General features: G+C 33.8%; 5 protein-coding genes, 1 non-coding gene and 4 pseudogenes across 8 annotated transcripts; 4 read left to right on the plus strand and 6 right to left on the minus strand.

Moving 5' to 3' along the window:
- The first annotated feature begins 10,839 nt into the window (after window positions 1-10,839).
- Window positions 10,840-18,423, plus strand: LOC120203828. The gene is made up of 15 exons (XM_039203995.1): window positions 10,840-11,135; window positions 11,479-11,586; window positions 11,680-11,811; window positions 12,648-13,217; window positions 13,513-13,657; window positions 13,781-14,119; window positions 14,231-14,656; window positions 15,007-15,575; window positions 15,668-15,784; window positions 15,909-15,994; window positions 16,075-16,293; window positions 16,587-16,712; window positions 16,942-17,292; window positions 17,603-17,718; window positions 18,314-18,423. The coding sequence occupies exons 1-15, from the start codon at window positions 11,022-11,024 to the stop codon at window positions 18,421-18,423; spliced, it is 3,528 nt and encodes a 1,175-aa protein (XP_039059926.1). The 5' UTR covers window positions 10,840-11,021.
- Window positions 18,424-20,255: 1,832 nt separating this feature from the next.
- On the minus strand, window positions 20,256-25,472 carry LOC120203759 (pre-mRNA-splicing factor ATP-dependent RNA helicase DEAH10-like). The gene is given in 13 exon segments (XM_039203940.1): window positions 20,256-20,379; window positions 20,381-20,446; window positions 20,617-20,751; window positions 20,945-21,144; window positions 21,269-21,500; window positions 21,727-21,912; window positions 22,186-22,346; window positions 23,627-23,830; window positions 24,158-24,575; window positions 24,772-24,988; window positions 25,070-25,150; window positions 25,239-25,285; window positions 25,375-25,472. Coding segments are annotated over 13 exon segments (2,145 nt in total). The 5' UTR covers window positions 25,464-25,472; the 3' UTR covers window positions 20,256-20,270.
- Window positions 25,473-29,821: 4,349 nt separating this feature from the next.
- Window positions 29,822-31,948, plus strand: LOC120203760 (ninja-family protein AFP3-like). Its single transcript, XM_039203942.1, has 2 exons — window positions 29,822-30,545; window positions 31,528-31,948. The coding sequence occupies exons 1-2, from the start codon at window positions 29,900-29,902 to the stop codon at window positions 31,911-31,913; spliced, it is 1,032 nt and encodes a 343-aa protein (XP_039059873.1). The 5' UTR covers window positions 29,822-29,899; the 3' UTR covers window positions 31,914-31,948.
- A 377-nt stretch (window positions 31,949-32,325) lies between these two features.
- On the minus strand, window positions 32,326-34,771 carry LOC120203829 (annotated as a pseudogene).
- Window positions 34,772-35,722: 951 nt separating this feature from the next.
- LOC120203763 lies at window positions 35,723-38,255 on the minus strand. Of its 2 annotated transcripts, none has more exons than XM_039203944.1 (5): window positions 37,987-38,255; window positions 37,623-37,684; window positions 36,525-37,414; window positions 36,230-36,355; window positions 35,723-35,948 (listed from the first exon to the last, which is right to left on the minus strand). In XM_039203944.1, the coding sequence occupies exons 3-5, from the start codon at window positions 37,343-37,345 to the stop codon at window positions 35,783-35,785; spliced, it is 1,113 nt and encodes a 370-aa protein (XP_039059875.1). In that variant the 5' UTR covers window positions 37,346-37,414; window positions 37,623-37,684; window positions 37,987-38,255; the 3' UTR covers window positions 35,723-35,782. The 2 variants fall into 2 exon arrangements, with proteins under 2 accessions (XP_039059875.1, XP_039059874.1); XM_039203943.1 differs by having other exon boundaries at window positions 35,724-35,948; window positions 37,594-37,684.
- Window positions 38,256-40,266: 2,011 nt separating this feature from the next.
- On the minus strand, window positions 40,267-45,012 carry LOC120203761 (annotated as a pseudogene).
- Window positions 45,013-45,409: 397 nt separating this feature from the next.
- Window positions 45,410-45,483, plus strand: TRNAN-GUU. The gene has a single exon. It is a non-coding gene; the product is annotated as a tRNA-Asn (tRNA).
- A 1,163-nt stretch (window positions 45,484-46,646) lies between these two features.
- On the plus strand, window positions 46,647-51,469 carry LOC120203762 (annotated as a pseudogene).
- A 91-nt stretch (window positions 51,470-51,560) lies between these two features.
- LOC120203764 lies at window positions 51,561-52,824 on the minus strand (annotated as a pseudogene).
- A 10,048-nt stretch (window positions 52,825-62,872) lies between these two features.
- LOC120203677 (PLASMODESMATA CALLOSE-BINDING PROTEIN 3-like) lies at window positions 62,873-64,215 on the minus strand. Of its 2 annotated transcripts, XM_039203867.1 has the most exons (5): window positions 64,037-64,215; window positions 63,706-63,948; window positions 63,579-63,609; window positions 63,457-63,501; window positions 62,873-63,360 (listed from the first exon to the last, which is right to left on the minus strand). In XM_039203867.1, the coding sequence occupies exons 1-5, from the start codon at window positions 64,086-64,088 to the stop codon at window positions 63,090-63,092; spliced, it is 642 nt and encodes a 213-aa protein (XP_039059798.1). In that variant the 5' UTR covers window positions 64,089-64,215; the 3' UTR covers window positions 62,873-63,089. The 2 variants fall into 2 exon arrangements, with proteins under 2 accessions (XP_039059798.1, XP_039059797.1); XM_039203866.1 differs by having other exon boundaries at window positions 62,873-63,501; window positions 64,037-64,214.
- Window positions 64,216-72,089: the final 7,874 nt, after the last annotated feature.

Below are 72,089 nucleotides of genomic sequence, written 5' to 3' on the forward strand. Positions count from 1 at the left end.
GACAAAACATAGTGATGTGGGATGAAGGGCATGTAGTACCATTATATTTATCAAATTCGGGAGTTTTGAACTTGATAGGGAGGATTAGGTCTGGAACCAAACTCAATTCACTAGCATCAAACCCATAGAATGATTCAGTTATTTCCACGGATTTCATTCGTTCTTCTAAGCTCTTGATCTGTCTGGTCAGCTCTTCATTTACTTTTTGTTTCTCATTCAGCTCATTTAAATCTGGGATCAACTGATCAGTATTAAGATCCCCTAATTTCACATCTGATATAAGTGGATTTTTGCTTGAAGATGCAGGATCCACTTGTTGATCTTCATGTGATTTGACTTCTTGTAATGCAGATGTACGAGCATTGATTTGTATAGGGGTAGCACCAGAATGATAAATTGGTTCTGGTGGAAAACCTAAAGGATACATAGGATCTTGATCAAAAGATACAGGATTTTCTTGCATTTTTCCACTGATAGCCTGCCTTTTAAACATGTCCTCTATCTTCTTCATCATACTGTCTTGTGAATTTGCAATGCTGGCTTCAATTTTTTCCAACTTCATTCTCATTTCTTCTTGTTCTTTATGATGCTGTTCCTCAATACGCTGTATTTTATCCTCCATAATTCTCTTAGTGGCTTGTCTAGTACCGTAGTGATGTAGTATTCTCTTTTGGCCAGAGTAACTGCGATTGAAAAATCTTTTAATATTATTTTTTCAAATTTTAATTAATGAATTTTAACTTAAAAAATAATAATTCATAGCGAAAATTGTGAAATGAATGATGAATGTATGCAAAATGCATGTATGTAAAAACATTGATCCCAAAAAGTTAACTATCATAGAACAACTTTCATCGGCATACAAAAGTTTCTTTATAATAGTTCATAACTACAGATAAGGCGTAGCTTTCCTATTAAGCTCTATAATTTCTTTCATTAACCATGACACCTTCTTTCCGCACTTAGAAACTGGATCAACTTGATGCTCAATTATTTCGGCTTCAACAGCTAGTTCCCCAACATATCTGGCAACCTCGCTCATTTGTACCATGGCCTCGAACACCATATTGCTTCTTTCTTCACTTCTTTCGACATAGAACTCAGTTGACTTTTGCCATTGTTCAGTTGTTCCTTCAAGAGTTTGCTCTAACTCAGTGATTCTGACTTGGCAATTGTGTAGAATTTTTTCAAGATCTCTAATGCGTCTTCGCAGTGAAGCATTTTCCTCATTACTTTCCTTGAGATCATTAGGTCCTAGACGAACCTTTTCTTGAAACAATGATTCTTCAAGTTGTAAAATGTAAGTATTAAACTCTGAGTTTTTGTTTCTAGACTGATCCAGATCCTCTTCCAGTTTTGTTCGTGCTTCTTGCGTTCTTTGATTAAGCTTCTGGATTTGAATATCTTTATTTCTGCATCTCTGCATCCAATTGCTAGCCACCTCCTGCTCTACCTCAAGTCTGGTGTTGAAATTTTTTCTTTCTATCTCCCATTTTTCTTTTTCAACATTGGATTCTTCCATCTTTTGGCCTCTGACTTCAAGCTCAGCAATCAACTGGTTCATTTCAGATTCAAATCCCTTGAACATGATACTTTTCTCGCTTTCAATTTTAACAAAGATGTCATTCTTCATCTCTTCTAAATCTTTGGCTCGATCTCTTTCTTTGCATTTCATTCATGATTTCACGGTGTTCAGCCTTGTGTTTTATAATTCGCTCTCTTCTGTCAACCTCGAAATCTTCCATTTTTTGCTTTCCTTTTTCCAGGCTTTTGAGTAGACGGCTATTCTTTCCTTTTAGATCTTCAACTCGTCTTTTCTCAATGTTCAATTCTCTGGTCATCTGTACCGTTGATTGGCTGGGTCCTGATACTTTTCGGGATTTATATAACTCCTGATAATCTTTCTGTAAGGCTCTGTACTCATCCTCACCTTTTTCTTTATTTTTTCTCAACATTGCACATTGTGACGAATGAAAGTCAATGTCAACCCCCAACATAACTTTATCTTGTCTCATTTGCTCTAACTCTTTCGACCAACCATCTCTTTCTGCTTCAAACTCAGCTCTCAAGATTTCAATCTCTGATGGAACCACCTTAATGCGATCTTCCATAGGAATATCCTCATTTTGATCTGGTAGAGGAATATTTTTCGTTTTTTCTGACAGATCTCCATTTTTCATAATCAGGAGTTAGCATTTCCTTTGCTGCTTTAGCTCGAATACAAAAAGTTGTTTTCCAAGCTGTAACGGCTTCCATGATATTTCTTTTATAATTTTTGCTGTGAAATGCGAACTCAGATGACTGTAATCCAGCAGTGACAGGTACAAATTGACGACCTTCATACTGTCTTATAACCAGAAGTGGTGCATATCCAATTCCTCCCCATAATCCGAGCAGCATTATCCAGTTGTAATCACCACATTTGTAAATGAATTCCCTTTGTATTTGCCATGGGGCTCGCCAAATAACGTCATTGCTTTGCAGATTTCGAAAGGCATTAATCCACATATCTTTCGTAATTTCTTTCGGCCATTCCTGCTCTAGAAATTCTTTTAATGGTGAATAATCCGTATTAAAGCGTCAGTATGAAACCTTTTCTGTTCTCCTGAAATGACTACGGATCCAAACATATAACAACTGGGTACACCCTGAGAATCGTCCACCTCCTAACCTTCTGCAAGCATTTAATGATCTGAAGGTCTCTGCTAGGATGGCAGAAACAGGATTAATCTTCTTCGGTAGTTGTTCAAACAAGTCTACCACTGCAGCTTCAATATATCCCAATACTTTTGGGAAGATGACCATACCATATATACCCAGAGCAAATAAATCGAATCGTACTTTATTATCTGGATGGCTCTGAATAAGTTCTCTGATGTTGGTCCAAGCAATGCCTTCGCTTTCGCCTTTTTGTTTTGTACGGGATGCTACCCATTCTTCTCGTACCCCGGCAATCTTTGCTAATTTAACTCGAAAGGGTTGAGTTTTAATTGACTTTGAATATATTCGATTCTCCAAAGCACCTTCAAGATGTAACAAAGTTGTATATTCTTCAATAGTAGGGACCAAGTCCTCCTTATTGAAAGTGAAGCAATTGTACCCTGGATTCCAGAATTGAACTAGGGCTCTGAGTAATTCATCATCAACTTCAACATAGAGCAAATATGAGATGTCTCCGTAAGTCTGATAAAACTGCAATTTTTTGTTTGAATCCCAACTTTCCCAAATGCTTCGCAAATCTTGCATATCATTTCTTTTTAGTGAAACTGAAGCATAACTGACCAAGTCAGATACATAATCATCCTGCAGACTGTCTCCTTCTTGTCTTTGTAAATCTTCAGCCCACTGTCTTACTTCTGAGTTTAGAATTACTTGACTTGAACACTTTTTATCCATAGATGAAGGCTTTCCAATGAGACAATTAACACAAGGATCAATGTCTTTTATCCTGTATGATGCAATGCAAACAGAAAAATAAAGAACACACAAAAAAGAAAATAAATTAGTTTACATAAAAAATTCAATAATAACATTTATTTAATTTAAACATGCTTTTCTAAATTTAAATAATTTAAATAAACATGTAAAATAAATTAACAGGAAAGACATAATTCATTTCTCCTGTGTGTACACCTATTTTGGACAAAATTTCGGCATAACTTTTGATCGGAAGAGTTTCTAAGGTTTTTTTATATGCAAGGTTTCAGATCTAGGAATAAAGGTACCCGAATTGTCTTTGTTAGTGCCCCCTTAGGTTGCTAACCCTCAATCCTAGTCCATTACAGACTAAAGTGGATCGAGTTCAATTCGAGGGGATACATTTCTCTATGCCTGACACGGAGAATAAATTCTCACGAAGACATAGAGCATATGAACCCCGGAAGTTACTTGCTAGGTCTGACACGGAGAATAAATTCTCACGAAGACGTCGCTTTCACTCCCACTTAAAAGGGACAACTCAATTATAGAGCTTTATGTTATGCAATGCAAGTGTTGTGTGTGAGGAGAAATGTTCAAACATTTGAAAAATTAATGAAATAAAGTACTTGTAAATAAAATAAAACGTATAGATATTATAATAATAAATACATAAAAAATTTGAAAAGAAAGAATTAAAAATTAAATATATGAATTTTTAATTTTTAATTAATAGAGACAATTTATAATTGATTTTTTAAAAGTTTGACCAGGTCCCCAGCGGAGTCGCCAAGCTGTCGTAACCGGTTTTCGTCCGGGCACGAAATATTAAATTTTGGTGGGGAAATTAATGTTTAATAAATAATTTTGAAAATAATTTGTGAGTCGCCATCGGCCTTTTGGATCAGGTAGGTCGAATACCTAAAATTATCTTTTAAAATAGTTTTTAAGAAAACCATATTCAAAAGATGAACTGATCTGCGTTTTATAACCAAAAATTCGTTCTTTTTAATAATAAAAAAGGGATTCGTGGTCGGTTACGTTTAGGGAAGGATTAGCACCCCTACAACGCCCAAAATTGGTACTTTTTAATTATAAATTGTCTCTTTTATTAAAATTTAAAAAATTCAAAAAATATATTTAATTTATAATCCTATTATTTCAAAATTATATAAAAAATATTTATTTATTTAAAAATATCCGAAAAGAACTTCTAGGTGCCTTAAGACAGCTCTTTTCTTTGATATTGATAAATATTGATTTAAATAATATTGTTTACTTTTTAATTTTAAAATATCAGAATAAGACATCCAGTTGTATTAAGACTGTCCTTTCCTTCGATATTAAAAATAAATATTTTAAAAAAAAACTATTCATTATATGTATATTTATGAATATATAAAAATATTTAACAATATAATAAAATAAAAATATCACTAAAACAATATATTTTAAGCATTAAAATGAAAACATATAAAATAAATAAAAATAAAACTAAATCTAATTCCTAATTAATAATTAATTGAAATTATAGGGTTTAAATATTTTATTTTCTAATTTAATAATTTAGTGACCAAAAATGAAATTATTTAAAATTAGAATTTTATAATAGAATAAATTAAAAATATGAACTAAGGATAAAAAAAATATTTATTAAAATTAAGGGATTAAATCTGTCATTTATCCTAAATATATTATTTTAATAAAAAGGACTAAAATGAATAAAATTAAAATTCAAAGACTGAATTAAAATTATTATAAATTCAGTTTAGTGACCAAAATGTAAAATTTACAAATACGAAGGACTGCGGAAGGGATTTAACTATTTTGTAATTACGCGCATAGTCCTTCCCGAAACGACGTCGTTCGGGAAGGACTATATATGTCCAAAAACCGGCTGGCCCGAAGGGCCAGCTTCATTTTATCATTTCTGTTCTCTCTATCTGAGAGAGAACAAATTTCTCTCTGCCCTCTCTCTAGCTTCCCTCATCGGAGGGAAGCCGGTCACCGGACGGCAACCGTCTGCCGCCGTGACCATCACCGCCGGCCACCGCATCCGGTGGCCGGAAAAAAAGATTTTTACACTAATATATAGATCGGACCGTCCTAAGGACGGTTCCGGTGTTATTTCTTCCTAAAAGGCTCCCAATCGGAGCGAATCTACAAAAGTACCTTCGTTGTTTCGAAGATTCCGGTGAGATCTGGTAGTCGGGGCTTCCTCGGTAAGTTCTCTTCTTCCTTTCCTTCTTTTTTTTGTTTCTGTTTATGGGATTTTTGGCTGAGATCGTTGGTTAGTATTTTTCTATTTCTCTGTTTTTTTCGTTTTCTGTTTCTGTCTCTTCTTTTTGTCTCTCTGTGTGTTTTTCTCCCCCTTTTTTTTCAGGTGGGTGGTGGCTTTTATAGCCACCACCGGTGTTCGTCTCGGACCGGTCCGAAGAGGGGGCTTCGGTGAGTCACCGGACTACCAGTGGTGACTCACCCCGTAGCCTTGGCGTGGACGGCTGGTGTTCTAGCTTCTGGAGTCTTCGGCTGGGACGTGGCAGCGGCGGAGCGGCAAGAAGACTGTCGGCAGCCGCGTGGAAGCTGGGGCGGCGCCGCGTGGCCCTAGGGTATCAAACCCTAGGGTTTCTTTCTGGAACCATGTGGACCGTTGGATCGTGCCAGATCCAACGGTTGTGATGAGGCGGCTGAGGATGATTAGGGTTAAGAAACCCTAACTGGAAACCCAAATATTTAGGGTTTCTGGTTGGATTCGGACCGGTTTCAGTTGGTTTGTAACTGGGCCGGTTTAATTGTAATTGGTTTGTAATTTATATATATTTAATATATTTAATAATAAAATAATAATAATAATATATAATAATAATAAAAATAATAATAATATTAATAATAATATTAATAATGATAATAATATAATAATAATAATAATAATAATAATAATAATAATAATAATAATAATAATAATAATATGGATAAAAAATAGTATCTTCAGCCTGTGTTTGAAACTACGAACATGGATAGCTTCAAGAGGGGAGCACCGGTTTCCAATGGTGCCCTTTGAGTTCATTTTGTTTTCCGTCGCCATTGAAGACTGTGATGACTGATATATATCTTTTCTTTTCGCTGTATATGTACAGTTTGGAATGTTTGTCTGTCTTTCCTCTTTCCAGTTTTTGAAAGAGATTAAATCTGAATTTGTTAAGTTTTTGAATGCTTGATGATTAATCCACCTCAGAAAATATATGTATGCAAATCCATAAGCTCATCCTTCAAACCTGATTCATCATCATTCTGCAGCAAGTTCTATGATTCATCATCATTCTTTCATGTAGATAAAATGTCTGAATCTGATATTTCGATGCAATGATGAACAATGGTGGGTTAGCGAGGAAGTCGTGAAGCATGAAAGGGTAAAACATCGTACGGACTTATACTGTGCATCTTTCACTTAGCCCCAAATGATAAGTGCCAACAACTGCGAAGACAGGTGTTGTTTATATAGACTACATTGATGCAAGTGTTGTTCTTACTATGATTTAACAATTACTGAGTTTGATTTAAGAATCCTTTCAAGTCTAGCTCAGGCCTGTAAAGCTAGAAGCGGGGGGCTTTAAATCTCGTTTCCTTTTGTATCAGTTGGAATCAAAATAAAGATGTAGAGCTAAGTTGAAGATCAAACCAATTGATAGGCTTTTAGAAAGAATGATGCAATGTTATGGATTGTAGAGCACAAAGAAAAAAGGCTATAAAAGAAGGCATGATGGACATAAATGATGCATGGGGCACCGTAAGGCCAGCTACTCATGGATGGAGATGGCCTATACTGTCCATTTTTAAAATAAAATAGACTTAATGAAAAAATAATTGTTTAAACTATATCTAAAATTAATTTTAGGCGTCTAAAGAATTTTTCGTTAAAAATAGGTATCTAACGTTTTCAACGTTATACTTTTAGGTGCTTCGACCGTAAAGACCGTTAAATTTGATTGTTAAGTGACACATGTCGCTCTTATATTTTTTAAAAGTTTTTATTTTATTAAAAAATAAGAATATTATTAATTTTAAAAAACCCATTTTTTTGAAATTATAAAATAAATCCCAAAATCCTAAAATCCATCATTCCAAATATAAATCTTCGCTGGCCATCAACGCCGGCCTTCGCCATCGTCGAATGGCCACATACTCATCGCCAGACCTTCACTGTCGATCATCCATCTTGTCACCGTCCCAATTCCTCTAAACTCATAAATCCCTAAACTTAAATCCCAAATTACTAATCCTAATCCCAAAATTATTAAATTAATTTTCTATTTTTGGAAAGGGGAATGATGCGACAACGAAGAGGGGAAGCAACGGTAGGTAGGTGGTTGTTCGATGACGAAGACAATAGTAGTGGCAACCAACAGAGGCTGGTAATAGGGATTTGAATGGGGGATTTTGGGATTTCGAGGGTCTTTTTATAATTTCAAAAATATTTGGATTTTTTTAGAGTTATTTTTTGTAAGTGTATTTTTTTGAAGAAAAAAACTTCATAAAATTATGAGAGCAAATCATGTAACTTAACGATTTTTTAACGGATGTTACAATGTAGACACCTAAAAGTGTAACGTTAGACACCTATTTTGAATGAAAAATTCTTTAAGCACCTAAAGTTAATTTTAAGTATAGTTTGGACACTTATTTTTATATTAAGCCAATATAATTTGCATAATTATGTATATAAATTTGATTTCACGATTTAAATAAAGTATTTACATTATAATATATATGAATTTGGACAAAAATATTTTTATGTATCAAATTTAATTTTAAAGTCAAATATATTATCAAAATATACTTTAATATGAGTATAAATGAATAGAGTGCTCAGTAAATTATTCGTATAATTTTTGTTTATGTTCGTTATTAAATTAAATAAATGAGTATGTACATATATATTAAATAAATGAACACGAAAAGATGAGTTTAGGTCGTTTATATTCAGAAATAAATTTGTTTATTGACTTGTCTACTATTTTCTCAATCTCTTTTCTTTTACATTTAAAATGTTGATAAAAGTATGGACTAAATTGAATACATAGTAAACTTTGGTGTTCAATTGCAATACATAAGAAGCTTAAGGATTAGTGACATAATTTCTTCATTTCTCTTTGGCTTGCAAATAAAAGCATAAAAAGAGAGTACGATTGTCACACCCAAATTAGGGTCTAAAATTTTTAACCAAAATTTGGGGGCCAAAATGAAATTTTGATAAATTTGGGTCCAAATTTGAAAAGTACTAAAATTGGATGATCAATAGTGTAATTACACCATTTTTAATAAAGTGTGAGTTTAAAACCCAAAAAATAAGAAACTTTCAATTTCTGGATAGTTTAACCATATTTTTCTCTATAATTTTGACATTTTCTCTTATAGAATGAAACCTTTGATCGACGTTTTATCATTTACCGTTGTTCAATGTTTGACACCTCCTACACCATTGTGTTCCTTGTGTCATCCCGAGTCCACCGGTGTTCATCTTGTATCTGTTTCGCCGACATGTGAGGGGTGAGGAAAATTAAGTTTATGATGTTTCGAAATTGAGTTCTCCGCCATTCACCACTGTGAACCGAGCTTAGTAAGTGTCTCAAAACCTCTTAAAACATACATAGAAAATTTTTCAGAATCTTTTCAACCCCTGAAGGCCCTGGAAGTGCCCCACGTGCAATTATTGAGCGTGGGGAAGTTCCATCGCCTGGTGGGATGCTTGAAATTGGGATGACCCGATCCGACCCGCTTGCCTGATCTGACCCGATTTGACTCGACCAAAACGAATCGGTCAACCGTTGACCACTGACCGACGTTGAATTTTTTTCGAAAACCTACATCTTGATGTTTTTTGACGTCCTGAGTCTGATTCTGTGAAATGTTTTGCCAAATTCTGACATGAACGCCCATAATCAAACCCGTTAATATGAAAATGCTTAGTATTTTTTATAGCATTTTACTTATTTATTTGGGATTTGATTATGAAATTGATTCGAGAATATTTTTTTGAAGGTACTCGTGTTATACCCGACCAAGGGTTGGTTAGATCCGGTGCTTCCCGTCTGTCAGATCCTCACAATTTGCGTTCCTCGAGAATTACTCGTAGGTATCTATAAATTGTTTAAATAGGGGTTATTATTATTCATATTGGGATTCTAATATGAATTTTTCGATTCCTAGGATCTAGTGCTGCTGATCGTGATCGACATACTTAGTTGTAGGCTTTCTTATCAGAGTACTTAGACTAGTACAGGCGTGTTTCCTGATGGTGTTACATTACTGTTTTAAACTATTCATCTGAATTGTTTTAAATTCCTCATAATGTTGAATATTTTTACGACACGATACTTGATTTTCTGAATATTGTTTGTCAGATATCGGATTTATTGTACATTTATAATATGCTATCTGATTTATGTATATGATTTTCTGAGTCTGGAATATTTTCATGTTTTAATGGATTAAATTATCGTTTTCACTCAAATACATACACGTTTATTACTGTCATTGGGGGTATTATTGGAGGAAGTATACCAAGCTTAATCTATGATTTGTAAGACCTTACCGCATGCTCCTCTGCTTTGTGCTCAGGGTAAGTCCTTATGCTATATGTATAAGGCCTTATCGGGTGTAAATGTGGGTGTATGGTTTTGGGGAACCTACACATTCTGGTGATCGGATGAGGGTAGTGGTCATATTTTTAAAACATGTTTGATAAACTATTTTTTTACTGAAGTATTTTATCTGTATATTTTTATTCACCGTAAGGAGCACACTGGGCTTTTTAGTTCATTATGTAAATTTTAACATTTTCAGATAGTAGCAGACCATAGACTAGCAAACTTTGCATCAGGAGGACTAACTACTCGTATTTTTGTATCATTGTATATTTCCATATGCATTTTTTGTTATACTTTGGTGACACTTATTTTTGTTATCGTCTCGATATATATGTATTACCAATTTTATTATGTATATGTTTTATATAGTTTTCTGATATATGCATGTATACATGTGTGTGTATATATATATGCTTATCGTATGAACATTTCTTATGACTAATTTCATATTATACTGTTATATGGATTTTAACGTTGTTTTAAATATGAAAAAAAAAATTCTTAATAAGATATGTAACCACCTAGATTTGGGTATAACCTCCAGGCCGAGTCTAAGGGGTTACAATAATTATCTAGTAGATTCGGACCATACAAATGAATATGTTTCTAAATGCTAAAAAAAAAGTTAAATACGTTAAAAATAAACAAATGAGCACAAACAAAAATCTTATTCTTGTCCAATAGATTTATATTCTTGTACTTTAACTACTAAAACGTAATCTTATTTATAAATGAGTGGCGAGTATTCCCGTCAGACACACGGGCGACCCAGGTTTGATCCCCGGCAACGGCGATTTTTCAGTTTCATTTTTTTTTAATTTAGGAAGTCGAGGGAAACAATGGATTTTGATAATTCAAATACCGCCATTTTATGCCATCTCTTTCTCTATCTTGAAAATCCTCGTTACTACCTTATTCTTTCTTTCGGGAAATCTCTCTTTTCACTAATTTTTTTTAATGCCGAAAACCAAAGAAGGAGAAGCAGTACCGAAATCTGACAATCTGGAGATCGTCGCCATCGGATCTCTGTACAAAGGCCCTTGGGAGAAGAAGTATTGGAGCTCCTCTAGGGTTCGTTTGCTTTTTTATTTGCAATTTACTTGATATTTTCATTCTTACTTGATTTGTTTATTCTTTTATAATTTATTTTACCTGGAATTGATTTATATGCCGAATAACTAAACGAAAACTAATGAACTCTGATCCATTGCCGATGTCAGCAGTAGTAGTAGTAATATTAATTTTATGTAATTACGGTGTGAATTTGTAAATGAGATATAGGAACTCCGAATCTTAGATGGAGTAACAAGTTTCAGCAATTTTAAAAATCAATTTGAACTAACAGCTAAATATTGGAGTAAATCGGTATGATTTAAGGTTGCATTTAAGTGGATTTAACCTTGCTAATCTGTAGGGTAAAGATAGATATCCTTATCCTGTTGGATATCAAGCTGTTAGGGCTCACAATGGAAGCACTTATAAGGCAGAAATTCATGAAGGTACTAAAGGGCCTTTGTTTGTGGTAAGTAAGCAGATATGAAGGTTTGACCTAGCACTTGTATCTAGTTTTCCATTGTCACTTTTTTTAGTTAAGTGTGCCTCAATTTGCATGTAGATCACTTGTGAAGGACAATCGTGTTCTGGACAAACTCCAGACATTGCATGGGAGAAATTTCAGAAGATGGGTTGCTCACATTTGAAGATATGGCATGGAAAGAGATTCTCATGCAAGATAGACGGTGTGGAGGTACATCTTGGTGCTCAGCATTCTGAACTGCAATTTTTTTCTTTTTTGGTTAATGACATTGTTATTAATAAGTTTAGTATATGTATGATGTATGTACCATTGTGATTTTTCTGCTATTGTCATTATGTTCTTATTTTGTTACCATATCTTGTATCCAGGGAGCATTTTCTACCATTATGACAATTCATCTCTCTCTCTTCTTGTTTTCTAATTGATTACCACAATTTTAAAACTCTCCTGTTAAACCATTTTATTTGTTAATGGTCACTTTAGTCTCTAGAGGGATGAATTATTATAGAATAGGTTATCCAAAATAGAACATGATGATCTAGGCGCTGTGCTGGTGACAACTAAATTTAGCCATAGTGATAAGAATGTGCAAGCACGTGGAAATCCATGAAGTTATTTTCTTTTTCTTTCATATTTATGGATTTACCTTAAATATTAAGATGTGAGACACTTAGATGGATAGTAATTAACATGATAAAGTTCAAGTTTTGACATCAATTTGAAGCAGTATAATGTGGATCAGTTGAGTTGATCTTTTCTCTTTGATAGTTTTTTTTCCTGGGTGGCTCAGGTTGTTGTATTCTTTACAACCTATGCAGTAAATGTGCTCTATATGATTATTTTTACAGATGTTCTTGCCTATCATATGCATAAATGCCTTATATATATTTAAAAACTTTTACTCGTCTGTTTTTTGTGGTGCTTCTTTGGACCACTTGGTGCTGCTTTTTTTGACTTGCTTAATGTCAAAAAACTTATTTCCTAATTTTGGATAGGTAAAAACATAGATAATTCCACTGAGTTTTTCTTTGCATTGTAACATGCAGTTTTTTGGATTAAAAAATCCATTTGTTCAAAGGTTGCTGCGGGAATTGGTGGCAAATGTCAATGGAACAGCAGAAAGGAGTTTGTTATCTTCCAGCTCCAGCAATGGAGCTTCTAGAACGGAAAATGAAAATGGGAGCTCAACCATCTTTACTGCTCCTGATTTACTACCATACATGACTAGGCCACAGATCAGAAAAAAGAGAAGTACAAGGTGTGAAATAATGCAAAGCAAGTTGGCTGACAGGCCTGGCCTTAAACGACCCCGATCTAAGGACCTGAGTTATGGCACCAAGGGTTCAAATTTAGTAAAAGGGAATCAAGTGAAAGATGAACTTGGGTTTTCAGCTGCTCATTTTGCTTCAAATGATGAAAATGACAAAATTATAGAAGCATCAGCAGTGCACTCAAAATCAGTGGGGAAAGATACGAAAATCTCTCCAGCTAAAGATGGTTTTCCATTGAAATCTCTTGATTTCTCGGGTCATCATGGTGAGAATGAAGCCAAGAGCAAGCTTATTAGTTCCCAAAATGCAAATTTGACTGGAGTAGCTAACATTGCACATGAAGAGGTAAGACTGGATATTATGTTTCGTTGTCATTTGGTTCTTCCTTCGTAGAAGAACATCTTCTTGAAAACATGTTCCTCTATCTTCTTGCAAAATTTAGGTACTGATTGCATAAATTAGTCTTACCATCTGTACCTAGCTTTTAATAGCTATCTCCTCAGAATTATCATCCTCTTTGAATTTGGGGACAAATTAATTATGTGAACTCGTGTCTTTAATCAGTTAATGCAGTATTTGTTCTGCTGTTACAAGTAACATTACTTGTTACAATATTAGAAACATTCTTAACTTCTTACAGTTGTGTAGGCCACAAGATACTGTACTGGAAGGATTCAGTTTTCCAGTAAAAACAGATGACATGCATGGAGATACATCAGTTCCAAATGATTCCACGGGCATAAATGATGTCAATCTTTGTGCACCTGATACTTTGGATTTTGAAGGTAGTTCTTATCTGCAGTATTTACAGTTTTACACTACATTGTTACTCATTTTCTTTTCCATTGTTCATATTTTATCATTTAGAGCATTCACCTTATTAGTAATTAGCCACAAAATTTATGCAGATGACATGACAAGTGTTGCTTCGGGTGCAAGGGACACAACTAACGGTATGGAAGAAGAGTTAACTGCTGCTGATGTAGTAATTTCTGATGGCTTCATGACTGAGTCTCATCAAGAAGAAGAAATAGGCACATCTAATTCAAATACAGGTTCTGAAAAAAGTGATTTTGATTCAGTCGGTCAGGAAATGACTAAGTTGATGATGACAGTTTTACTTCCTCAAGCTGTTCCATTGCTTAAGAGGTTTTCAAAGAAGAAAAAGGAAACATTTAACTCATGCAAAGTAAATTCTCGAAAGGACAACATTGAAACTAACCATTTGTTGGCCCTTCCATCATTTGGTAAATCTTTGAAATTTTGAAGTTTTTTCTGAACAAGTTCATCTAGGACCCTAGTTTCATGTTAATCTTTTTCTTGCTGCTAGCTCATAAGTTTTTCTACTAAAACTGCAGTCATCAGTCCAACTGAGGATGCAAGTACAGAACAGGGTACGCGTACGCATATCCAAGGTTTAGTTGTGCCAAATCTTGAACACTTGAACTCGGTTATTCTTGACAGTTTTGAGGATGGTCAGGAGGATCATGTAGCTAGTCAAGCTGTATTGTTTTCAAAACATATGGAGGTTGATCGAACTAGTTTCAATAAAGATGCATTTTGTTCCAACATTCAGGAACAGCTTAGCATCAATCCGAAGCAGGAAACATCAGTTTATTGTGATGTGACCAAATCTGAGTCTGTTTTAGGGTGTGTGTCTCCAGTCATGAAAGCTCTCTCTGAAGATATCCAGGTTGTTTCTGTGAATTTGGATGAAAACTCTGCAGATACTGGAAAACATTCTGTGGAAAAGAAGCCCAAGAAAGCACATAATTGTGCTGAAGGTAATGAAATGCACCCAACCTTGAAATTTTAGTTGTCAAAATTGTTTTCAAGTCTTCACAGGCTCCAAAACTGATTGACAAGATATCAGTCTTGCGCAGAATAAAAACTTTCTATTTTCCTACTAGCCTGTAACCTATACTTAAATTCTAAATTATCTTCATCATTAGAAACTGCCACTCGAACAGAATGTACATTGTCGAAATACAGCAGTTGGAGTTGTTTCTCATGCAATTTACTGAATTCCTGGTAGTCCATTTACATGGAACTGCATGATAATTGTATTCTTTTTGTCAGTTAATCATGTTTTTTTATGACTTTCTATTTGAAACAAATAATCATGTTTCTGCAGTTGAGGATACAGATGATATTAAATCAAGAGGAATCACAACTCCATTGAAATTATTAGGGAAGGACAGTAAGGTTGAAACCAGGGCTCCTGGTACTAACTTTTCTCATCAAACACAGAATAAAGTATATACCAGAAAGAAAGTCTCAAAACAAGCTCATTCAACTAGAAACTACACTGCTCCTCTCTCTGAAAGTATCATATGCAGAAATTCTGGAGATGATTATGCCCCTAATAAGTCTGCTATGACAGGAGCTTCACTTGTTCCAAAGAGTTGTCACTCTTCTGATGACAAACCATGCAACAGAAATATCTTTGGTAATACACCCATGATTGATGAGGAGAAAACTACTACAAATTGCAAACCTGAAATCAGTAATATAAGACCTACTCTATCTGATGAAGTCCAAAAGTTGACTTGTGTATCTAAAGCAAAGGATGCATCTTGCTTACTTGATCCATCTGTTTCACTTGAAAGGATATTTCAAGAAAATTGTCACGAGGAGAAGCTTGAACATAGAACTATTGTAACTATTGTAGAAAACAGCTGTTCTGCATCATGTCAAAACCAGGTGACTGGTTTTTGTGACAAGAACTTGTCTTTATCAATGGGAGTTCAAGGTAGTTTAGATGTCAATCATTACAGGGATGTAGAGCATACTAGTTTGTCCTTGGGCATTCTTTGTCAACCTTGTTTGTCTACAAGGTGGCTACTGAAGAAGAAAGGAAAGGATTCCCTTCTTTTGTTGGTTACACATCTATAGCATTACCATCTTCTGAAGTAAGCTTTGGTGGACATTTATGTTTTTATATACACACTCTTCACAGCTATTTCTGTTGTACTTATTGATTCCTTGACTTAGTGCTTACATGGTCAGTGATAAATATTTTTTTATCTTTCCTAGATTGATGTAGAAAGACGTGGCTTACAATTTACCCCAGACGGGCAGTGTCTTGTTTTACTGGACAGCATTAAAACACCTTATTGCAGGTTAACTGTTTCTTTAGGTTTCTATCATGTCAAACTGTTTTGAAACAGATATTTTACTAATATCATATTTATTTTCTTAGGGAAGGTAGAAGAGATTGTATCTGCTCTGTTTGTCTTTCAGGCTGCTCGAAGGAGAACGCAGTAAAAATTGTGCGAGTAAATCCTGGTTATGTTTCTTTGTTTGCAAAGGTGGAGACAGTTCAAAGTGTGCAATGTATATTGGTTTGTGAAAATGACTATCTGCTGGCTTCTGGAAACAGTGGGAGACTGCATCTTTGGGTCATGAATTCAACATGGAGGTGAATGTCTTCTATTGCTTTCCATACAAACTTTGCCTCTTTATTCTTATAGGGGATGGTAAAATCTTCCTTGTATTAATTTGAGAAGTGCCTAGTTTGTGGTTTAAGCATAGGTTCCATATTGTGGCAGCGAACCTATCATAATGCAGATTGTCAGCGTGTGCTTTATATAATTTGAAAATAGATAGTGAAAACTTTATCCCTTTTCTTTCTGATCCTCTTCAAATATGTTCTCTTGCATAATTTTTCTTAACAAATCATGCAATTTTACCCATATTGTGCACTTTTTGCAGTGCATGGACAGAAGAATTTATTATGCCTGCTGGCAACTGCATATCTTGTGTAGTGGAGCTGAAGAAAATTCCAAAGTGTCCTCATTTGGTGATCGGACACAATGGTTTTGGGGATTTTGTATTATGGTATGTTGCTTTCTGTCTAAAAACTTTATCTTTTATACTGTTTGGTGATTCTAAGTGATAGTTTCACTAATTGCTGGTTAGCATTGTGGAAATATTAATAGGTTTTGATCTTTTATATCTTTTATGCATGATTTGTGCATAAGATATAAGGCTTCAAAGGGGTTTTCTTGTATTTGCCTCCACAATAAACCTGATTAGTTACTGATAGAAAATAGGTTTTACTTCTCAGGGATATTATGAAACGGGTCAATATCTCAAGATTTTCTGGTTCTGGCGATCCAATTAAGCAATTCATACCAATCAGTTTACTTAGTTGGCAGCCCGAATCCTGCTATGCTGATATGAGAGGGTGCATTGATGAAATCATTGCAGCAACAAAATTTTGGTTTTCTGAACATAAGGATCGCTCTTTTCTTCCATTGGAGGGGGAAGATGTTGCTATCTGGCTTCTTGTCTCGACTAATTCTGATGCTAAGCATGAACATTTATCAAGTAATTGCCAAGCAAATACATCCGGATTGTGCAGGCTAGCTTTGTTGGTGAAGGACAGGGTGATGTTGGGGAGTACACTAGATCCAAGGTGCTTTAAAGTTTCTATTCTACATCTTAAATATAAATCAGGCTTTCACTTTCCTAAGGTCAAATAGAAACGGAGTCGTGCTGTTGTGTTTTCGTAAGGCAGCAGGTAACCTGTTTTAATGTTTCCCTTCTGCGTTTGTAGTAACCAAAAGAATTTAGTAACTGCAAATACAAATACTGAACGTGAGAATGCATTTTCTTTTGGCATATGCAGCTGTTAGATTACTATTGTATCAATTCATGGCTACTGTATACACTTTGACAATTACCAACCAAATGTTGAAAAAAAATTGTTGAAATTGATTGTACAGGGCTGCTGCAGTTGGTGCATCATTTGATCACGGGATTATGGGAAGAAATGATGGTTTAGTGTATATGTGGGAACTCTCCACCGGAAGTAGACTTGGCGTTTTGCATCATTTCAAAGGTATGTAATCCTTTTTAAGTTAAGCCTATTCATGGAATTACTCAGCATGTGCTTATAATTAGATGAGTTTAGTTATGCCAAAGGTTCTTGTAGTATTTCAATTTAGTCCATATACTTTATTTTTGTGAAATTGGGTCCCTGTATTATTCTTTTATTTGAAAATCTTGGCCCCTCAACTTGGTATCTATAAAAGGCCAAATAACTGTTTTAGTCCTCTACATTTACAATTTTTTATGAATTTGACACTTAAAAAAGCTATAAACTTAGATGATTGAAAATAGTATTGTTCAATTAATAATAATATTTTAATTTATTTTCAAATATTAATCGTCAAATTGAAAAAAAGAACTGTAAATGTAAGAATCTAAAAAATTATATTATTTTTTTATAATTGTCGGATTAGCAATTATCAGTAAGATTAAACAGAAGTACAAAGACTGTTGACATTCAAACCTTGGATATGTTGCGGATGAATGTAAGTTGTAATCATGAAGAATTCATTTGATAGGTTGTGATGATTTTGGATGGATAAGTTTTGATAGTCAACATTGTACATACATTTGTAAGTTTGGACTGAGTGAATGCGGTTTATCAGGTGGCAGTGTTTCGTGTATTGCAACCAATGAGGAGCGGATGCCAAAAGTTGTGGCTGTAGCTTCCGGTGACGGTCAGTTGCTGCTTTATTTTCACAACCAACAAAAATAGGAAATAAGCTTTTGGGTCTTTTTTGGATTAGTAAGCCTTTTGCTATTTTTGTTCACACTCTTCCATGATTCCTTATTGTGTTTAAACCTGCAATTCTATAGTTGATATAAACCAAGTCATAATTGGTCACGTATATTCGATCAAAATTGTTTTTGATCAGTTACACATTCATAGAATTAATGGCGAGTAAAATTAGACTTGATTAGAAAAATTGATCTTTTCAATTCAGTTTGATTTAAAAAATTGATCTATTTTCGACTCGACTTGACTCAGAAAAACTAGATTGGATTATTGAGTTGTAGTTTTATAAACTCGACTCTATATAATATATGTATATGACATAAAAAATATGAAGAAATATATGTTATATATGATTATAAAAAATATTTAAATTAAGATCAAATATTATCATAATATTATAAATATTTATAATTAAATCTAAAAAGAACTCAAACAATTTAACTCGATTCGAATTTTATAAATTCAATTTAACTTAGAAAAAAATTCAAATGAAGTTTTAATTATAAAATAACATTTATCAACCCAAATAATACAAAATTTTTACATGTCTAATTCAAATTTTAATATATTTCATAATAAACTTTATTAATAATATATATACGTCACTCTCTTTAAAATAAGACGCACACACACATATATAACCTTTTAAAAATATGTATATATAAATTTTTATACATGTTCTTCTAACCTCTTAAAAATTCAAGAGCGTTAGATTCGACTCACCCACTCAGGCCATGTAACTTGTTGCAAGTTATTATATTATTTCTAAGGTTTCAACAATATTCTAAGCCTTCACAAGCTATTCTTGAAGAAACAAAAATGGCGGAAACTAGCTAAACCAGAGATACACATCACTTACAAACTAACAAAACTTGCCATAAAAACAAGCCTTGCTGAGGCCTGAATTAAGCCTTACCAGCTTCATGTTCATGGATCTGCATCTCGAAAATCTAACACCTTCGGTTCCTTCAACTAAGCCGTTGGAACGCGTAACTCCGATTAACGGAACATAAAAAGATTAATAACCCGCCCCGACTGTATAGATTGGAGAAAGCTCGTCCGTTTAAAATTCAAAAGGTCTCCCATCAACTTCCATAGTTGAAGTCTTGGAACTGAGAAGACATCCAGATATACTAAGCTATGCTTTCCGAATTCCATCATTGAAACGATTTCATCACTTCCATTTCTCTCGAAACCGATACATGCTTACCGATATGCATATCCACAAGCAATATATTTTGCTGTTGCATTACAGAAACAAAGGACTAGGTACATGGCATGTTTCAAACATGCAAGGAATCCCATGATCGGATATTAAACACAAAATGGAGGATAGTTCCACCATTTAAGCTAAATAGAAAACGGATCCATTCTAAATCTTTAAAACATTATGCAGGCACACATAGAAATTGCATATATTTAAGTTACTCGGACTCAAGTATGAGTGACGAATAGTCATTCGTATTCAACACAGGGTATATCCAACTTTTTCACAAGATTTTCACGAATTTGGAAGATCCTTGGATGATCGTATTACCATATATGCACCGAACATATAGGAATTGAACAGAGTATTTCAAGAAAAATGAAGAATTTGCACAACCTAGGCATGATATTAAGACGGTACAAATAGGATTAAACCATTCTGTTAGACATTGGTAAACACGTTCCTTGTTTTTTCTCTGCTCCTCATCTGGAAAAATATTCAGCACAAGTTTACCGGTTCCAATGCAAAAGTGTCGTGAAATTGATTTAGAGCTTCAACAATGATTAAACAATGAAGCAATGAAGTAAATTACGTAGTACTCGTATGAGAACTACTACTCCTACTTGGCATAATAGTGGGGAGCTAACTCCGTCAACCAAAATCCATCAATTATTGTTATATTGCGAATGTACTTGTTGGTAGTTTTGATAAACTCGTTGAAAATAATAGTCAGCTTTTGTTCGGAATAACACAGAAGTCGGGTGGATCTGCACCACCTCACCACTAGCCAAAGCCCTGCCATTTGGTTACGTAAATGTGAGGGAATTATCATACAGACCTGTTGAATAACCAGACAAAACAATAAACGATGATCTAATACGATTGAAAGAGAATTAAAGCAAGGAGAGAACAAGTAGAAGAAACAACTATGAATGCTCTAAAAAATTATATTAGTGTACTTTTACCTGTATGTTCCATCAGGCTGCTTCAAAGCCGCATTGAGGAAAAAAGCAGCAGCAAGGCATCTGCGAAACTGAAGTGTGTCATCTCCACAAGACGAAATGCAAAGGCCCATTTGTTCAACATGTCGGCGGATTTGACTGCAATGAAGCACCTAACATACTTAGTGATGCATACTTACACGATTTCAGAGACATATTGCCAAGAAAAACAGCATAATAACTAATTTCTAATTATCAATTCATTACTACGGACCGTTGCATAACAGAAGAGTTTTACTGTGTGTGAAAAAAGAGAAAGTTCAACAATTAAATAGGGGTGTGTGCATCCAACCTGTGGATGTCACGGGCATGTCGCAAAGAGCGGCTATTGATGAAGTTTTCCTTGCACCACTTTCTAAGAATTTTTTCAGGCTTTTCCTTTCCAGCCTCGGACTTTCTCTTCTCCAGTAACTCAATAGATGTTCGATGGACATTAATCAAAGTAAGATGGTCTCCCTCGGAACTTGCAAAGCATTTCTTCGCCGATCTTGCTTGTCCAATGAAAAAAGCATTTCATATTTTCATCATTAATTGGAAGAAAAGAACAGAGAACTAAAGCAAAACATCTAAGCCTACATGCATGACAATGATGGAAGTTTGTAGTACATTATCATACCTCATCCATCTTTTCACGTGGCTCGTAAAAGATAGATTCTACAGAAAGCATTGCAACAGCAATTAACATTTCGTCTAGGCACTTGAACTGGCTAGCTAGAATGAGAGCTTTAGAATAAACAGGATCTAATGGTAGCCGAGCCATTTGACGACCAACAGGATCTGACAATTTGAGTTCATCAGTTAAAGCACCTAGCAAGATCAGCTCCTCCAATGATTTTTTAATAGCAGCCCTGTTCAAATGTGAAAAAGAGACATTCACCATCATACACCATATAATAAAAGGGAAAATTGAGAAGCGAGAGAGAGAGAGAGAGAGGTCCACCTTATCCAAATTTGTAGAATGTTTAGCAGTGATTAAAATTGGTTAGATGTAATGTTCTATGATCAGTTAAAGATGATAATAAAGAGAAAAAGTGATTTACACATTAGCTGAAATTAACTTCTAAAGTGATTCACCTTGAGGGTTTCTCCAGGAAATCAAACCCAAATATATCATCAACACCCAGGGCCTTGAGCTGCAAAATGACATTTGATAGGTTGCACCGCTTAATTTCAGGCTTGGTTGAATCCTCAAGCTTTTCATACTCACTCTCTGGGTAGAGACGGAAACACTTCCCAGGACCTTCACGCCCTGCACGTCCACTACAGAAAGAATTTGTCATTGTTTTTAAAAAACATCATGTTAACCGCCTCATCTGCCAAGTACCTTCACTTATAATCATAAGAGAAAAGGGACATACAAAATAAGTGAAACGTGAAAAAAAATTGTAATAAGGACACAAAATGAAGAATAAATTAGAATAACACAGTTGAAGACAGTATTAGCACAACAAGCACTCCCTCAACCCTTCTTGAAAACCACTCAATATGAGATCAATGTAAATATAAAAAAAATTGTTTATCCTTCACCCCTACCTTCTCTGGATTGCTTGTGCTTTTGAGGTTGGAACAATAATCAACGATTCCATCCCTTTGACAGGATCATAGGAACGTGCTTTTACAACTCCAGGATCTATGACATACTTAATTCCAGGTATTGTCACCGATGTCTCAGCAATATTAGTTGCTAGTATGACCTAAACAGAATAATGCATCGACACAATTAAGGTAAAATTACATCATATTGTATGTTGTCAACATAAAAGCAGTAAAATCTATATGTATATTCAACATAGATTGCATTTGGATAAATTGATGCACTTGCTACCCTATTCCCATTTCAGTAATAAGAATAATCTGATAATAATGAATTTAGTGATGTAAGCACCAGGGATTTAAATAGCGTTCGCGGTCACGTTTTCGGTCGCGTCGCGTTTATCGCGGTTGCGGACATAACGGATGCAATCGCGGTCACTGCGGGTGTTGCGGTCGTGAATTTTTTTAAAATTCGCACAATTTATCCTAAAATATAATAATTATACTTGATGACCCATTTTTCCATCATACATTTTAAGGTAACAACATATGCTTCTAACTTATAAATGGTAACAAGTTTACCACATTTTTTAATTGGATTCTTAATCTAATTTAAAATCCAAGATCCATACACCAAAAAACAGCATCAAATCCAAATTATAAACATAAATGGTTTTAAATACCCAAATATTCACCCAAATTGAACCCCAAATCCTTTCCTTGACCTAGACTAAGCCTTTGTCTTCTTCTCCACGACAACACTCCAACAATCCTCATCAGCAAACACATGCAAAGAGCACCAAAACAAAAGAAAAATTAGAAAGTCCCAAAAGCAGCATGTAATTCTCAAACAAAAGCAAGAAACCCAGAAAGCATAATCCATAAACAATGCAAATTAGAGCTTCAAAAAATGGTGGAAAGTGACAGTACATACCATCTTCATCAAGTGAAGAAGAAGATGAATGAGCATAAAAACGAAGACCCATTTGCTTATCGACCAGCTCTCAGCCATTAGTAAGAGGCTTACTCACTTCCTCTGGCGTTGCTTGCTTTTCTCTCTTTAATACTTGCTCTATTTTGATGATGAGAGCAAACTATGGCAGTGGGTTTCTTTTACGCGAAAACTTGTGGATAACGGGAATAGCGTCTCGTTATCGACGTTATTTGTCGTTAGACGCTAAATTGCGACCGCGAAAGACTGTTATTGTTGTGATTCCGCCACCCACCATAATTTTTCCGATTATCGGTTTCGGACGGCGGCACTACCGCGAAATAGCGGCCTCTATTGCCATTGCGCTCCGCTTTTTGATTCCCTGGTAAGCACATTAAATTGCAGAGATTCTCACTCTGACAATATTAAACACTGTATTTCCAACAGTAATTATTATACACGAAGATCACCAGTTTATACACACATTATTAAATAAATCCATGAAGCTACCTTACGGAACCCTGCGGGAGCAGGTGCAAAAACTCGCATTTGCTGTTCTGAAGGAAGAGATGAGAATATAGTGACCGTTTTCATATTCTGCTTATCTTCAGGTAATCGTTGTAAATTCTCATGGATTTGTTTTTCAACAAACTCAATCTCTTCTTGCCCGGTCAAAAATACAAGAATGTCACCAGGAGCCTCCTCTGAATGAATCTAATCATATGACCATATCAGGATCCATACGATCTGTATTTTATAAAAATAATTCAATGCTTCAGGAAGTGCATTTTTCAGTTAAAGGTGAGGATATAGATTCCCCACAAATTATTAAAAGAACCTGACAAACAAAATAATAGTATATCAATTCAAAAACACAATCGACAGACCAAGAACTGGATAAGTTCATAAACATTGATAGCTGATTAAAATCGAAAACCATAAAAGAAAAACAAAAACCAACCATCATTCATGTTGAACCCCAGAACCAATGCAAAGATTCAATAACAATGAAGACATATCTAAAGAGCAATGCCGTCAAACCTGGAATATGGCGACAATAGCTGAATCCAAATAATCAGTCTGGGGATCAACAGTATAGAATACATCCACCGGAAACTGTCGTCCTAGAACACGAACAGCTTTTGCGCCGCCAAAGTATTCAGAGAAAACATGTGCATCCAAGCTGGCAGACATGATAATTAATTTCAAAGGTGACAATTTTCTCCCCTGGCAATGCTTTAAAACACTGATGCTGGGATCGGCATTTTCTTTCTCCAAGATCGTACCATTACTTGCCCTCTTATGACCAGCGCTAGTGTGGTCTTTTATATATTTTGACCTCACATTTTGTACCTTTTTAAGCAAACCCAACAATACATCAGTGTGGACAGTTCTCTCATGAGCTTCATCAACAACTATCACAGAATACCTGGAGAGATACGGATCCAATAATGCCTCCCTGAAAAGACCATAAAAACAAATAAAAAGAACTACTAAACATCAGCTCCCTCATAACTAAACAATACAAAATTACACTTTGAAGAACCATTAATCCACCATATGATTAACAATTTCATCAACTGATTCTAAAACCATATTAAACCAAGATGCCATTAACAACTTAAATCTCTTTTAAACGAAATAACGGTGATTACCTAAGAAGTAATCCATCAGTCATGTACTTGATCCTTGTTGAGCTCGAAGTGACATCCTCAAACCTAATTGAATACCCAACTGTCTGTCCCAACTGAACACCGCATTCTTCAGCAACCCTTTTCGCGACCGTAATGGCAGCAACCCGCCTCGGCTGAGTTACCCCAATAGTTTTCCCATCTCGGCAGAACCCATAATCGAATAAAAACTGAGGAATCTCTACATAGAATTATAACAGCCTATATAAATATCAAAACATTATCAATTGAAAATAAAAATACCAAAAATAATATTACTCACGGGTTGTTTTCCCACTTCCAGTTTCACCAACAATGATCAAAACATCATGTTTTTGAACCTCTTCGACAAGTCTTTTCTCAACTACAATAAGAAGGAACAACATTTGTTTAAATAAAAAAAAGCATAAACATGATACTAATTTATCGAAAGGTTTAGCAATCCAACAAACCCGAAGCAATAGGAAGCGACTTCCGGTGCTCCAATATCTTTTGTCTCCTGAAAATTTAAAAGTGATTATGATATTTAGAATGCAATTTTGGAAGGATAAAAAAGTGAATAAAGAAAAATAAAGTTGAAGAATGGACCTGGCAAAGAAACTGGTTTTGTTGTTATTTCTGTTGTTATTAAAAGAGAGGTTGCTGTTGGGTACTTGGGATTCCGCCATTGATGGCATCTTTCGCTAATAAAAAAATCATAAAAGGGATTCTAATCATTCATAAAATTGAGAGAAAGATTAAGACAAATTTAAAAACATGAGAATTTCCTAAATCAAGTCTAAAATAGTTCTAAGGCTTATAGCCTCACAAAACTTGCTATACATCATCTTCCATGGAAGAATGTAAAGGTTATCTCATTTACTCTTGATTCACCTGCAATCTAAATAAAGTTAGCTCTTTTAGTCTTTATAGCCTTAAAGCTTGAAGAACAAGAGGAAGGAAAAGAAATGGTGAAATGAGAGAGAAGTGGGTCGAATCTAGAGAGTCTACGTTGAAACTTGTCCTTCACGAAATCTTCGTTTAATTTAAAACTTAAAAATTACCATCTAAAACTTAGAAATATTTTCAATTTCAAACTTCAATATTTTAGAAATAATCATCCCAAGAATATCCGACATAAATGATAAATATTTGAAAAGTTATGCATGAATAGTCCAAAAATAGTTATAATATTTAAAGTCTAAAATTACATAAATAATAATATTAACCCAAAATAAAGTTACAAATATAAATCTAAAATAAGAAATCTGAATAAAATGTCATACTCGAAATAATAATTTTTTTGAAAAATAAATGACGTAATCCTCTAAGTACCAATTCGCCTAAGTCTAAAAATCTAAAAGACAAACTATGGGGATATACTATAAAATTTAGTGTGACTCTAAAGTACAAACAAGCATTCAAAATTCATATTACAAAACAATATCACGTTCCTAATCAAATATTTCATGGCACAATTGACATGCAAGTGGAGTCTACCACAAAGACAGATGCCACTGAATTTGAAGTGAAATTTATCTCATTGGGTGAAAAAAATACTGATATTTCTTATCAATCAAAATCAAATATGTCATGGTAATATGGGATACATACATAAATTTCAATATGATGCGAACGTAAAAATATTTACATAATTCCGAATTTACAACATATAATCCATGTGGGTCAAACCGAATTAGCTCCTACAGAAAAATTAATAATGTTTTATTAACCTAATTTAACAACAAACTAATCTAAACCAAATTACCAACTAAAACTCTCGATCGATACTTGTAATTCTATATTATTCAAATCTAGCGGGTAACGGTCGAGGGGGCGATAATCCAGTTTCTGGTCCGATATCTCCTGCAAAAATTTAACGACTGATTTATTATCCAGTTCCACGATTTTTCTGATTAATGTAACAACTAAACGTTATTTAAAAATAATTCATGGTTCGAATATGGAATCGGCAGTGGGTTTTGTTTCGAATAAAGGGACTGCCGGTGAAACCCATGGCCACCCATAGCTAGCAATGGCGACCACTCGGCCAACACAGTGAGGGAAACGACGAAAAAGGGGCGGCAGCAACCCCCACGACCAACCGAGGTGCTGCCTAGACTCAAAACCGGTCGACTAGGCCTTCCCATGTGAAGCCCCGACCCCATGAACGGCCACAGACAGCTGTACACGGCGGCCATGCGACGGGGTTTTAATTTCCTTACCAAGACTGAGCAAGTGACGAGGAGGAATGAAGATGGTGAGCGGCGCGATGGACGAAAGCAAAAATAAAGAAAATAGAGAATGGAGCGGCCGCACGGGTTTCCAAGACAAATATTAGGATTGTGATGATAAAAAAAATGGGGAAACTTCAGGATTAGTCCCAAAATTATTTATATTTTTTGAAACTGAATTTAATTTCACATTAATTATGAATTAGTCACTGAATAAAACTAGGGATTTAAGGATTTCTCCCCAAATTTTAGGGTTTTTTAATTTGGGGTGTTACATATGTTAGACAAGAAGAAAATTAGCTATGATTTTTTCTTAATGATATATTTACTCTTTTAGTCCATTCTCTTTTTTTAAAAAAATTTAAAGATCTACTTTTTAAAGTCAAATTAAACTAAATTCTCTTCTATACACTCAATTTAAGACTTTAATAAATTATTATGGCTTATAGGGGTAGCACACAGCCATATAAGCACATTTGTATACATGTTTAAATAAATATTCATCATTTTAATTTCAAAATATACTCAAGTCTAAAGTAGTTCCAAGGCTTATAGCCTCACAAAACTTGTACTTGCTATACATCATCTTCTGTGGAAGATGTAAAGGTTATCTCAGTTACTCTTGATTCACCCGCAATCTAAATAAAGTTAGCTCTTTTAGCCTTTATAGTCTTAAAGCTTGAAGAACAAGAGGAAGGAAGGAAAAGAAATGGTGAAATGAGAGAGAAGCGGTGAACCTTCACCCTTTTTACTTTCTTCATGTTAGACAAGAAGAAAATTAGCTATGATTTTTTCTTAATGATATATTTACCCTTTTAGTAAAATGTCTCGTTAGACAGAGATAATGAATTTTACGAAGATTGGTGAGTTCTTTTGATGTTAGATGTCATTGTCAAGAAATTTTTTTGTTTTTCTTCGTATATTTGAGTTTAATATTTTTTATTTTATGTATGAGTTTTTTGGTGATATTATGTTAATTTTTATCTCTGTATTTAGGTGCGTTGTAATTTTGATTCATTCTATTGTTTTTATTAATGAAATCAAGTTATCATTGTTCAATTTTATATAAAGAAATAAACTTATAAAATATTAGTGAATAAAAATAAATTATTAATTAAAAATATAAAAGATGCCTAAGATATATTTTAATTTATTTTATTTTTAAAAAGACAATTATTCTTGTATGCCCTCCTTCAATATATCCTAAAACTTAGGTTAATTTATGAAAGCAAAATTACATGTATTTTCTTCGTATGTAAAATTCTTATAGTATTTTTTATTAATTTGGGATATATATAAAATAATATTTATTCAAAGATAATTCTTAATCTCTCTACATTAAACGCTCATACTTCTGACATCTATGATACTCGAACCTAAATCTTCAACGAATGGCAACAATTCTTTCTCCGCAAAAACCATTTAATTTGTACATTATAGTAAAATGTATATATAAGTTTCATTTTAGATAACTCAATTACAGTGGAAGCCGGAATATATAGACATCATTACTAATTTCTGACTTTAAAGTTTTACTTTAAATTTAATTATTTGTATTGAAAACTGAGTGTACTAAATGTCATTTTAATAAAATTAATTAAATAAAAAATAATTAATATTTAATTATAAATATCATTTCAGTATTTTAATATATTTTAAAATTTGAAAATAAAATAATTATATTTGTTTATAAGTATTATTTTAATTCATACGAGAAGATATTTATGAATATTTTAATTAATGTATATAAATATTTACCAAATGAATATTTAGAATGATCAGTTGAAAGAATTGAATTAAATTAAAATTGTATATGTTACAGTATACTCAAATAATATCTGAGAGAAGTTTTTCAAAAGCTTGATCTGCTCGATAAAGTTTTTTTTAGTGTCACGTAAGATAGTTTAATATACGATTAAGAAAAGACGTTATATATTTTATTATTATTTTTTAATAAAATTGGTAAAAGATGAATGGAAATATTATTATTTCTACAGAAAATATTATTAGACTTTTTGCCGGATTTAGTAATATAATTGATAGAAATAATATTTTAGATAATACTTTATCGGATATATTATCAAACTCGATAAAACGTCTAATAATAACCTTTCTCGTAAAAATAATAGTATTTTAAATAATTTTTATTAAATATATTAAAAAATAATAATAAAATCAATACCGTATTTTCTTAACAAGATTTTGCCGTACGATAGAATTTCCCAAATGAATGAGAAAGTAAATTGAATAAAATAATATAGAGGAGGGGTTGCATTATTGGTGAGAGATTTTTTCCTCAAAAAAGGAAACCACGTGGCAAGCTCCTAGGCATCTAAAATCGGGACAGAGCGTGGCAAATGCTCAGTGCATTATTAACACGTGTAATTACATCCGTCCCGAACTTTATTTTTAAAACACGTTAAAAGGGCAATCTTTCAGAAATATTACGATGTCAGTCGCATCCCACGTGTCGATTCGGCGCTTCTCATGATCGCCACTTGTCCCTGTCCCATTTATCAAGGGCATTTTAGTCCTTCAAAAACTATTTCCGTTCTGATCCATTCCCATTTTCATGTTTTTTCAAGTTATCTTCTTCTACTTCTACATCTCTTCAACCATTTTCTCCCTTAACCATTACCAGATCAAATGTTTCTTTCAAACCCTAATTATTTTTAAATCACTAATTTTTCTTTGTTCTTTTCATTATTTTTGTGAAATAATAAGAACAAGAAACGTTTTTGTTTGAGTTAGTATTGGTTTCAAGTTTGATCATTCAATCTTAACTCTTTATTTATATTTTCTTTTTGGTGTAAATAATCAAAGTTTAATGCATATAAATCTGGTTTTCGTTATGTTACATAGACAAAGACAATAACTTTAAGAGTTCTTTTTTCTGTTTTATGTTTACATCAACAATGGGAGAAGCAAATGAGAAGATGAGAAGAATCAATAGCAGCAAAGAAATGAGCAGTCTTTCTTTTCAGATAGAGAAGTACCCAAGAGATCTTTTACAAAGATTCGTCATATCAAGTGAATCCCAAGCTTTGAGAAGGAGTGCAAGAGAAGAAGATGATGGCGGTGATGATGAAGAAGAAGAAGACGTGGAGCTGAGTCTCGGGTTATCATTGGGAGGAAGGTTTGGGGTCGACAAGAATCCAAAGAAGTTGATAAGGGCATCGTCCATTGCCGTTCCAATGCCAACAAAATTTAGAGACGATGGTCCAAACAATAACACTCCACCAACGGTTCCTTACCCAACACTTATAAGGACTTCATCTTTGCCAACCGAGACCGAAGAAGAGTGGAGGAAGAGGAAAAAATTGCAGAGCCTAAGAAGAATGGAAGCCAAGAGGAGAAGTAGTGAAAAGCAAAGGAATTCAAGAGTGAAAATGGAGGTCAATTTTTTAGAGGAAGAGAAGAAAAATACTGGGGTTGGACCGGCTTTTGGATTGCAGAGATGGGTACGGCCTTGTCATCAAGGGTCTATAGAATCACGAGGAAGAAGCTCCTCTAGTATGTCAGAACCTGAAAATAAAGCTCCTCAAGGTAACTTTCTGCAACATTATATCTATAGGAGATTGTATGTGTATTTGGTTTCAAATCTTAGATAAGTTTTGCAGTTTGTTTGATGGGAATTCTGGGGTCGATAAGTTGAGAGATGATGACATTAAATGTGATGTATAGCTTTGTTGGTATGGTGATTCCTTTCATCTACCAGGTTGCATCAGTTTTATAGCTTGGAACCCTTATGAGGAAAATTCATTATTCGATTTCTTTGTAACGCCTTCCTTTACATGTGTTGTCATCTCATTTACCAAATTTAGTGGACATTGAGATAACCGGAAATCGTTGTTCGAACTTTGTTTTGATCTATGCTCAGCAAAATTATTTTCATTTACTAGAATCTCAGCAAAATTTAGTGATTATTAATTAGCACTATGTGGATCATCATTAGAAGAGAGCTTGGTGCACTAGATTGAGCTAAGGCTTTATTAAAAAATGTTATGGAAAATTTTGATATTAGTTTTGCTCTTTAGTATCTCGGTCGACGTCAAATTTGCTTTTTATTTCATATGTGAATCCTGCTGTATGTTTTCAGGTTTAGATGCAGTACATTCCTCGTTCGTTATAAACATATGCTTATGAGTAGTTTTAAACTTCATAATCATGGCTGGTTTCTCGTGGCAACATTTATTCAAAATTAACTTGGACTTGTTGGGTAAATTCTTTGAGTCATTGCATTGTTTTGCATACCCTGAATGAGCACTCAAGTAATCAGCAGATATTTGGCATCTTACTTGGATGAAAAATATATCGGTTTCTCCTTCGTTGTCCTTGTAGTTTGTCTATCATGTCGGCGACATGTAGAACTTAAAATTAACCCGTGGATGACAAATTTGTTTCCAGAGCTCCTGTGTTAATAGTAGCTAGAAGCCTAACGCCTGTTATGTCGGTCATCGGTGAGGATTTATGACTAAGCTATTGATTGCAGCTGGTTCTACTGTTCTTATGATCTCATGCATTGCAGGAGCAAGTAGTTGTGGTGAAGCAGGAACCTCCGGTAGCACCCAATCCTTGCAAGATCAAGGCAATCAAGAGGTTACATGCTCATCAAGGTCTAAAATAAGTGGATCCTTCAAAACTCTGGGACTCGAGGTAGAAAATGAAAGGAGAGAACGAGGGAGCGTGATGGAAGACATGCCTTGTGTTTTCACGAAGGGAGTCGGTCCTAACGGGAAACGAATAGATGGCATTCTGTACAAGTATGGTAAGGGAGAAGAAGTGAGGATAATGTGTGTCTGCCATGGAGATTTTCTATCTCCAGCAGAGTTTGTGAAGCATGCAGGTGGCGGTGATGTTGATTATCCTCTTAAACATATAGTTGTAAATCCTTCCCCAGCTTCACCTTTTTAATGCTCGAGTTTGATGAAATCCCTTGACAAATTGCCAATGGAAAGTTTATTTTTGAAAATATTTTTGTTTTTATTCTCATTTTAAAGTTCAATTGCATTTTCATTTTTCTTGAAATATTCATGTTTAAAACCGTCGATTAATCTTTGCAGAGAAAGTAAAAGATCTTGATACCATATAAAAATGAAATAAATGATAGGATCCATGAGAGTAAACATGAAAGTTCCATTATTTCATAATGTGTCAAGCATTTGTTCATAGAGAGCTAAGCATTGCAAATAAGGGACATAATAAGTTGCAACAAAACCTGTATTTGGTCAGACAATTTTTCTCCCAAAATTCATGTCTGCTATTTTCCTGCAGATCACTTAGGTCTGTTCTAGGTTAGATGGACTATTTGGTTCGAATTGACAACTTACAAGTTTGTTATGATTCTGAACTTAAGTTCCATCGGGATCATAGCATGCTTGTATAAAACATATCTTTCCGAAGAAGGTTGAATTCATTTCAGGTGATGGACAACTTGCCTCATGGTTGGCCTAGTTGAGAGGCTGTCAACTATGCATGTAATGGCCAAGTGCAGCAGTTATCGAGATGCTTGTGTGGACCGCCTTCCCATAGCCTTGTAGTGAACACATCCTTTGCTTGACCCTGTCGCAGCAGCATGCAGGTCCAAAAGACGATATTGAAACCGTTTGCATGAGCGGAGAAAGAAGGATCCAAAGCTTTCTTGTCTGATATCAACTCAAGCAGCACAACTCCATAACTGTAGACATCGGCCTTCTCATATACACGATAGACGATATTGAAACCATTTGCATGAGCGGAGAAAGAAGGATCCAAAGCTTTCTCGTCTGATATCAACTCAAGCAGCACAATTCCATAGCTGTAGACATCGGCCTTCTCAGATACACGACAGGTCATAGCATACTCTAGTGCAACATATCCAAATGTCCCAGCTACACCGGTCGTTGCAACGGCTTCGGAGGTGCCCAAAAGCCTCGATAATCCGAAATCAGACAGATTATTGTTACAATCTTTGTCTAGCAATATGTTACTTGGCTCGACATCCTGGTGCAGAACCTTCGGAGTGCACTGGTCATGCAGGTATGCGAGTGCATGGGCTATATCCAGAGTGATCTTGTGAATAATCTTCCAATCTACAGCTCTTTCGGACTTTTCCTTAATAAAATTTTCTAAGTTACCGCTTGACTAGTAATTGTATATGAGAATCATCTTTGTCTCACTTGCATGATACCCTATTGGAGTCACGAGATTAGGGTGCCCCATCGTTTCGAGGGTCTTTACCTCAGTATGCAATTGCTGAACACCTTGGAACCTTCCAACAGCAAGCCTCTTCACCGCAACTAGGTTTTCCGGAGCTATTTCAGCCTTGTAAGTGGCACCAAAACCTCCGTTCCTAATGCATTTACCGGCACTAAAGTTCTCCATTGCCTGAACAATTGTTTCACATGTCAATGGAACCCCAATGTCAACTAAAGTCGTTATTTCCTGTGATACGGAAACTTGTTACATGGAAGGTGGAACGCATTTCCTGGTGTAAAAAAAGGGCAACTAGAACCACAAGAAATGAAAAAATGACTGACGCAAATGCTATGGACGCGACCTCAATGGAATCTAGACTTTCATTGCCAATTGTGTTTCCAGGAGGAGGAGCAGCTGTAGCGATTTCTGAACCTTCAGTGTTGGTTGTCGTATTGCCAGTTCCCAAATAAACTTCAAAATGATCTAGCGAGCATGTTTCCAGCAGCAAGAAATGCATAATCAATCTGGTCCTCCAATCTTGTTGGTGCAATTGGCAGTCTTGGGAGTGAACCGGAGAAGTTATTTCTGCCAAAATTGTGAACTAACACGCCAGAAAATGGCAAAAGCATTGCAAGTTGTGTTTTATACGTAAGGAATGACGATGCCAGATCTCGGGTTTGGAGAAGTTCAGAACTCATGGATGAAAAGCAGGGCATACACTCTGATTAAATCCAGGGATTGATTCAGACATTAGGTTTCCACTGATATCAAAGTGTCATACAAGGAACTGGAAGTTTAGCATCAAGTTCCCTGGTTAGCCTGTTCGAGCTCAAATCTAGATTGCATCCACTAAACACTCCAAATTTTTTCCACTTAAGTTATTTCTGAGCTAAGTCCATAATTTCCAAGTTCTCACTGCCGGACCAATTCCTTGCTAATTTCCCCTCAAGAATCACCCCTTCTAGTTCATTAAACCCGAAATTCAAAACGCTCAAATTTCTCAACCCCACAATTTCACCAGGCAACCTCCCGGTAAACGAATTTCCTTCAGAATCAAGTTGTCTAACTTCTCTAAACCCCAAACTTCTAAAGGAAATTCACCACCAATATCATTAAAAGCAAGAGACAGAACTTTAAGCTCAGTAAGTTTCCCAACCAAAGGTGACAAGTTCCCCACTAATTTCCCCTTTGAACATGCTCTTCTCCTCAACCCAAAACCATAAAATGGAAACCTAGACTGCTTTGAAGAACAAGAAGAATCTGCAGTAATCTCCACAACCACCAGGAATGTTGATGGAGATGACTCGAGACCTGAAGTTGCATGAAACCCCGAACCAGGAGCAGTGATTCGGGTTCTCTGAGGAGTTCCAGCTAGAGAGAACGCCAGAAGGATAAAAAACAGAGCTTTTGAACTCCAACAGGATTGCTTCCTCAGAAGCTAACTTCCCTGAAACCGAGTAGAAGAGAAAGAACAGCTGAAACAAAAACAAGATCAAATCTTTAAGAACAGAGAGCATTCCATGTTTGCTTGTTTTGTTAGATAGAACCAAAAAAACCAAAAAAACAAAGGAGGTTTATAATCTGTGTTGTTTGAAAGAATCTTCCTACGAGAACCAAAAGATTACTACTACTAGTCTACTACTCTCTCTGTTTCATAACGGCAGAAAATGGATCGATTCCTTTAACCTGACGTAAATCTGTGTGGATATTTTTTAAAATTTACTTTTTTAAGGAAATGATGCGATAATTTATGTTATATTATAAATTCACACATTTTTTATTATTATTTTCTATCCTATATAACTTATATCATAATATATTTTCAGTCTTTTCTAAATAGCTATAACTAGACTAAACTAATTACGAAAATATATGATTACAATAATAATCAAACAATACAACAACAAAACCCAATTATCATATGCAAAGGGGTAAGAAGGAGGTAGAGTAGTAGACTGTCCCCAACGCCAGGCTGAGAGTAGCTTCCGTGGAAGACCTCCAGCAGTCAGAAAATTAAAAATATAGATAAAATGCAATGCATGTATAAATAAATACATAAATACATAGTTGAACAGTATTCATATGTAGTCATTAATATCATATACGTGTCTGTAATGGGAATAATAATCAAACAATAAAATATATAAATAAAATCATAATTACAATTGATATATTATATAAATACAATAAAAATGAATAGTTATAACTTACAAGACCAAAAATAAATGTCATAATAATTGAAAATAAATTAGATTAAAACAATTTCAAACAAATTTATATAAATAAAATATGGACTCTTTGCCGATACAATTGACTACTCTCAAAGCTAGACTCAAAATATCTTATCAATCGATACTATTTCGTATTTCTTGAAGAATAAATTTTCGTAGTTATATCCAATTGTATAAAAGAAACGATCCTGTTACTAATGAGCCAAAGAAACATAAAAAGAATTACAATGTAAACTTTGGGAAAAAGTTAGTGTATAAGCTTTTGCTATGTAAATATTTAAACTACAAATACAAAAAAAAAAAGAGAGGGAAATAAAAAATAAAGAAGAAAGTTAAATGTGATAGGCCAGTGGCTTTGGGTTCCGAGAGTTTCGTTCAACAACAACAGCGTTTTCCTCGACGACAAGAAGGGAACCAAGACCAAGAGCAACACTTGCTGCAAACTGATTTTGATTTCAATGCGGAGGCCAAGGGCTTTTCTTCTTGTTTCTGCTTCTGCCGCGCTTTTCCTTTCTTTGGAGAATTACTTTCATCTTCCGAACTGCAATGACACCGATAAAAGCACAACAATCAGCCTATGTTACTTGGATGCGAGTGAGTATCGAATACGGATATGTGATTGAGTTTGTTATTGTGTTTCAGTTTTTCATATATTTGGAGTATCTTATTCATACATAACTATGCTCATTTCCGAAAATGTATCGAACACAAATTTTAAAAGATTTTCTTTGCCCATATCTAATAATTGCCCAAATATGAGCATATAAGTGCATGCTTACGTGATCCATTAGCATAGATGTGGGGATAAAAAGAGGAACATACTCTGAACAACAGCACCATCGTTTAATGCTGCAGTTCCAACAGTAGCACAATGCGCAGCTATAATTAGAACAGTAGCAGAACGCCCATGCACATTTCTCCTTGTTTTTGTTCTTGATCTTGTTTTCTCTGCAATATACAAGGCGTATATATTTAATCATAGAGCAAACACTTGGTTTGAAATTTTCTATATCTTTATGAGTATAAGATTCATATTAACAACTACATAGACACCAAGGAAAAGGTACTGTTTAGCTCAAAGAAAAACTTGCACTGAGAAAGAATGCTGTCAACTTACACTGGAAGGTCTAAGAAGAAATCACTGGTTCCATTTTCATCAGAACGATTAGAAATGTTGGGTGGTTCCCAGGGCACAACCTGCACGTTCGGCTTTTCCACAATCGGTTCTTCCTTGACGAATGTTTTATCTTTGACAGCGACATCTGATACCTCAGTTTCCTTTTTGTCGGATTCTAAATTCATTGTGTCCACCATTGGAGCAACAAAAGGCGATGGAACCAATTCCATACTCTCGCCTTTGGAAAGTTCAGATCTTTTGTGTAGAATTTGATCTCTGGCAAAACTAGTGCCCCCTACTTTAATGCTAAATAATGAATCATTAGAAGCATTACTCCAGTCCGTAGGTGCTGTTGATTTACTTGTTCCAAACACATCAGATGGAATCCTATATGGATCGAAGTCTTCCGCCTGTTGATCCATTACTTGGATTGGAGGGGATTGTGTCAATGTCGATTCATGTGGACTGGTGGCAAGCTGAGATTCCGATGTCAAACCTGCCGATCCATTTTGGCATTTCTTTAATATGGACGTTGCTACTTTCGTATCTGCTCGAGATCGATCATCGGTAGATGAACAAGATGAAGATGAAGACAAGCTAATCTCTCCACTTTCAACATCTGTCCCTTTGTGTATATCAACTTCATCTTTGTTTCCCGATCCCTTGATGATCTCTAGATGGGCATCTGAATAGTTACTACTGCCTCCACTGCCCTCCCTTGAATGCCCACTGCTTCCACTATCACTGCTTCCAAATTCATCTTTAAATTTTACACGTTTGCTTGATTTCTTGGTATTTACATTGCCATCTTCAGAGCCCATGTCTTAAAAAAATTGTGCATGAAACAGAGTTGAATTCATGCATTTATATTTATCGTCCCATAGATCAACCTGGAAAATGAAAAAACAGAAAGAAATCTTTGACAATGCCAGTGAAATGATGTAGAGTTCAAAGATTTAGACAAAGTTCAAAGAATCTCATTTGACATTTCAACAACTTCAAACATTAAACAAATATCTAAAATATAAATCAATTATAATAACAAATGAACTGAAAAACAGAAAAATACTTTAATTTTGTAGCATTAAACACACGAACCGATAACTTCGCCGTAAGTGTCTCCGTCCGTCCTCATCTGCTTCTTTGCGTTCAACAAATATCTAAAACACAAATTCACCGATCAAATTAAAAAAGAAAAGAAAAAGGAATTAACAAAATTTTCAAAAAGAAGAAGAAGAAAACTGATAATTTACAATCAAAAGTAAAAAAAAAAAACTGAATTTTCGTTTTGTTATTATAATAATCCAATCATAATTTAAAAAAACAGAGAAACAATTCAAATTTTAAAAGAATAACGATAAAGGAGTTAAACAGATATGAAATGTGGGAGAAGCAGCGCCATTTTCTTAAAACAAAAAAAAAAAAAACAGAAAAGAAAACTGTTCATATTTTTCGAACAAACCTCATCAGTTCTGCGATGGATGACGTCCAGTATGTTTGAACTTACCTTTATCTTTCCATTTAATCGCAGAACGAGGATAACTGCAGAACTTCAATTCAGCTTCGTTTGTCATTATTTCATCCATTTGCAGCACTTAATACGCTACCTCTGGCTACGATTACTTAAGATGGCTAACTGCAAATCTTTTTTAAAACATTCTTCTATATGTTTCTCCTTGTTTTAGGGTTTTGGATTATGGTAAATTACTCATAATATCTTTTATATTAATGTATAACCCCTGATTAAGCCTTTATCTTCTTTATTTTAAATTTTTAATCTCTATTTTACTATTTAAAATAATACTATAATATGTATATGTTTTATAATAAAATTTTTTAAAAAAATATTATTATTAAATGCTAATCTTAGTCAAATCTAGTTAATTAGAATCTATAAAATTATTTTAAATATAGTTAAGTAAAATCTAAAAAATATTACTAAACTTAGTATTAAATTTCACGTAAGTAAACTCATTAATTGATTTTAATAGTAAAAGTAAATATTATTCTCTTTAGAGGTATTGAGTTTGAACAGTTATATTTGTAGGATGTGCGTATATTATTAATAAATTAAATGAATACTAAATATATACTTAAATTATAATTTATAATCAGTTATTCTTTTAAAATAAAAACTTTTATGCAAGTCATAAGTTAAAAATATGTAAAATCTAAAAGTGTTTTTTATAAATGATTTTTCAAAGTTTGGGCTTCCCCTTCATTAGTTTTGTGTTCTTTCCATTGAAATCAGTGTTTTGTTTCTACAGCGATCCTTTCTTGCTCTCTCATACTACCTGAAGTTTTCAAGATTTTTATTACCAATCTCTTGAGTAGGGATGGAAAACGGGCGGGTCGGGTACGGATATTCACTCTCTCATCTTCATACTCACCTAATATTTTTCAATCTACCACCCGTCCACCACCCATGATGGGTACAAATTTTTAAATCCACACCCGCTCACGCGGGTACATTTTTAAATCTATCCCCACACACACTACCCACTAGCGACATACCCATCTAGACCCGCCTGACAACAAACTAATGGGATGTTGGAGTTGGTTCCCAAACAATTCGTGATGGGATAGCAGTGCATGTTTCAATTTGTCAGAGGAGTGGTTCTACGAATGTTATGGAGACAGATTGTAGGGAGCATGTAGTCGCAGAGCTGGATTGTTGTGTTGCTTTCGATGTTAATGCTCATAGTGCGCCTAATATGGGTTTTAAGGGGCTAAAGAACATGGAAACTGATGCTTTTGATGTTAATGCTTATAGTACGACTAATTTGTGTTTGGATGGACAGCATGAACTAAAGAACATGGAAAGTGACGTGGTTAGTGGTATTATAGGTTTAATCAAAGAGCCGAATATTTCCCTAATTAAAGACCATATTAAAGACTAAATATCATTAATATTTGGTTAAATTATATGTTATATATTATATAATATTAAAATTTATAAATTAGTCTCTAAAATTATACTTAAATTCATAATGATCCAAAATTTAATAGATATTTAGCTGGGCGGTCGGATGCGGGGCGAGTAATGTCTCAAACCCATTACCCGCCCACCACCCACGACGGGTACCACTTTATAAATCCACACCCGTCCACTACCCGCTAAAATTATACCCATCCCCGCTCCAATTGGAGCGGATGCGGTGCGAAATCCACGAAACTGTACCCGTTTGCCATCCATACTCTTGAGCCAGTTGCGGTCAGGGATAGATCGAGGGGTGATTGAAATAATTGTTCTCTTGAAAATTTTAAATTTTTATAAATTTTATTTTAAATTTTTATTAATAATCTATTTTATTGCTAAAATTTTAAAAGTTTAATTCTAACATAAATTTTATTTCATATTTTAGATTTTTTTATATTTTTATTAATCTATTTTCTTCCTGAAACTTTAAAAAGTTTAATCTTAACATAAGAGTCTATTTCATATATTTTAAATTTTTTTATATTTTTATTAATAATCTATTTTCATTCCTAAAATATTAAAATTTTAATCCTAACATAAAATTCTATTTCATATATTTTAGATTATTTTTATATTTTTATTAATAATCTATTTTCATTTTTAAAATTTTAAAAGTTTAATCCTAGCATAAAATTTTATGTCCATCTCTAGTTTGGATCATGTTGTTACTATGTCAACTGATGTATCATCTTTGCAAAACCCAAATCATTCCTATTTCATTTCCAATGTTACACGCAGAAACATTGCAAAAATGCAGTTTTGAGGGTAAGATTTACATGTGATATTTTCAGACAGCATGCTAGGGCTGGTGAACCAAGACAATACCAGCAAACAAACTGAACTATTTTCAAGATGCAAGTGTTGTAGCTGGGCAACTATCCAAAGTGCAGGCTAAGATGTCTCGATAATCCCGATTCTGAAAGAATCATAAACCTTCCCGTCACTGCTCTTCTTGTATTCGAACAGCAAGTTCGAACGATCGAATGCTGTAAGTTTAACAAACATAATCATAATCTCTATACAAACTCCATTTGGTCTTGAGAGTGGTGAATGGTGAAAGGCTTGCTCCTCCCCCACCCGCAACGACGTGTATCGTTCCCTTCAGTGAGCCCTTATAGTATCGTTTCTCATCGGCAGTGCATTGATTCTGTACCACGAAACCTTATAGTTTAGTTTCGGATTTGTCTGAGATAGATCTTGAATGTGGGGGTAAAAGTTTTAGGAGTACCTCGTATATGGGACATGTCCTTTCGTAATTATGCGCATGGCCATAGATGGCAATGTCAACCTTGTACTTCTGCCAGAGTTTTTGAAGGTTTTCCTTTGCCATTGGTTCTCCAAATGATCCTTGAACAGCATAACTGAGGTCAGAAGAATAGCCGAGAACCCTATGCAAGAAAGATCAGCCATGGTTGCCTTTGTCTGTCTACTGATGAGAGGCAATGTTCGATGAACTTGTATTGCTCCGTTCCCTCCCTCCAATCATGTTCCGAGTCCGCTATGCAGAATCGGAACATGCCATAGTCAGTGGAGTACCTGTGAGAATGAAATCCAATGCAAACAAGTTATAGTAGAAAGTGAATACATGCAGGAACTCGTGCAAAGACCCAAGTTATTCGAACTCGAGTACAAGTGAGAGATATAATTATGTATGCACCAGAAGGGTTGTAGTAAAGAAGCATACCAATACTTAGCTTTATTCTCAGCGGGAACAAAAAACGTAGTTTCAGCCAAAACACCACATTCTCCTCCAGAATCATTGTTCTCATAGAAGGATCCAGTTCCAGGCCAGTCACGTTCATGGTTACCACTAAACAAGAAACAACGGCAAAGAAGGTAAGAACCAGAGGAATACAAGCTCTATCAATGAAAGCCAGCAAATCAGCGAACCTCGCAAGCATATAAGGCACAGTTGATGCAATAGGCTCAATCTGTGCAGTAAATTGGTCCCATTGTGAAATGTATCCATTAGCATAGCATATATCTCCAATGTGGAAGATTATGTCAATGTTTTTGAGATCTTTGATAAGCTGTTTAGTAGTGTTGAGAGAGCCCTGCTGGAAATTATTGTATTCATTAGAGCCATCAGCTTCACCCTGCAAGATGAAAGTTTCAACTTCAAGAAACTGCAAGTAGGGATTGTAAACATCAAAGTTTGGAAATAACAAATGGAACCAAGTGTTTGCAATATACAGTAAGCATGATGGGGCTTGAATTTGTGAAGGAAAAAGAAATAATGGACTTTTCGGTCATTTATACTCTATGTTTCTGACATGAATATGTTCAAAATTTTCTATTTCGATGTAATCGTTCATTAATCATGAAATCATGCCTAGAAGAAAAGAAAGATGGTAAAGAAAAAACATAACGACAATGTATATAGAACTTTATCGGTAATGTAAAGAATGTGAAATCCTATACTGAATAGGAATTTTTTTTTGAGGGGTTTATAGTCTCTTTTATCTCTTGTTAAGTAGAGGTAAAGTCCCCCGTGAGCATTCGTCGCTGCCGCTTGCCTGGCATTGTTCGGTTCGTTTTAACGTTGTCTTCGACACTTACTGCACGCATATATTCTTTTTTGTGCCATTTTAGCCATTAAAACAACTTTTAAATCCCATCTTTTAACTATTGATTTTATGTCTGTTTTGGCAGTTTCAACACATTTGTTGGTTCGAGCAGTTTGTTTGTAGGGTGTATGCTGTCAATAACTAAGAGATATTATGAACAGATACTACCTTATAATCACCTCATACAGACTATTTAAACATTTAACCCATATTTTGAGCTTATTGATAGAAGGCCTCCAGCTCATTTTCAACACATAACTCAGAAAAAACATCTTCTAATATTCTTTCAACTTCCTCTCTTTTACGAGTGTTTTATCTATTTTGAGAATTTCTCCGATCACCGGAAAAATTATTTCCGAGCAAACTATCCTTATTTCAAGAAGAAGAATATCAGTTGTCATCTACTTTAAATTTCAGATGCACGGTTTTTTAAGAATTGTATTAACCTTAGGTGCATGATCACAAAGTGTACCAGAGAGCTAAAAAAGGGATTTTTAGTAAAACTGAGGGAAATGCAGCTTCATACTTCAAAACGCATGCAGAAGTTGAAAATAGAATTCGAACCTTTCCCATATCCCCAAAAATGACTACACGTTGCAAAGATTTCTGACCAGGAAATGGAGATGCTCTAAACTGGTATTCTCGACTCCAAATATATGTATTGTTGAACAATCTATGCCCCAGTTTGTAGGTATACCTACACAGTAAATGGAAACTTCATTGAATTAAACTTGCATGCAAATTTTCGAAATCTCAAGGGGGCACAACTCACAAGCATCTTTAAAGAGTGAAGAGAAGGAGCAACATTGTAACCTACATTCTATTTGGCCACAAATCTTTCAGAAAGCTAGTATGTATATATCCGGGATCACGCCATCCAACGGTCCTTGCTGGTGCGCCTGCAAATATAGTAAGATGATGCATGTATAGAAGAAAAAATGGAAACGAAAAAACTATAACTTCTAAGGAAAGCAAAGTTAAACAAACAAAAGAATCCAAATTGATTATTGAACTTGAATTAGAGTGTGAGAGTAGGATATGCGCCTGCATCCTATACGGGTATGTTTATTGTTTATATACTTTTTTTATGTATTTGGAGTTGTATATCAGCCATGATTATGTATTAGACACATGTACCAAGTATGCGTCAGATGTTTTGATCCCAAACCTGCAAATGAATTTGGATGTAAGTATCAAATATCAGTATGTCCGACGCAGATAGGTACAGTTTTTTGTCTTCTTTCATATATTTGGAGGGTCCTATCATCATACCAATGTTTGCATAAACATCAAATACGAATTTCAAGTCCAAGAAGCTTCGTACCACACATGCTGTTACGTTCAAAAGTTAGAGTAGTAGCTGGGAGCGTTGTTGATGCTCTCCTTTAGGACCCCATTCAACAAAGGGCTCTGCTTCATCAATCCCATATCCACTAGTCCAAGTTACCGTCATCTGAGAAATGAGATTGAGGAAACAATGGAGAATTTCAGGCTGTAACATGACAAAAATGTTGTTCAACATTGCAAAGGAGTAAAAAGGAAACAGAAAGATGTTAACTTACTTCATTCCATTGTTTTCCCTGTGCTAACCGAGGATAAACCGGGGCATTTGGATTATGAAAGAAACTGTGTTCGACACTGCCACCAGCTTTGGCTGATTATAAAAAAAAAAAAAGATGAAAAGTAATGAAGAAATTGAGCATACCCGTGTCTGGCTACCACCCGAATCCGAGTAAAATAGATATGAGGCAAGAACTGCTGTGAACTTACATTTAAGAAACCATTTGAAACAGTGCAAAAGAGTCTGATCTCTGGTTAATCAACTGTAGCTTCAAGGACCCTTTTCCAGTATCTTTGTACTTAGGACTAGTGTAATTTGCAAATTGAAACTGATGAAAGAAGATGGTTTAATCTTACTAATTGTAACATATTCCATTGACAATTGAAAGCAGGCTAGGCTATGAAACAAAATTAGAAAATTTCAAGGCAAAGTAGTTTTCAGATGAACCTTAATGGGTGCAGAGCACAGTAATGGAGGATAAACCCTTGGAGTTTCAGCTACGCAGGTCGATGCGCTGAAAAGTTTCAGATTATCAAGGTATACTGTCAATAAGCATTACTAAGCCAGAATAACGATACATAAGTGTATCGTCCTGCTACTCTACCTGAAATTTGCAGAAGAAAATACTCCAATCCAATCATCCATTGAAGGGCTTGGAGAGCTAAATTCCACTCTAACCCATTCTGTATGGTGACCCTGACATGGTGAAGATCTTTGCATCAGTGATCAGTCTCAACACATCAGAATTCAAAGACCCAATAAAGATTTGAAGAAAATAGCATGTAATCCAGTGAAAAAAAAATGAACTTCAACAACCATGAGAATTGAATATATAGGTGATTGAAAGATTAATTATGAAAGAGCTGCAATTTAAGCTTACAGTCAGTCCCAGAACAATAGGAGAGGCTTTAACATAAGCACGGTTGTCGAGAGCGAATGTTGTTTCATGAATAGCAATTCTTGAAAGAGGTTGGACTCCATGTGAACTTGCCCCATGAAATATTGCAAGAACCAATAAAATGGTCCAAAAGATCAATCTCAGACCCCTCATCTCCACAAACATCTGAAATTAATCATTAAAAGCACTTCAAACTTCTGGAGATAATTAGACAAGAATCAAATCCTAGCATTAACTACAGTTTCCAGATACCAAAACAAAGGTGGAAAAGCAGTTCCAGCTAAGCTACTTAGGCAAGGTGCTCAATTTGGACTTACATCAAACACTTATTTAGCTGCGCATAGTGATATAAGGTGAGAATTTAAAACCTACCCCAAGAACAAAATGGATGAAGAGATAAAGACAAACAGTATAGGTACACAGAAAAAGAAACAAGATTGAGGAACCAAAAGAGAAACTTTAAGTGAGGGTTTTTATTGTAAAGTGTGAAATGTAGTAGAGGAATGTGCTGAGTAGATTCCTTTTGGATTATGTATTCAGAGCCCACACTCCAAACTACCATTTTCAAGGCAAACAAGACGAACTTAGAAAATTAATTTGCTGTCCAGACGTCATTGACAGTGATAGGCAATTTTTATATTTTTAATATCGTCAATAGGCTTAAAAGATTTAAATTCAGAGTGAATTTCCTAGCTTTCATCGTGAATAACATCAACCATCCCATCAAACACAACAGCTCAGTTTCAATACGTCTGATTTGTTTGCAACTAGTAAAATTTGTTAGATGGTATTAAATACACTGACACTAACACAGGAAAATAAAAAGTAAAATGCTATAGGTTGCAGTTAATATATGTATTTAATCACGATCGACCGGTAGCTGGAATAGCTCAGTTGGTTAGAGCGTGTGGCTGTTAACCACAAGGTCGGAGGTTCAAGCCCTCCTTCTAGCGATTTGTTCAACTTAAAATTTTGTTTCAATGCCAACAAATTCCTGGCTCACATTTTTTAAATATATTTTTCCTTAGGTCAAGTTATGATTTCAGTCCCTATAACTTATTTTTCATATAATCAACTCAATCACAATTTTGGTCCATATACTATGATCAAACTTGAACTTTAATCTTATATTGTAGTTTAACATAAATGTAATTAGTTAGCCAACTTAATTTCATATATGCCAAATTATGAATTTGGTCTTGCTATTATGATCAATCTTGGATTTAGCCCATAAATTTAATTTGTTATAATTTAATCCTTTATTGAAAATATTGTATCAATGCTTGCTCAACTAAAGTCAAAATCTAATCCAATTTTTTATTAAAATTTTATTTAATATAAAAAATAATATAATAGTTGTATTATATATACAAGATGATTATATTTTTATTTAAAATAAATTCACATGAGATTATTATATATAAAAAATACTAAATTTAATCATAATATTTTAAAATTTAATAGTAAAATAGATTTAAGTTCAATTAAAATTTAATACAAAATGTGCTCAATTATACTCTTGCTAATATTAGGTGCTTAAAAAATATTCGCTCAAATAAGTGTCTAATGTTTTAATATTATAATTCTATGTACCTAAGTCGTACGGATGTTAAAAAAACTGTTAACTGAGACATGTTACATTTATATTGTTTTTAAAATTTTTATTTAAAAAATATTTTTTAAGAAAAAAAGTAAATTTCCCCCTCACAACAGAAATCCCTCGTCGGCGTTCTCAATTCATGCTTCAATCAATCATATTCTCAATTCATGCTTCAATCAATCATAGTAGGGGTTAAAATGAAAGATTTTATGATTTTAAGTTTTTTTTGTAAGTTCAAAAATATAATTTTGTTTAATAATATTTTAATTTTTTAAAAAGTAAAAGTTTTATTAGTTTTCTTTAACGACGGTTATAATATAAATACTTAGAATTGTAATAAAAAAATACGTTAATCACCTGTTTAAAAAAAATCTTTAAATATTTAATATTAACTAAATGTATAGTTTAAATATTTATTTTTTTCATTAAACCTTTAGTTAATAATAAAAATGTGGTCAACGACATGGCTCTTAACTGAACTACACAGGCTTGAAGACAGAATGTGACGCATAAGAGGATTCTTCATTAATGTTTTTAGTTTAGTGAATGATCGATGGAAGCCTCAAAGATGTCAAAGCAGCAACAAAAACTCATAATCGAAGAATGGAACGGATCTTCCTCTACCAAGCTTTTCAAAACCGCCACCATCACTTTCTATTGCAATCAAAGGTACTTCCTTATCACTTCTCAGTTCCTCTCTCTCTCGCCGTCCAAGCTCTTAATTTTTTATTTGGCTGAAAATAGATCAGTTAATGGTTTCAACCATGTTTGGAGACGATTCTTCGATGCCTTTGTCCCCGAGGCAAGTCTCCTCCTTTCTGTTTGTTTCCATTCAAAATCAAATTATGTTTGTTGGGTCTTTCTAATTTAATGAAAATTTGATAAAAAAAATACTGTTTTTCTTTCATGCCCAAAATCCCAAAGATGATTTCATTTCTTAAAAGTCAGCTTTGATTGCAGGGTTTCCCAGATAGTGTGACTCCAGATATGTTTTCAAGTATGGGACTCGTTGCAGGTATAAGAAAAAGAAATATTGATGAATTTGAGAACTGCTTAGATCAGTAATCCTTACTGAAGTTTCAATTTGTTCGGTTTGCATTACATGTGTAGGACTTTCGACGTATAAACATGCTTTCTAACAAGTGAGTGTCAAATCCAATTGATATTGAGCTGCTTATGAGCTTTATGTGTTGATGATTTTGATATTTGGTTGTGCTTACTTACTTAACTTCTTTCCCAGGCACTTCTGAGTGCTATTGGAGTTGTGGTGAGAAATCTGCCACTATTATCGGTGCAACTTTTCAGGTAGAATCCATGTACAATTCTATATCAATCGTTGCGGTATTAACTTCTTTCCCAGGCACTTCTGAGTGCTATTGGAGTTGGTGAGAAATCTGCCACTTATCGGTGCAACTTTTCAGGTAGAATATCCAATGTACAATTCTATATCAATCGTTGCGGTATTATACTTGATCTGTGATAGTTGGGAGTTTTATGGAATCCTAATGAGTTGAAATCTTTAAGTTAGTTTAGGCCTTCTGATATTGAATTATGGTTATTGTAATTCTTGTAGTGGTTCTTGAGAGATCTGACGGGAATGCTTGGAGGCATATTATTCACACTTTACCAGGTTTTCTCAACGAGACTTCATTGATTTTATTTTTCTTCTTGACCAAGCCGTCTTTTCAAGCTCTTGTTTAAAGTCTGACACCGTAATGGTTTTTTCTTCTGACCAAGCCGTCTTTTCAAGCTCTTGTTTAAAGTCTGACCGTAATGGTTTTTGCATTAGGGCTCAAATTGATAGTAATGCTAAAATGTGGCGTTTGGTTGCAGATCTCATGAATGATTTAGGTATGTCGATGTTTCTTTTAGAGAAATTGCTTTGCAGTAATGACTGCAGATCTTTGATCTTTCTCTCTGAGCTTCTACATGTATGCATTTACATGGAGCAAATACATGCCCATGGGCAGTGTAGCACATACACAAGTGTGGAAATTGCTCCAACTCTTCATTTTTCTTGAGGTATTCTTATCTGAGACGCTAGTCAGACACATATTTGGTCTTGTATGCTCCAAATACACGAAAAAAACTTGGAAAATAAACCGGACACCCGTGTTGGACATGTACTCGTATCTGACACATACACAGTTCACGTCCAAGACCAAGTAACATAGCCTGTGATAATCAGTTGTTTCGGGTAATGGCTTTTACATTACTTAGTCAAGCTATAAATCATGTATATAGGTGAATCATATTAAGCTTTCCTTCTGTGTGATTGATGCCTCGATTTTCCTTTATTCTAAACTCTTGAACTTACAATGTACACGTTAGAATTTGGTTTTGGCATCCATGTCATTGAAATCAGTTCTTACTTCTGATTACTTATGTGGGTTCGGAAAGTATTTGTGATTTTATCATCTCCTAGATATTTTAACTTCAAATAACAGCTAGGGCTTCCATATTTTATTGCAGGAATGTTGATGGATCTTCTCCCCTTGTTCCCTTCAGCCTTTATTTTCATTGTTTGCTTAGGAAGCCTGTCAAGATCATTCAGTAAGTTCTGAATTCCGTAAAAACTAAGAACTTACGACTGCTAGTCTGGGACATGATAGTTACCAGTTCTTTTGAGCCATTTGGGACATTTGTGCAACACACTTTGGTTTTTTGCAATAGTCTATTACCTACAGAACTTCTTGTTATTATGTAAAGATGTAGCAATTTCTGTTATGGAAGAGGCTCGTTTTGAACTTCTAATCATGTGTTTCTGCATAATTTCCCAATGCAGCTGGTGTGCCAGTGGAGCAACCAGAGCTGCTCTTACACAGCATTTTGCCCTCCAAAAAATGCAGCAGATATCCGCTAAGGTACCTCGAAAGTGATTACGATGATTGGAAACAATGACAAGAACCTGTTGTGTAAAGGTATAATCTGAGTACTGAGTTTTTTTTTTCTTTTTGTTTCAAAAATATTGGCAGGAAGGAAGCCAAGAGACCTGGCAACAATGATTGGCATGGCATTGGGAATGCTTCTTGCTCAAATTACTACTGAAAACCCGCTGGCCATTTGGTTTTCTTTTCTTTCTCTGACAATGTTCCATATGTATGGTAAGTTTGGTCTGCGTAATGACTCCCATATTGTTAAATGCTGCTAACATCTTAGAACAGCCATATGTATGGTAAGTTTGGTCTGCGTAATGACTCCCATATTGTTAATGCTGCTAACATCTTAGAACAGCCATTCATGTCTTTAACTTGAAACATCTTGCCCACTGTACCGCATAGAAAATGCTAGGTCTTCGGTCTCAGGACAAGATTATATGATGATCTCTGAATACATGATATTATGCCGTAAAATCTATCTTATGGTCAGGCATATTTCAAACCTATTGTCTTTGCACTCCATAGTATATCCAAACTAAGGCATCGTGATTCCTGCACCAGATTTTTATGTTATTATGAGTTATCTTTTTATTTTGTTTTCTCTAATTGCATAAGTAATTGGTGATTTCCTTTCCTCTCTACATAGCAAATTACAAAGCTGTCAGGTGCTTAGCTTTAGACTCGCTGAACTTTGAGAGGAGCTCAATTCTTCTACAAAATTTCATAGAATCTGGCCAAGGTAAAAATAACCACAATCTGCGTTGTTGTTACTCCCTTGAGTTCAACTTTTAGCGAATGTTTGTCCGGGATATAAATTTCCAGGAAGGCCGACTTATAATTGTTTTAAGCTATGTTACTCGGACTATGTTGTGTGTTCGACATGGATATTTTCAATTTTTTAAAAGTTATTCTACGTATTTGGAGGTCCCTGAAAGGTTATATTCCCATACCCTATATGGATGTGTGTCGGATACAGGTATCAAGCAAAGTACTTCAAATGAAGAGTCAAAGCAAGATAACTTTCAAATAAATTCTATGTGATTTCTCTTTCTGAAGAAACCGATTTACTTTGCATGAGCTGCACAATCTTGAAATGATTCACAAATCTTGCACCTTAGTAGGTTATGTACCCAAAACACATACAACCTGATTGCTTCTGCAAACTCAATATGAACTGCTTTCTTTTTCTTTCTTTCTTTTATCAGCATATTTTCAAATTCTTAGTGATTTTATGTGCCGTCTTATTTTCGAATGTGGATATTAATCCTATTCCTGAATACATTTTCAGTTCTCTCTCCTAAACAAGTTTCAACTATGGAGCATGTTTTGCCCTTATGGACCACTCTGAAATCATCAAAGACTGCTAAGCCCCTGCACCCAAATGTAAAACTAGGATTAAGGGTTTCCACTCTTGATCACCTGGAAATGTGAGTGTTTTGAGTTTATGTTAATTATCATGCACTATGATTGCCAATAGAAGAATTAAATTACTCAGACCTATAGTTCATGATTAAATTGCAGTTTGAAAATATCACAGGGACTGCCTAGATATTTTTTATAGGAAAAAAATATATTGCTGCATTGCATATCGTAGGAGCTCCTAAATTAAAATGGTAGCTCAAACTGTATTGAACTGACTAGTGTTACTGATAATCTCAAATAGGGCCAACTTGAATTCAGCTGGATCATTTTACAATAAAGGTTAGAGCTTCTACACGTATCTACTATATACATTTAAATACTGCATTTTTACTGACAATTGACGTATTGTTACTCTAGCAAAGTATATACTGGTAGAGAGAAAAGGTATCGTCAGTGTCGTCGTGCACAAAGATTCAACTGGTGCAGATACCTTGAGGTCGTATATTCATGCTCTTGTTATGGTTAATCTTATGGCTGAAAACAAATCTCTACATTTGGAAAGCCAATCATGGATGGATAAGCACTATGAAAGTTTCGTTCAAAAGGTAATGTTTATGAATTTATCCGTTTAACTTGAAATACGTTATGTTTGGCATGGACATGTTCAACTTTTTCAAGTTGCTTCATCTACTTGAAAGGCCCCATATTCTAGTATCTATGTCCAGATACATGCTGGACATATCCGGTAGACTCTCTTTCTCATTGAAGATGCATTGATTCTCTTTCGTTTTGCAGCTAAAGTTAGCAGGGTGGAAAACTGAAAGGCTTCTCTCTCACTCGATCATATGGAAGGCACGTTGGTCATTGGATGAAAAAACTGACTGAGCTATCTCCACTCATATCCATGTCAGTCCTATCCACTGCTTCAATGGTGGAAATCAAAAAACCCTTTTTTAATCAAATGGTGCAAATCAACAACCCTTTTTTAATCTAATTCATCTGATACATAATCGGCGAAGTTCGGATCAACTAATGGAAGTTGAAGTGTATGTATGAGTTGGCCTCAAAGCTCTTAATTTATTTGACTAGGTTTAACCATTTATTTGCTTAATGAGTAATGACAATTTACTATCATAAATTTTGAGTATTGTTAGAAGCTCGATGATTACAAAAAGCCATTTACTTTTGCAAATTCAAACGATTCATTTGAATAAAAAAGAATAAAACTAATTCCAACACAAACTAATGACAATTACCATGAACAAGTGCAAAATCAAGTCTTTCTCCAAAGTTTCATCAAGAAAAAAATTCATCTAACCTTCTCTCTTTTTTTTACCAAGTTGTATCGACATTTCACTTCATGGAAATTACCAGAAAACTGTAAGCATTTGACTTTACTTGCGTCTAACCATGCACTTGACATATTCTGAAGGAAGTTACCAAGCAACCTTTGATCCAAAACCATATTGGGTACCTGCGGAAGTAACCAGGGTTCATAGTGAAAGACAGATCATAGAAATGTATAAGCCAGGGAAAAGTGGAAGACAAAGGGGCATTGATGAGTAAGAGTAGAGAACCTTGTCTCCAAAGAAAATTTGTGTTATCAGCAATGGCTTCTATAAATTTGAGCTCAATAAATTCAGGAGTCAGCTTCAACTTGTTTGCTTCAGCTTCCATCACACTAAAATAGAGAAAGAGTGCTGATATTAACACCTCTACTGCATATCGTAAGTCAGACACGACAAAAGGAAACGGTGATTTCACCGGTAAAAATCCGAATCCGCTTGACTCTTCTCACGAGCACTGTACATTTGGTTTTCGATTTCCTGCTGTCTCCTGGAACTCTCCTTCTCCATCAGCTTCTGTTCCATCATGATCTTGCTAACAGTGGCAGCCTTCTCAGCTTCACTAACAGCCATCTTTTTCTGGGTCTCTGCTTCTTTCTCAGCTACTTTTTGTTTCTCAGTTGATATTAGAACCCACACAATAACATTATAGGTTGTTTTTAAGAAAAAAGAAAGAAAACATAGTTAATACCTTGGTACGATCCTCTTCCATTCGTTCATAATTTCTTTTTATGCTTTCAGGTATTGTCGGCTTTGTAACGCGTACGCTAAGAATTTCAATTCCTGGTGCATAGCGTGTACAATCTCCCTGAAGAGCCTCTTTCTTCTTCTCATCAATCTAAAAATGAAGAAATTATGGTTAATTGATGATACCTTTAAGTTGCATCAATTTGTCGAAGAAAAAGATATCATAGTTGGTATATACTCATCTATATAATTCCATTTCTTCATATTTAATTATGGACTCCTGTCCTGCCTGACAGTGTAAAAATGACGCAAGGTGCACTAAGACGATATCGGTCCTATAGCCTAAGCGCAAGCATGAGACGCACACTTTTTTCAAATGAAGCGCAATTTTTGAGATTAAAGATTTACTTACTAATCAACATATAAAGTTATTAAAATAGATTATCAAACCATATAATAGTTCAACAAAACTCTTCATTTTATTAATTACTTTTAACTTTCCAGTCAAAAACCATATAACATCGTATTTTATCATACAATAAGAATCATATACATTGTAAATAGACAAAGTTGGCTATATACCAATTCCAAAAAGATATGTAACATCATATGAGATTATCTTTCTCTACCAAATTCACTTCATATATAATGGATGTAATTAAATCTTAATCCATAATAGTTTGCTTTGTATGAATAAAAAATAAAGAAAAAATAGATGAAAGACAGAGAAGAAATAGAGGTGAATATTTTATATTTTTATTATATATAGTTGTATTTAAATTATCATGTCACAAAAATTACTAATAAAAGAAAGGCACAGTGAGAAACAAAATTTACCAGAAAATAAAGGAAAATAGAGAGAGAGATCAGTATCCAGAAAGACTTATCTTTAATGCTAGAGTTGAAGATTTGAAGACAGTATCTTTTCCTCTCTCTCTTTTTCTTCTCTTTTATCACTTCTCTTTTGGACTCTAATTCCACTTTCTGATGTTAAGAATTGTTTTGTGTGGCTCAATGTGACCCACATCATTATGCTAAAGATAATAAAACAAAAATATACAAGCAAACAAAAAAATCAATAAAATTTAAACTAAATGCAGAAAGGAAACGCTTCACACGTCTCACGCACCTTCAAATACCTTAATAAACTCGCCTCGCTTAGACTTTACTAAGTTTTTTGGACTCTTCACTTTGCGCCTAGACGCGCCTTTTTAAAAAGGGGTCTTCCATCAATATAGGGTACATTTTTGGACATGGGTAACACAGGACTTCATATATCATGTATTCCATGGGCGAATGGAACTAACAACCTTATCCTTGAATGTCTGGTTAGTTACAAGTCGCAACTTTTCTTACCTAATCAACACATCTATATAGACTTGTTGAAATGTATGAGAGCTGCAAAACTGATTGATTTCATGGTGAATCTTGTCATATATATATCCATGTGTTGTCATAGTGCACGCCATAGTTGAGCAGTGTTTCATACACATTCTTTTCGAAGCCGATTGACAACCTTGTAATTCAAGCATCAATGAGGAGGGAAAAGTCACCTTGAACTGCATTTACAAATATGAAATGAGAGTAGTTTAAGACTTACCTCTATCTTTTCAAAATTGATCATCACACCCCCTTTATTGCCACACGGAATATCCCTCACCTACATTTTCTTTTTTATAAATAAAAATAAAATGAAATAGGCCGCTATAATGAAGTCCAAATGATACACGTGTACAGTTTGGGGAAACAATTTGGTGAAAAAGTTACCAGATCTGTTTGAAGAGTAACTAGAACAGGCTCATAGTGGGTTATCAGAGGCATCTTAAAATGGAATCCTGCATTTGGTAACTATAACTTTATAAGGAGGCACCTTCAAAAGTTCATAAAATATAAGGTTTTTCTCAATCCAATAAAAAAAATTCTGACTTCGCTCCTCTATTATGAATGAAAAAGAACAAGACTATTGTAACATCCCAAATCAGGGTCAGTGACTAAATTGTAAACTTTGAAAGTTTTGTGTTCAATTTAGAAATGAAATTAAAAGTCTCGGGATTTAAGTAAATAATTTTAATATTGGATTAAATAGCAAAGATAGATGAACTAAAGGGGCAAAATGGTCTTTTCAGGGGAAAGATTTTTATCTTCCCTTTTTGAGTATTATATAAATGTGGGAAATATGAGAGAGTTCCAGACTTCTCTTCTTCATTCTCTTCTTTTCCACCGTGAAGCCATAAGCAAAGGTAAGATCTCTTGTTAGTTGATATTTTGTTGAATTTAGGATTTGGTTATGATTATTGGATGATAATTAAGCTTAAGGAAAGCTTAAATCATCTTAAAAACAAAGGATGGTGGAATTAGGAGAGATTAAAGATTTTGAGTTTTTTGAATGAAATCTTGAAATAAAGTTGATAAGTTGAATTTTAAGTTGAATTTGACTTGTCAATAGTTGAATTAAGAGATTTGGAGTGATAGAAAGGAATTTAGAACATGTTGAAATTTGAGTATAATTATTGAATTTCATTAAGAGGAGAGGATTTTGAGAATTAAGATGGGTTAAATGAGTACAAATGGCCTTAAGTATGTGTGTTTGAGTTTAGTATATGAAAGAGGTTGAAATATGACGTGTTTAAGATGAAATGAAGTAAATTTCGTGTTAAAAATATGATTTCTGGGCTAGGGGAATCGGTACCCATTCAAGGGGAATCGATACCACTCAAACGAACCAAAAATTCTAGAATCTCATAGGGGAACCGATTCCCCCTAAAGGAAAATTGTGAATATGGGTTTAATAAGTTCGTTTAAGTTGCTAGTATCCAATTACAAGGTGTAGGTATCTAATGATTGCCTCAAAATGTACATTTATATAGATTCTGCGCGTAAAGCAATTCCGGAACATTTGGCAAGTAAGATCGATCAAGGGAAAGATAAGAGATTGAATTTGACTAGTGAGGCCAAGGTGAGTGCATACTAGTGACATGTAGTGTTTAATGGAAATAAGACTTGCGATGAGTCTATTTCCTTAATATGCATGAAGTCATAGACATGATTATGTGTTGGTTATAACTATATGTGATTATATGTATTACATTGATTGTATGTATGCATGACTAAAGATAATGATATGCTTTGTATATGCTATATGATTTATGTAATAATGGAAGAACATGGAATAAGTTATATGATAGAGTCATAAGATAATCAAGTATAAGTCATATGATATGGTATAAGTGATTATACGAGAAATGTTAGGAGACTCTAAGAGAATAGTATGAATTCGAGGGCATAAATAAGGATACATAAGTTATATAGAGAAGATTGATAAATTAAAGGAAACTATGGTTTATGTATTAAAGTGAAGAGCTACAAAGTTTTATTAAAGAGTATTGTGGAAGTCATGAGAAATTGAACTAAATAAATAGATGATTTATGTGAGTGAAAATGGAAAATGATATAAAATAAGTGGAAATTATTTATAGGATAGAATGATACTAATTGAACCTGTAATATAAACTTTATAAAGGAGTACTTGGGTAAAATCATTATATGATACAATTATAGAATATTACTATACAAATTATATTAAAATAGTATATATGAGAATATGAGTAAGTTTATAGGTTATTGATAGGACATATAAGAGTATAAATGTATGATAATATGAAAAAGTGAACTAAGTTTAATGATGTGAACCCTATGAGTAGAAGTTATGTGATTATAAGTAACATGATTATATGATCACAAGATATGATACATGATATGAGATATATAAAAGAGAAAATATATGTTATATGAAATATTATATGACTATGCGATTATATGAAATTGTTCTACGCGTAAGTGAACCATGTGTTTATATGTATATGTAATATGTGATTTATATGACGATGAGCTATGTGAAAGAACTACATGACTATGTGTATATGTGAATGTATGTTAACATAAATATTAATGCCCATGTTATGTGTCATGAGAGCTAGGGGTATAGTTGGCATGCCAAGAGTCGAGGGTCTATGTGGTCCTTCGGGACATATATGTATTCTTTGGAACATGTGTGAAGTCTGGTGAGACACATACTTGATCCTTGGCATATGTATATGATTCTTAAGGAATGATATGTGGTCCTTCGAGACATATGTATTCTTTGGAACATGTGTGAAGTCTGGTGAGACACATACTTGATCCCTAGTATATGTATATGATTCCTAAGGAATGATATGTGGTCCTTATGGAAATTATTATATGGCACTACGGTACAATTCTACGCGGCACTCCGGTGCAATTCTACGTGGCACTTCGGTGCAATTATACGAGCTGTGGTGACAGCATAGTGCACAACCTCTATAGACTCACATATCTATAGTTCTCACATGTGTACATGGGCTTTGAAAAGAGAACATAATTTGATATAATGATATGTGTATTTCTCGTGATATGGTAAAAGTGCATATATGTCATGGTGATATGAGATGCTATGCGTTTATGTATTATATGATTATAGAAATTAGTAATATATTGTGGAATATTAAAATATATATAATATGTTTATATTCATTATATGCTCATATGACGGAATTGAAGTAATGACAAGGGAATTAGTAAGGATAAACAGGTTGATGATATGAGAACAATGTATGTGATATATGTATATGATGTGTGATATGAATTGCATGATATGATATATGTGTGATAGGGGTTTTGGTATTTGTTACATAATATACATGAATATATGTTGATGTATATGTAAATGAGTTGTATAATTTGATAGCATAAAACAATCATGCATGATTAGTGGGTATGAATTCCATTAGATGTGTTTTCTTTATGCCTCACTAAGTCATTGACTTAGCGTGTGAGTGTTTCACCCGCAGGTTACCGAAAGTGAATATAGAAGCTGTGAGGAGCAATACAAGTCAGCATCTCCTTTACAAGATTTCATATCAGAAAATAGATGAGTTAAATGATTTTTGTTATTTTGAATATAGTTGGCATGTACTAATTGATTGAGTTAAATATGCTCTGATCGATTTTGGTTATTGTGGTCAAATTATATAATTAAACTGCTTTTACTCTAATAAAAGTTTTAAATTTTCTTTGAATTGTCAAGAGTCAAAGTTTGAAAAGTCAATGTGACACCTCGGACTCGTATCCGGGTCGGGTACGAGTTGAGGGTGTTACAACTATAACGTTATCTGGCTCTGTTATTCTTTTTGAAAGGGCTCCACCCGTCCAATACACACCAACATGACCTTCTGGGACTTATGCAAAATGGACATGGTATTTTTAGTACTCGAAGACGATGGAAACATTACCTGAAAATCTCATCATCACACCTCGTGAATTTCAGTGCTAAATGTGGTTTTTGCACATTCATTAGATGTTTCTACAATCTTAGAAGCAATAATTCTCCGGTTGAAGAAGAGAATGTTAAGCAACCATGTTTTGAAAAGTTATACTCCGAACAATAATTAAAGATGTAGACTAAATCAAGCAGGGCCTTGGAAACAATTAAGTGATACCATGGATACTATAAATTAACATTAAACGATTTTCAATTCTAAGAATTTTTTTTATAAAATACTTGAACTATCCATAATCCGAAGTTCATATATAGAAGTCAATAACGTACTTAAACACAATCAAACTGATGGCCTTTCAAAAATGTCAATCGAGCTAAAGCTAAATCGGATTCGATTTCAGGATTTTGAGTGCTGATCAGAAATAAGTAAAGAGAAAATAATTTCAGTGATCAAAAATGTCTTATAATATACGATTTTAATCAACTTTTTTTGGATTTGCCAAAAAATGACCAACTAAATCGCAATGCGATCGATAATTCGCAACGCGATCTCCGGTATCGCAAATCAGTTTTCAGATTCGCAACGCGAACTTCGACTATCGCATTGCGATTTACATATTCGCATTACGATAGTCGAAGTTCGCGTTACGATTTATTCCAAGTTCGTTGCGATAGTCGAAATTCGCGTTGCGATTTATTCCAAGCTCGTTGCGATAGTCGAAGTTCGCGTTGCGATTTATTCGAAGCTCGTTGCGATAGTCGAAGTTCGCGTTGCGATTTATTCCAAATTCGTTGCGATAGTCCAAGTTCGCGTTGCGATTTATTCCAAGTTCGTTGCGGTAGTCCAAAATCGCAACGACGGTATTGCATTTGTTTCTTAAGAATTTTCTATAAAAAGATACTATTCGCGCGGACGTGTCGAAGACACGTATGACCACGACCACGATACGAGACGAGACGAGACGAACGGCGGCGGCGCGCGAGAGTCCCCCTTGTTCTCTATCACTCAACAAGGAAGTGGGAAAGCCAAGCCTTAAATATCATTCTCAATAGTGTTTCCAATACGATGTGGGATTGAGCATTACCAACACTTGTTCCCAATACTATGTGGGATTGAGCCTTAAATAGTGATATTATTTTTGAATGTTTTGCTTAAAATTGCAATAATCACGATTGATTGTAGATTGACTTTTAATTATGACATATTTAATCGTATAATACTAATGCAATTGGTTGCTGATTCAGTTGTTTTAAGGTGCATGATTGTTAATTGTTTCCTGGATAATCACATTGTATTGGAAACAAGTGTTGGTAATGCTCAATCCCACATAGTATTGGAAACACTATTGGGAATGGTATTTAAGGCTTGACTTTCCCACTTCCTTGTTGAGTGATAGAGAACAAGGGGGACTCTCGCGCGTCACCGCCGCCACCGTCCGTCTCGGGTCGGGTCGGGTCGTGGTCGTGGTCGTGGTAATAGTCGTGGTCGTGGTAATACGTGTTTTCGACACGTCCGCGCGAATACTATCTTTTTAGAGAAAATTCTTAAGAAACAAATGCAATACCACCAGTCGTTGCGATTTTAGACTATCGCAACGAATTTGGAATAAATCGCAACGCGAACTTCGACTATCGCAATGCGAACTTCGACTATCGCAATGCGAACTTGGACTATCGCATTGCGATTTACATATTCGCATTGCGATTGTCCAAGTTCGCATTGCGATAGTCGACTATCGCATTGCGATTTACATATTCGCATTGCAATAGTCGACTATTGCAGTCGACTATCGCATTGCGATAGTCCAAGTTCGCATTGCGATAGTCTAAGTTCGCATTGCGATAGTCGACTATCGCATTGCGATTTACATATTCGCATTGCGATAGTCCAAGTTCGCATTGCGATAGTCGAAGTTCGCGTTGCGAATCTGGAAACTGATTTGCGATACCGGAGATCGCGTTGCGAATTATCGATCGTATTGCGATTTAGTTGGTCATTTTGGCAAATCCAAAAAAAAATTAGTTAAAATCGTATATTATAAGGCATTTTTGGTCAATGAGATTATTTTATACTATCGCATTGCGATTTACATATTCGCATTGCGATAGTCCAAGTTCACATTGCGATAGTCCAAGTTCGTATTGCGATAGTCGAAGTTCGCGTTACGAATCTGGAAACTGATTTGCGATACTGGAGGTCGCGTTACGAATTATCGATCGTATTGCGATTTAGTTGGTCATTTTGATAAATCCAAAAAAAATTAGTTAAAATCGTATATTATAAGACATTTTTGATCAATGAGATTATTTTATCATAAGTAAAATAAGAGTTGGTTGACTCAACCGGAAAAAGGGCATGTATAAACAAAATGTTTTAGAAAATGCATAAAAGAATTCAAATCATCACTCAAAAAATTTCAAACAAATCATTAAAACGAAGCGGGATAAGGAAAAGAAGTAATGATTATGAAGTTAAAATATGAACAAACGGACGGGAATCAAGAAGCAATCTAAAGGCATTACCGAGATATAAAGAGTACACATACAGAGTAGGGAGACAAAAAAGGCGCTTAATGTGGAGGCGATAATCATGAAAGCAAATGCCATTATGAGGATCGGAAAATAATCTCCATTTTGAGCTGAGGAGGCCGTGGCGGTGTGTAAGCGGTTCTTTGTTGCTGAGGATTATCCATGGCGGTTTACTATATATATCACTGTTTTATGAGAAATGAAAAATTACGTTTATATATATATATATATATAGGGGGTTAAGGTGTTATACGTACGATTAATGGCGATCGTTGATGTTTCACACGTGGAGTCTTGAGACGTGTGTTCAGGGATCAATGGTCAGGCTTTAAGCACGTCGAATTCGGAGAACTGATGAATGGTTTGATTCGTTTCTTACTCGTAGAAGCAAAGAAGCCAACTGTAGGGCAAAGTTAGTGTTAATCGCCTTTATATTTATTTGAATGGTTATTTTGATTTATATTTTTTAATAATTTAATTATTAATAGTTTTTATGAATTAAGTAAATTTAATAGTTAAAAGAATAATATTATTTTTTGAGATTTTAAGTTTAAGTATTGTGTTTGTATAGATATCAGGTTTGTTTATGCGATTTTAGTGACTCTCGGACGACCAAAAAATTAGGATCCTAATCAAGAATTTAGATTATAGTTTATATTTGTGTTTTCGATCATGTTATATTTATTGTTATCGCGGATATAATTGATGATATTGCGGTTACTATAAGTATTGTGGACATAACGGTTATGGATATTACGAATTTTTGATGATGTCGTTATCACTATATTACGATCATTGTTGTGGTTACAGATCGTCCTTCAAGTAATTGTTCATAATAACAAGTGTTGAAAAAAAATCTAAGTGTAGCTCCATAATAACATATATTGAAAAAATAGATCATTAATAAAAAAATATTTAAAAAAAGGATACATTTTAAGAATATAATCGTAATAACAAATATTGAAAAGAATTGATATCTAATAAAAAGTACTAAAAAATTAAATTAAATTCAAACTAACAAATAAATATTAAAAAAGAAAATAAAATTGAAAATTAAGCCACTAATAATAAATATTGAAAAACTAGGAGTATAACAAGTGTTGAAAAAATTAGACTCTTAATAACAAATGTAAGAAAAACAAAACATTGACCAAAAATTGGACATTTACACAAATATTAGAAAAAATAAATTATAAGAGTATGTCTTTAATAATAAATATTAAAAAAATTGAGCCTATAATAAGAATTTGGTGTGTGGGGGGGGGGGGGGATTTAAACTCTTAATAACAAGTGTTAAAAACAATTGGACCATGTAAACGATATAAAATCATTTTTTTTACGAGTATAATATATTATAAAAATTCTAGGTTCTGGACAGATGTCCCTCTTGCCCAACTCTAGATACACCCTTGAAGGATATTAGCATTTATTATAAAAAAAATTGATTTTTTTAACCTATAGTATCTTATATTTATCATATATTTATAAAAAAAACTTTTAATATTATATTTTGAGTTTAATAATAAATTTTGGTGTGACAAACTGCGTCAATAATTACCAGTCATATTATCGTCATGTTAAATTGTCCGTCCAGCTCAGTTGGTAGAGTGCAAGGCTTTTAATCTTGTAATCGTGAAATCGAGTCTTACGGTAGAAAATTCATAATTCAGAGATCTCTTACAAAAGTTGCTCTTATTATCGTCATGTTATTGACATAAATATAAAACTAAAATTTAATATTATAATTAATAAAATTAAATTTTTAACATATAAACAACTCAACAGAAAAAATTCAATGCCATCTAAATTAGTTTTCCCTCGTTATAATATGAAATCCACAAAATATACAGCCAAATCCAATCTTGATTCCTTACCATCCTAATCCTGATCCATCGTGTTTTACGATGTACTGTATCATGGTCAGTCGATGGACGGATTTGATTCAAATGACTGTGACAAACATAATCGAAATACGTGTCGTGTCTCGACTTTTCACCTCATCTGTTCTGAAGCTCGTTCCCTTTTAAATTACTGATTAGAGATAGACACAGACCACCACTGTTTCCGAATTCTTACTTTTATTCTACACAAAAATATCGATAAATGATTAGAGTTTTTTTAAATTTCAATAATTTTTATTTAATATTAATAATGTAGTTATTTTATTTGATTAGTATTATATGTGAATAACATTTTAATTATTCTATAATTTTATATAATTACTAGATTTTTATATATAGTTAAAACATTCCGTACATAAATTTATTTTTATTTTAAGAATAATAATTATATTTCATAAGTACTTTATTAATAATTTTACAATTTAAAATAGAAAATCTTAGATTAGATTAAAAACACGCTACGGCTCATTAATCATGTACAATAAAAAATGTTTTTTATTAATTAAATTTTATTTAATTGTTATTATAATTTCAATATATTTATTTTAAATTAACAAGATATGGATCGTATTCTCGAAATATTTATTTACAGTATTAATAAATAATCTATGATCACATTATATGGTTTTTAGATAAAATTTGAGTACGTTTTCTTATTGCAATACCATACTCTTTAATTATTACTAAATATTTTTTATCAATATTAATATATATTATTTCTCATTAATTTAACCCCTACAAATCTGAAAAGTAGTATGTATTAGTGAGCACCGAAAAGGGAATCAAATTCCGAAGCTTTTTGCACATGGCCAAGGGGGACAAGGCATGAAAAAGAAAAAGCTAAACTGATCACCACTGCTACCATTACTACTACATCCATGTATGAATTTAATCTCTCATGCTTTTTTGGCTCTACTAAATGGTACCCTACATACATAGCATCCGTGAAATTTAATTACTTAGTTAACAACATGAAGAACCCAAAGGCTGATGGCAAAAGTGAAGACAATGTTGGTGGTGAAGAGAGATACAGCATGGTTTGGATCGGTGATGCCTGTGGTTGTCCCCGACGGACCAAGAGAGGTTGTGCCACCTCCGAACATCGGATTCCCGGTGGTCGTTCCTGTGTTTGTCCCCGTGGTCGGAGTTGTTGAAGGGATCCCGGTGGTTGTGCCGGTTGTCGGTGTTGTTGGAGTCCCCATGGTCGGCGTTGTTGAAGGAATACCCGTGCTCGGTGTTGTTGGAGTCCCGGTTGTCGGTGTTGTCGGAGTACCGGTCGTCGGCGTTGTTGGAATTCCGGTCGTCGGCGTTGTCGGAGTACCGGTCGTCGGCGTTGTTGGAGTTCCGGTGGTCGGTGTTGAGCTTGAGCCACTACAAAATTCAACAAACACATATCCATTAACATTTTTTTTTCTGGGATACCAAACAAAGGGTTAAAATAACCATACCTGGAAGAAAAACTGCAAGAAGATGGCGCATCTGCAAAAAAACACACACACACACAGAAAATCATGAAAAAAAAATCCAGAATACATATATTCACTAAAAATGGTTGGTTTTTCTGAGGGACTTTACTTGAAGGAGGATTTGAACTAACAGCAGCAGTGCCTGAAAAATCACAGCTCCCTTGAGCTTGACCTTTCTTCTGGAAATAACTATTGGCTGCATAATTACAGTGATCTTTCACCGTATTGGGATTAAAACAAGGACCGTTCTGATTAATCGGAGTACAATCAGCTCCTGCTCCACAAGCATAATCCAGAGTTTTCTGAAGCATTTGCTCACTCACTCCATCTTTGCACAAACAGTAGGTAGCACCTGCAACACCAAACCATAAACGATCAACGACGACAAAAATCTTATCTTTAGTTGAAAAACAAGAGAGAAATTCAGAGAAGGAACTTACTTGAATGACCAGTGAAGGCAAAGAACACCACTAGGTAAACTAAAAGAACCATGGTTGATGCAAGGAGGGGAAAGAATTGGAAAAAGAAGTTATTTTAAAGATATATACCGTTGGTTTGAACCCAGAAAATCAAAGAGATTGGAGATTTCCAGACGGACAAGAGATAAGAATTAAGAATGACAGTGGGCAGTGGTTGTCGGTATCTGTGATATATAACCCTGTTTTTTATTATTACAGTAAGTAAAGTATTCTTAAAACAGTGTTTAATATATATACTAATTATATATTACTTGGATACTTACAAATGAATTGGCACATGAAAAAGTGCCAGCGGAAACAGTGTAAATTTCTTAGAGAAAGAAGGCGTTTTATCATTATTTGACTAGGTTTCCCTTTTCTTACAGCATTTCCATGTGCAAGTATGTTGATGTTATTGCAGCATGTAATGTAATAGGTACAAATATGCATGTATATTCATAAGTTCAAGTGAAGGCTTGAGTAACCTGAAGGATCACTTAGTAATATTTTTCGAATAAAGCTTTGATTCAGCCATATTGTATTTCCGAATAATGATTTTCAGAAATTATTAATACTTTGTCAGTTAAAATCTTCGGTTAAATTATTTTACTGTTCGAAATCTTCAAGGAATTTACATCTTTTGAACATAGGTCTTCGAATCAATTACAGTACATATGTAAGTCACGTGACAGGTCTATATGATATAATAGAAATAAATTAAATATCTTACCATTATATCTATCTAGCACGTTAACTTACAAATAATTATAATTATTTTATGTCAGACATCTTTGATTAAAAGTTTTCTCGTCCATGTAGGGCGTTAGAAAAAAAATTCTCATATAAGATTTTACCAAATTATTTCTTGAACTGTGGTGTTTGTTACAGTGACCTTATTTGTCGTCAAGTACTCCATATGTTGCCAAGTGCTTCTTACGACAAAATCTCATCTGTTGCAACAACTCTTTTCTCTTCTCTCGCTGTTGTAGTTCCATAGGTCGCCGTGTGCTCCTAGAAACCTATGGAGGTCGCCATGTGCTCGTAGAGACCTATGGTTGTCACTGTAACAATCACCCTATTTAAGCAAATAATTGTTCAACTGCATTATATGAAAAAAAAAATTTACATTACATTATTCAAACACTTTTGGTTTGATTAAGAGTCGCTATACATACCCCTAATTCAAGACTGAGATGTGGACGAATCTTCAACAATTCACACACAATCTCGCTCTTTTTTCTTGTGATTAATTTTCTCTAAGAAAAATACTGAACAACGATTATTTCTTCACCAACTATAATTTTCCGTTCAAACCTAAAAAAATGAACGGTTAATGATCGATGAGATCAATTCATTTTTATCAATAATTAAAATTTTGTAAAGATAATCTTATAATAAGAAACAATCATACATTTTGTACTTAAATAGTAAAATAAATATGAAATTTGTCAATCCCATCCGAACATGTACAGTGAAAATAAAGGCAGAGTGTTGAAGGATCCTACCAATAGGACCCTTTTTGAGATCTTTCCAAGTTTTGATCAATGTGCTGTCACTATGTGTTTGCTTTAGTTGTCTGTGCGGCAGTGCGGTTCCCTCTTTTTTCCAGCTTTTTCGTTGAGGTTAGATTCGACACGAATAAATAAAGTATAATAAAAAATTTATATTTTTATATATTTATATACTTTTTTGTTGTACTAGAATATATCCTCTTTCCAATATTTTTTTTATTTAATATTCCCTATAATATATATATATATAATATAATATAAATACACTATTTTTCTTTAAAATTAAATGATAATGATAATTTATATAAAATAGAATCTGAATTTACATTCAATATGGATGTGAATGAAGCTTAACTTTAAAATATATACAATTTTAAGTCAATTAAAAGTTGAATAGTCGATGTCAATTTACCTATAAATTACAATTTTTTCATTCGTTTGGGTGATTTCAATTTTTTTTATTTAACTGAATTGATTATAAAATAATATATATTTATAATATTTTTAAATTATTGATAGTATATACATTCTATAGATATAATTATTCGAATCTATAATTTTTTTAAAAATATAATACTCTCATTTATTACTAAAATTACTTAATAGATTCAAGTGATTTTAAAATAACATTTCTCTATTAAAAAATCATAATTATATTGCATTAGGAGTGAGGTAGTCATTGTTATATTAATGGGTGTTTTATTTTTGTTATGGTATATATCAGTATATTTAGATGTGCCATTTTAGAAGGGATTGAAATGGATTCAGACATATCAAAATAAATGAAATATATCAAAATTTAGATTATTCGGCACTGATTTAATATTGGAGGAAAGCACGAGCTCTTGTAGGATTCGGGTTTCCAATGGATGAATCATATGCAGCGACGGTGGGAATCATTGTTGAAAATTTATAAATATAAGATAATATCTATTTAAAAGATAAATCTCAATTATTTGATATTAAACGTTCATATTTTTTGTATTTGTGGTGTTCGAACTCAAAACCTTAATAGATAACAACTTTATTTACTATTAAGATCGCTTGATGTGTACTTAATAATTTATTTTTATCTTTTTAAAATTTTCTTTAAATATTAAAAGTGGACCTATAATATAAAATCATGTATTTCATCCATATGCGTTGATGAGTTTAATCCATCCAATTTACGGTATCTTGGGAAATGATCACGTGCGACAACTTTAATATACGGTTAAAAAAGGCGCTAGGTAAAAAATTATCGAAAATATTATTATTTCTACCGATTTTGTTATTTTTTCTACTAGTTTTATTATTATTGGGTACTTTACCGGAAATGTTAAAAAAATTGATGTTTTAAGTAGAAATAATAATGTTTTAGGTAATTTTTTACCGGTTTTGTAATAACAAAACCAGTAACGCATTTTTTTAGTTGTATATTAAAGGTGCCGCAATGTAGAACTTTCCTGATTTCTTCTATTAAACAACAACGAAGAATTGGATGGGTTTCATTTTGGTGAACTATGAAAGAGTACAACATTAAAAAAAAAACTACATGTAGTATTTCAATTGTTATTTTTATTTCGTCTTGAATACCTAATTATTTTTTTAAAATCTTATTTAAAGTTATGTTTTAATTTTATTTTGGTCATCTATCATTAAAAAAATAATAAAATTGTTGATGTGTCATTTTAAAAAATTCAGCGGTGACGTGACATTATTTTATGATGATACATCAACATCACTTTTAATTTTTTAATGGTATGTGACCAAAATGAACCCAAAACTAAAATTAGGTATGGTTTTGAAAAAAATAGTTGGGTGACTAAAACGGAACAAAAGTGATAGTTGGGTACTATATATGTAGTTTACCCTAAAAAAGGGTTTTTTAGTTAAAGATGGGGAACGCTTGGATGAGAATTGGACTTTTTTTTAATTAATGAGAATTGAACTATTTTTTTTAATTAATGAGAATTGGACTCTCTTTTTTTAATTAATGAGAATTGGACTCTCTTTTTTTAATTAATGAGAATTGGACTCTCTTTTTTTAATTAATGAGAATTGGACTCTCTTTTTTTAATTAATGAGAATTGGACCTAATTATATTAAAAGGGGGTTAAAAGTTGCATTCAAAGAATGGAGGACTTATGGGGTGATTTCCCCATGAAGAAACCAAATGTGTTGAGCTCTTTTGTTTACGAAAGGGTTTTAAAAGATGGGTGAGTATCTTTAATAAAATACCCATTTTCAGCCTTTGTCACATTCTCGGTAATTTTTCCAATAAATTACCGGTGATCGGTATATTTATTGATCTAACACCGATCGGATTATATTTCTCGATTTAACACTCGTAACAGTAAAGCGTGTCCCTTGAATCGCGCTATATGTTGATTTGACGACACGTGGGTATAGCGCCCCCTACCCCGCGATATACGGTGATCTGACGCCACGTGAGTATAGCGCGCCCCCCGATCCGCGCTATACCTGGGTATCTGACACGTGGGGTATAGCGCGGTGCAGGGGACACGCTATACCCCTAAATACCCAACCTTTCACGTCCCCATCCTCAATCACTTTTATCACACTAAATTCTCTCAAATTCTTTAAATTTCTCTCAAATACTCTATCTTTTTAAGGTATATTTTATAATATTTTTACTATTATGTATTTACTTTATTTAATATTTTACTAATATAATTCATTTGCAAATATATAATGGAAGGTAGTCTACTTCGCTCGGATGGAAATCATATATCTCTACACTTTGCTGATACGGTAACATTTTAACGTTTTAATTTAATTTAAATTATTAGTAATATTTAGTTGATTTATTTAATGCATGATTATTAGATTAAGAATTAAATATCTCGACACTTTACTGATATGGTAACATTTTAACGTTTTAATTTAATTTAAATTATTAGTAATAATTAGTTGATTTATTTAATACATGATTATTAGATTAAGAATTAAATATCTCGATACTTTACTGATACGATAACATTTTAACATTTTAATTTAATTTAAATTATTAGTAATAATTAATTGATTTATTTAATGCATGATTATTAGAGTAAGAATTAATTTTTGTAATTATTTATTTAATTTAATTTTTGTCAACTTGATCAACTTGTTCAGCCAGCCCATAGTGTGAGCTTAAAGATTGACCCCGAACAGCACGCACTTGAACAAAATATGCATACATCTCAATAGCGGCGTCTGAATAATTACTTTGAGGTTCAACCATCATTTGAACATCATCATTGTTCGAAAGTTCGAACGCTGTATAAGTTAATGGCAACAATGATGTTGGAAATCTGTACTGCAACGACGACATTCTTCTGTTACTTCCAACATGAATCTTCATCGAAATCTTCGTTATCAACTCCTCAAGAGTTATGTTTCTCTTGAATGATATTTTAACATGCTCATTTGATACGAAAACAACGCCATTTTCATCTTCTCGAATTTCACCATCATAATAAACAATAGCTGAAAATCGCGCAATTCTTTGAGTTTAAAAGTGCGGCAATATTATATCTGAAAAAAAATAACTTAAACAAACCTGATTAAATAAATTATATATGAACGAAAATATAACACAAATATTTTTTACACATCAACGTAAATAATTTAAATAATATAATTTTATATTATTACCTGCACCGCAAAATTATTTTGACGTATGCTCCCGCTTTTCAATTTTACAAACATAAAATTAATTAAAAATAATTAGTATAATATTTTTTCAAATAATGATAATAAACAATAAGTATAATTAAAAAATTTTAACAAAATTATCTTATAACAAAAAATCACACGAACTTCTAAATCAAATATAAGAAGATTGCCAGAATTATTACTCGTTGACGGAATTGTTGTATTAATTTATAAGCGAGGAGAGATGTGAGGAGAGATGCGCTATACCCCACGTGTAACCCAGTCAGCGTATAGCGTAGTACAGGGGGCGTGCTATACTCCACGTGGTGCCAAATCAGCATATAGCACGGTTCAGGGGGCGCGCTTTACTGCTACGGGTGTTAGATCGGGAAATATAATCTAACCGGTGTTAGATCGGTATATATATCGATCACCGGTGATTTTTGGGGAAAATCGCCCACATTCTCTCTTCCTTTTCCTCTTTCTTCTTCTCTTGTTTTCTTCTTCTCCATTAACAAGCTTGGAGCTTTGTTTATATAGGCTTCAACTTTCTGTAGAGAATTCTCATCCATATACCAGGAAGTTAAGACTCATATTCCTTAATTCATAAACTTTTAAGTTGAGCTAAAGAGCTTAAAAAATGATAGTTTTTTTTAGCAAAACTGGTATTCTGGTTGGGTTTAAGAAATGATGGATTTCTCAACCTATGTTTTATTCTCCTTTTGCATTTCTAACTTGATTTTTAGATTCTCAGCGATTAAGATGTCATTATGATCCATAGATTTTCTTAGTCGAGTGGCAATAGAGTTTGGAGAACCATGAATGAGAAGATAGTACATATGTATTAAGGTTTCATCTTGCTTGTAATACACTTGTAACTTTAAAGTGCTTCATCAAAATGTGCTATGCGTTTGTTTGGTGGCTTAACATGGCGTATAGCGTGTTTATGATATCCTAGCATGATTATATTGCTCCTTTCAGGACATATGGTGTTTTTATGTACTCAAAGCTTGGTTAAGGATGCTAATATGTTTATTTCATGTGTAGGCTGAGTTAAAGGGACTTAGGATTGAGTTTGGGGTTGCTTTACTACATTTTTTTGAACACAATTGATGTGTTTTTTGCTTAGTAGTTTCAAAACTGAGGGTCAAATATCAAAACTCGAGGCCTAAATGCTTAAAAAAAGGGGTTTTACGGGTATGGATTTCGAAACCCGCATGGGTAGTATAGTCTTATGATTTCAAAATTCTGAAGTTAATTTCGAAACTAGGAGTCATAGTTTTGAAACCCTAGGGTTAGAATGGACCCGTTAGGCCTATTTTAAGTCATGTTGATCCAAATAATTCTAATGTACTCCTTAAGGTCACCCAAACCATTAGGGTTAGAATGTGTCACGTGCGGACCTATCGAATATTTTAGGTCGATTTTGGAGGTGTTATATGATTGGTGTTCATTATTGGGGAATACCCTCGGGGGTGTTTAGTTCAGGTAATCTGAGATTATCGGGGAATGAAATCTCATTCCCTCGTTTGGTTGACCAACATTCTCAGCCCCCGATAATCTTTTATTACCAACAGTAGTATTTTGAGTATATTACCGGGAATGTGATTACCCATTTACCTTAGGTATTGTTGCATTATCGGCGTTTTGGACTAAAATGCCCTTAATTTTTTTCTTTCAAAATATTCTTCTTCTGTCGTTGAATAAAAAAAATTATTCGAAGGTTAAATTACAAATTTATCCTTAAACTATTTTAGATTTACAAAAATAATGTTCATAATTAGAATTTTATATGAAGTTCTGGGGTTAAAATAAAATTTTACCCTTTCATTAAACATATTTATCTTTTCAATTTTGTAAAAAAAATATATATATAAATTTTATGAATTTAATTTTTTTAAAGAAAATATATAAATTAATTATAGTAAAATTATAGTATAATTCAACTTGTTAAAAAAACAAATATATAACAAGGATAATTTGGTAAAATAAACATTCCAATAATCTTTTATTCTTTTAACCAAACACGGTAATCTTACATTCCTGTTAAACCAACCAAACACAAAATACAACATTCCCAGTAATCTTATTCCCACCGGTAATCTCATTCCCACTGGTAATCTTATATTCCGTGAACCAAACGCACCCTCAAGGTTATGTAAAAATGGTGAAGAATCTAATTTTCATCGAGTTTGAGATTTTATAGTTTTACCTTAAACTTCCATAATTCTTGTCAAGGTGGAACTTCTTAGAGTTTGTAACTCAAGTTCTGTTTCGATACAAATACACTTCTTGTGTTAGTTTTTGATGGAAAATAGAAATTCATATCGAAAAAGACTCTTTGTAGTCTAAGGTTTTCTTCTCATCAAATAATTAATCCAATAAATAGATAATAAGAATTAGAGTTAATTATTAAGCCTTAGATATCCTCACAAACCTTCTGTAATTTTGATATTATACTGAATTTCTTTTAATCTGATTTTTTTCTTTTTTAAGATTTTCACATAAATATGTGTGTTCATATATTTTGAAATTGAACATGCAATTTTAGAGGGGAGAAATCAAGCTTTGGTTGTAGCTTAGCTTTCCATACCCTTGGGCTTGTTGTTAGAATCTTAGGTACTTCTATCAACAAGGTTAGGCATTAGTAAGTGTAAAAGCACTGGTCTTGTAAAGATTCCAACACAAAGAATCAACATTTCCATCTTGAATCAAAACGAGGTTAATAAAAATGCCTTTAATAAATGTTCTTAAATCTAAAAGAGAATCTTCAAGACGCTAATCCTTCCAACAACTCTGTGCTTCCTTTTCCTATGTAAATAGTCCTTCCACACGGGACATAATCATAGTCGGATGCACTAAATCCTCTAGGAGCAGATGCATCC

This window comes from Hibiscus syriacus, unplaced genomic scaffold (genome assembly GCF_006381635.1).
Source record: "Hibiscus syriacus cultivar Baekdansim isolate YM2019G1 unplaced genomic scaffold, ASM638163v2 tig00010263_pilon, whole genome shotgun sequence".
NCBI classification, from domain to species: Eukaryota; Viridiplantae; Streptophyta; class Magnoliopsida; order Malvales; family Malvaceae; genus Hibiscus; species Hibiscus syriacus.

Bases quoted from the DNA above. Each gene is read 5' to 3' on its own strand.
- LOC120203828 (XM_039203995.1), top strand. From the start codon at position 11,022: ATGCCGAAAACCAAAGAAGGAGAAGCAGTACCGAAATCTGACAATCTG. The intron at 11,136-11,478 runs GTTCGTTTGCTT...GCTAATCTGTAG, and splicing joins AGTATTGGAGCTCCTCTAGG to GGTAAAGATAGATATCCTTA. The intron at 13,658-13,780 runs GTAGTTCTTATC...AAATTTATGCAG, and splicing joins TGATACTTTGGATTTTGAAG to ATGACATGACAAGTGTTGCT.
- LOC120203760 (XM_039203942.1), top strand. From the start codon at position 29,900: ATGTTTACATCAACAATGGGAGAAGCAAATGAGAAGATGAGAAGAATC. The intron at 30,546-31,527 runs GTAACTTTCTGC...CATGCATTGCAG, and splicing joins TGAAAATAAAGCTCCTCAAG to GAGCAAGTAGTTGTGGTGAA.
- LOC120203763 (XM_039203944.1), bottom strand. From the start codon at position 37,345: ATGGGCTCTGAAGATGGCAATGTAAATACCAAGAAATCAAGCAAACGT. The intron at 36,356-36,524 runs GTAAGTTGACAG...TGTATATTGCAG, and splicing joins TTCTTCTTAGACCTTCCAGT to AGAAAACAAGATCAAGAACA. The intron at 35,949-36,229 runs GTATGTTCCTCT...GTGTCATTGCAG, and splicing joins CGATGGTGCTGTTGTTCAGA to TTCGGAAGATGAAAGTAATT.
- LOC120203677 (XM_039203866.1), bottom strand. From the start codon at position 64,088: ATGGTTCTTTTAGTTTACCTAGTGGTGTTCTTTGCCTTCACTGGTCAT. The intron at 63,949-64,036 runs GTAAGTTCCTTC...TTGGTGTTGCAG, and splicing joins TGCCTTCACTGGTCATTCAA to GTGCTACCTACTGTTTGTGC. The intron at 63,502-63,578 runs GTATGGTTATTT...TGAATTTTGTAG, and splicing joins TCTTGCAGTTTTTCTTCCAG to TGGCTCAAGCTCAACACCGA.